The sequence below is a fragment of the Benincasa hispida genome, chromosome 9 (assembly GCF_009727055.1).
Source record: "Benincasa hispida cultivar B227 chromosome 9, ASM972705v1, whole genome shotgun sequence".
Taxonomy (NCBI): domain Eukaryota; kingdom Viridiplantae; phylum Streptophyta; class Magnoliopsida; order Cucurbitales; family Cucurbitaceae; genus Benincasa; species Benincasa hispida.
The window spans coordinates 78,534,650-78,606,738 of NC_052357.1; the positions used below are offsets into that span (position 1 = coordinate 78,534,650).

Sequence of the window (72,089 nt, forward strand, 5' to 3'; positions counted from 1 at the left end):
GTAATTATATGTACCCTAGGGCTTCCCACTAGTCTATTTATTTGGCCTATTCTCTTGTACTTTGTGTATCAGAATTAATAATAAAAATCAGTCTCCACCGTGGTTTTTCTCCCTGTACTAGAGTTTCCACGTAACTGTGTTGTTATTCTCTTCCCTACTCTTTTATTTTTAACACCATTCTACAAACATAACAATCAGAACTTAGTTCTACGTATTAGAAGTCCACTAGGAAAGGAAGATATTAAAAGAGCACTACCTAATTACAACCTTAATTGAACTAGATATGTTTGTGTCCTTGAGTTACCCCTAGTTCTTTCTTTTTCCAAAAAGAAACATTATTGAGAACAAATAAGGATGAAAGTACTACTTAGATTTATATTTTTTAAAAAAAAAAAAAAGGAAGAAGAAAAGAAAGAAAGAAAGGAAGAAAAGGGTCCAACCCAAACTCAAGAGACCACCAAAAAACAAATCAAGGAATATGATTATGCTCCTAATGAGCCTCTTTGCATAGAATCAAGTGGGGAGAATGAAACTGGGTCATTCAGAGATCACAAGCCAGCTTAATAGCAAATCAGAGCAGAAGAAGTACAAAAGTCAACTATAAAGATGCAAAAAACAACCGAACGTTTGGTGTGTATTGTAGGTAAAGTATGCTAAGTGGGGAGGAGGAAGCTGAGACATTCAGAGATTACAAGCTAGCTTAATGCAAACCAGAACAGAAGAAGTACAATCAACGATGAAGATGGAAAAAGCAACCGAGTGTCGGAATGTGTGGTGTGTATTTTAGGTAAAGTATGTTTATAGAGAGAACGAAAAAGACTAGACAACACCATGCTAAACTTAACATACACACACAAAAAGAAGAAGAAGAATTTAGCATAGAGAATGGATATTAATCCTACCCTTTCCAACCCCTTGCAGGGCGCTTATGGGCTGCCAAAGAGCTGAAAATGTGATACCAATGCTAAATAAATGAACAGTGCTTCCAGCCATCCACATCATGAAGCCCATCATGAACAAATTCTTCAAAGGCGCCTGGGCCACTTCCCAAGCTTTCTGCTCATAAATTTTAAAGTTAGATCACTACATTTCATTTCACAACAAAATTCTTGTCGACCCTATAAACAATAAATTCAAAAAAATAAACAAAAACCCAGCAGGATCACAGAAGAGCGCAAAGCTTCCACTATTAAGCAATCTCATTTACTCCTCCTCTAAAAAGGTAATCGATTATTTCTAAGCTCTAAAACTCGCTAATCCCGTCTAAGAACTACAAACCAGCGAGATGCTTGAAAAATTAAGTACGAACGATCTCAAAATAACATCCGAGTAGGGAAAGAAACCCTAATCGACCAAAATAATAGAATTTCGAGTAAAACCTGTGCTTTCCAATTGGATTCGGCATCCTTCTTTTGGCGGCTGAGAGTGGAATCGTCCTGATCTTGAGAAGCACGACTAAAACCGGGAGGATCAGGAATATCGCGAGTCGAACTGGACGAAGAATTATCGGAGAAATCGACGGCCCATCGCCGGCCGTCCACCATCAAACCTTTGCCCTTTTCCATTCAGAATACTGTTTTTCTGATTTTCCGACGGTGGAGTTGGAGTTAATAATTCGCTTAGTCGTTTACTGTGTTTAAGATTCAGATCCTTTTGAAGGCTCATAGTATGGTCCGGAGATTTCAACCAGATTAATATCTTTTTAATTTTCCAAAACCAAAACTAAAAAGGAAATTGTAATCAAACCTAATTTTTTTAATTTGTTTTTTTAATTATAGTATGAAAATTTACCGAGCTTTCTTACTTAAATAAATTGATAAACTAATTAGAAACTCAATATTTTTATTAAATATAAAGTCTACATCATAAAATAATAAAATTTGGCATCTATTTATCATGAATTTTTTTAAACTAAATTGTTACAAATTTTAAAGTATAAAGACTGAATTATTACATACTAAAGTTCATTGACTAAATTATTACCGGATTGAAAGTATAAAGACTAAATCATTATAAACCAAAGTTTGAAGATTAAATCGTTACTTTCATGAAAGTTCAGGGATCAAAAGTTTTTTAATTTTTAATTTTAATTTAATTTTTTTTTTACAAAGATTGAGACTAATTTCTATTTCCATGCTAATTTTCAAAATATTACAGGTGTTCTTAGATTTTAAATTTGATTTCAATTTAGTTTCTAAAATTTTAAATTTATAATTTTATCATTGTGGTTTGAGTTTTATTTAAAATACTCACTTCAATCTTTGTCCTCAATGTTTATTGATTTATTTAAAATAATTATAAAGTGAAAATTTAATACTTAACAATGATGAAAAACTATTGAAGCTTAATTAATCATAATTCTTGTAGTTCTTTTTAATTAATTAATATACATTAACATTTAATGAAAAAATCAATATTGATTATTGAGTATTTAATGAAAAAAAATTAATATCAAAAGTATAAATTTTGAAACCTATAGACCAAATTGAAACACAACTCAAATCTCAAAAGTAAAATAACAATATTTTGAAACCTAAGAAATAAATTAAAATCAAATTCAAATTTAATTACTAAATTGTAACAATATGAAACTAAGAACCAAATGGAAACCAGACTCCAAACTTAGCATTAAGCAACTTTTTCGTTTTTCTGGAAGCAATAGGTTAAGAATTATTTTGAAAATTGAAACAATAATTTAGTTCATAAACTTTAGTTTGTAATGATATGGTCTATGTATTTTTAAATTTGCAACAATTTAGATTACGTACTTCTAAAATTTAACAATTTAAGCCCTAAGCTTTAACGAGTATCAATTTTATATTTCTACTTTATATTTTGTAACGAGTTTAGTCTATATTGTAAAAAATACAATTAAGAGTTAATAATTTTTTTTATACGTGTAAATCGACAAAGTGATTGAGGATCAAGTTTGTTCATAAATCATAAAAACCTAATCATTAATTACTACAAATGTCTGTCCATTTGGATATTTTATCAATACATCAATAAAAATTGAAATGCCAACGTTGACATCTCAATATTGGCCTTATAAGATGTAAAGTCTAGGTTATGAGAAGGTTATAAAAAACTATATTAATTTCATAAGTGCCTATTTTTAAAACACCAATGATTATTATTTAATAATGAAAATGAGAAATTATTTTAAATAGTAAAACTGTTTAAAATATTTGTAAAATATAGCAAAATTTTAGAACTATCAATTATAGAAGCTGCTATTAGTGTCTATCAGCATAGACACGAATAGAAGTCTGTCTATCACCCTCTGTCATTGATAGTTCTAAAATATTACTATATTTCGTAAATATTTTGATTTATTTTTCTATATTTAAAAACAACCCTAAAAACATCCTATAAACTATACAATTAATTTTATTATCCTTCTCAGCCACAAAAAAGAAATTACACAATTTAATTTAATTGGCTAAACTCAACTGACATAATGTTCATACTATCAACCTCGTGATCTGATTCACTATCCCACACTTTAATTACAATACCTTTGAAAAAAAAATTAATTTAATTACTTTAATTTATTATTTATTTATTATCTAATCCAAATCTTTTAATGTTTTTTTTTTCTGGGAAAAAAATTTATACACTGCAATTAAATCTAATAATTTAAATTAATTTTCACCAACAACCAAATTTATAATTTTTTAATTCCCCAACCACACTTGACTCAACCAAATCTATAATCAAGCATAAAACATTCCACTCTCAAATATAATAATATTATTATACATATCCAAACAGATATTTATATCTAAATGTTTTTTTTAACTCTCAAATATTTAATATCTACACCTGGCATATACTATATGCAATCCATAATATCTCCAATCCAAACAGACAGTTAATATTTACATTTGTACAGTTAAAAAAGGCAGTTACATTTAACACATCTCATCCTTCAAAGTAGCCTCTAGCCTTTTTCATGTCTGTGTACCAAATCAATGTACACCATCTTCTTCTTCTTCTTCAGAGGATTCTGAAGTCAATCTAGCTGGTTGCCCTAAGTAGACAACTTGTCTGAAAAATTCACTATGAAAAATCCAGCAAATACCTGAATGGAAAGGATAAAACAGAGCTAAGATCAGTTCCCATCATAGAAAAACAGAAGTATAATTACATAATTTGTCCCGTACCACCCCGTATTGGAATACTCGAATACAAATTCCATACTCTACTTTCTTTGAATTTACATGAGGTGGCATGATTTATTAAGATATATTACATAATTTTGTCAAATCTTTTTTTTAAGAGGAATAAATCTCCGAATTATATAGAACATCCATGTCATCTAAAATATAGTATCAAAGTCCATGAAGCCAAAAAAAGTACTAGGTCAAAAACAAAAATTGAGATCCAATTTAAGAATGACAAACCCAAAGAGACACCATGTTGAAATCCCACATTGGATCCCTTTTTTGTTGTAAATTTCATGCATAAAAAAAAATTGGGATTTGATCCAAAAATGATTTTGAGATGGAACTCCAACCTAAGCCAACGGAATAAAATAATTGTACAGACTAAATAGATATCACGTTCAGAATTTAATTGAGTTAATGACAACCTTGCTTGAATAGGATAGGATTTGCTTTATAAGTTGTAAAACCGAATGAGGGTTTACCTGAATGCAACCGAGGATGTAGAGGGCGGAGTAGCGACGACCGTGTAATACAACGTCTGCCAGCATAGCAAGGGGAATTGTCAATGACATGCCCAAGGTAGCAACTAATGGAGAAGTCCAAATCACAGAGAGGGCCCTGCCAAGTATAATATGAACAAATTCTCTCCATGAATTTTGAATGAAATAGAACAAAGCCTCAATAAGTTGCCAAAAAGGTAACTATTATCAATGGCTGAATAATATGCAAAAGAAATTGCATGTTATCCAGTTTCTTTTTTAGATATTTCAAAAGGCAAAAATCTAACTTTTCATGGGAAAAAAACTATAAACGAAATTGTTATCTAACGGGCCAAACATATACATTATTCTCGACATACCAAAAGTAATCCGACAGAACGCTCCCGATGAAGCCATTCAAAAGCAAGATTTCGGAGATGGATTTCGAGGGAGGAAACTTGAGAGGAGGTTCAATGCCCACAGCAGTTAAAGGCCACACTGCAACGAGTGACTTTACTAGTATAAGAACAGTTCAATTATCAAAGACAGTATAAACTTTGCCAAATGAGGTGCTTAATTTTTTTCCAATCATTGTCAAATACTTCTGTTCTGTCTAAACCTAAAAAATTTGTTCAATCAAGAAGAACAAATTATCATTAACTAAATATTATTGATCCACTTACCAAGCCACCAGAGACCCAATATGGTAAAGAGACCAACATATCCAAAGAATTTTTGTACATCAATCTTGTCTCCTTCTGATCCAGCTGATTTCTTGAGCAGCACTATAAACCAATCACACAATTTAATTATTATGATGAAGTAAAACATTTGAATCACCAACAAAACAGTTGCTAGTTAGAATTCCATACCAGTAAATAATCCATAGATTGCAGCCGAAAGAAGACCAAAAACGTCCCCTGTGATGGTTTGCCCTCTCGACCTTACCGAAAAAAAAGGAAGAAAATATAGTAAGTTACAACCATGTTAAATTGGTCATCTTCTTATTTCAATTTGGACTTTGTCAACTCCAACTAATCAATATAGAAACAATGTGAAGTGTAAAACTCAAGCTCAAGCTCAATCTCAAGGGGCAGCTTTGATGGGTTCTTTTAATATGAAACATTTTATTGATGAATGAAGTGAAGGAGAAATCCCAACAAAATTTGCCAATTTGAGATTAAATAATATAAACTGAAAAGAGCAAGAGGTGCTTATTTAAAAAGAGTAGAAAGAACCAAATCCAAAAACTGATCACGAGAGGAGAAAGAACCCCTAAAAAGACGTCCATTATGCTCACTCCAAAGAGTCCAAAAGAAGGCTCGTATAAAGCCCACCAAAGCATCTTCTTAGAACCACCAAAAGTATGACCCGAAAGAAGGTCAAAGATATTGTTAGAACAAGGATTGAGCCACCCAAAAGCTTCAAAAATGATATTCCAGTAACGAGATGTAAAAGGGCAATGCATAAAAAGATGATAAGGAATTAAATTCGCTCAATTTTTTTTAGTTAAATCGATTTACCGATTAAATAGAAGAGAAATAAACCAATAAGAATAAGCCACATCAGAAAGCCTCATCGAGCTGGTGATGGAGCACATGGAAATCTCCTCGTGGGACCTAGATGGGGTCCAATATGTTGTGTGTGTGTGTGCGCGCGCACGTGTATAACTCGAAGGGCTCACGAGCTCTTGGCCAAGAGAAAGCAATATGCGATAACTTCATCTTGCATATGAAATGAAGAACATTAACTATGGTAATTAATAGAAAAACCTTACTCAGAAATGATTAGGAACTCATTCGTTGCCCAAGTTTTTCCCAAGGTTGTCATGATAACCCCAGCCATACTAATGAAAACAGCAACCACCTTGGAAATGGTAATGGATTCTTGTCCAAAAAGAGCTCCAAACAGAAGGGCAAAAAGGCCTGATGTGGAATTCAAGATGGTTGCAGTTGCAACGCTCGTATTTGCCAGGGCCGAGTTCGAGAAGTACTGCAAAAGTCTCAAACAAACGACGTTATTGCAGCAACACGAGATCCTAGAATTAACAATCAATGATCAACGAAGACCTCAGTAGACATTCATATACAATCACATTATTTGGTATAAATTTTAAGCCTCGTTTCATAATCATTTGGTTTTTAAAAATTAAACTAATAAACACTACTTTCACATGTAAGTTTCTTTGTTTGGTTATTCACTTTAATTTCCACCAATGTTTTTAAAAATCAAACCAAAGAGTTGAATTCTAGAGAAAAGGGGATAGATGGCCCAAAATAAAAGGCATAAATGAAAAATGGATATCATTTTCAAAACCAATGAAATTTGGCCTTCTGCTTATGTCATCATTGTGTAAAATTACCACTTTACCCGAATAGAATAATTTTCTTCGTTTTGCAACTTTTTTTTTCCTTTTTCTTCTTTTTTTATATTTTTTTTCTGCATTTCTTCTTCCTTTTTTCTTTTGTTCTTTTTTGTGCATTTTTTCTTTTTTCCCCTTTCTTTGTGTGTGTGTGTTTATTTATTTATTATTATTATTATTATTATTTTGCGTTTCTTTGAATCGAGCATAGCGCATACAACATAGGGCCTAGAGTATCGAGGATCGAGTAGCATGTAGCTAGTATATAGCATAGAGCATATAACATAGAGCATAAAGTGTAATGCAACAAGCATGAAGCATCGAGTATCAAGTACCAAGGATTGAGGATCGAGTAGCATGTAGCTAGTATATAGCATAGATCATATAACATAAAGCATCGAGCGTAGAGCATCAAGCATTGAGCATCAAGTATTGAGGATCAAGTATCAAGGATCGAGGATCGTGTATCGAGTATCGAGGATCGAGTATCGAGGATCGAGGATCGAGTATCAAGAAAACTTATAAATCATAGTGCGCAAATGAGTTTTAGGGTCGAATGAGTAAATTCACAGAATGTTGACATAAGCAAAAGACCACTTTTCATTCAATTTAAAAAGGTACTCATTTTTCATTTGGCCCCCCCAAAAAAGAGCCATTCGTACAAAAAACCCTTGAATTCTATCAATTTTCCAGTGATGTTTCCTATCAATTTTCTATAATAATTTTCATCTATCTTAAGTAAAAGAGTTGAATTCTAAGTTAAATTTCAAAACAATAAACATTTTTTTTAGTTTTCAAAACTTGGCTTGGTTTTGAAAACATTGGTAGGACGTAGGAAGAAGATGATAAAGCAACAAATAAAAAAAGAACAACTTTCAAAAACTTGTTTTTGGTCTTAGAATTTGGCCAAGAATAATCAATTGTTTTGTTGAAATTGATTGCCATGATCTATTTTGACTTGTAACATCTTCTACCAAGAATAATCAATTGTTTTGTTGAAATTGATTACCATGATCTGTTTTGACTTGTAACATCTTCTACTGACTGGGATATATGACTATGAGCTGGTTTATGAGCTGGAAATCCAGCTAATATCTGAAGTAAGTTTGGGATAAGATTTTTGAGAGATCACGTGCTTGTCATCTGCTTCTAGATTTTTTTCGTTTTCCAGCTAGAGGTACCCAACGTGAAGAAAATGAAATTTTGTTAGAAGAAGATCCTCTTCTCTCAGTTTAAAATATGATGCCCATTTCCCCTCGAGAATGTATGAAGAAGGTTGCAGAATTGAAAAGCAAGTCACTGTGTGTTGAAGAGCAATCATGTGAGTGGATTCCTTCGGTAAGAGAAGTCTTTTATTCTTAATTGATCTTCTTGGGTATTTAGGGATTTCGTTCAAGTTCCTCTTTATCATTGTTGAGAGGAGCGTTGGGAGTGAGGAGAAGTTTAAAGAGTTTTGTTTAACTTTTGAAATTTCTCTTCATCTTTCAATATTTGGATATGTGAAGTAGCTGATGAATAAAATAGTGACTACAGTGGATGTAGACTCCAATCTTGGAGTTGAACCACTTGGTGTTCTCCTTCTTCTTCACCATCTTTATATTCTTAATTTTTCTGTCAAAGTCATTTTGCATTTACTATCATATATCAACATGTTTCTTCAAGAAATGTGAGAATGGAATTTAGGAGAAAACGAGCATATACATTTCAAAAACAGAAAACTAAAAACAAAATTGTTATCAAACAGGATCTTAATTTTTCGAAAAAATTATCAATATCTGAGTCAAAGAAACATTTACTAGACAATAAAATTTGCAAAGTCAACATAAACTAAAATAGTTTAGAAAGTAAATGTACCTCTGTAGAGAACCATAAGGGTGTAAGATAAATGCTGCATTTAATAACTTCCCATGTACTAACTTTATGATGTGATTCAAAATTAGGAATCAAAGGGTGTCCCTCTTCCCTTTCACTCAAATCTTTATCCCTAATTATTAGAGAGTGTCCCATGCTGTCATCCGCATTGTAATGTACGTCGTTAAATCTCAAAGGGCCATCAAGTCCAATCGAGGAGCTCATAACAGAGCCATTATTATCAAGTAAATTATGAGGGTTTATTAAGCTGCAGACCAAGTCTTTGACAACTGCCATTGGTAAATATATCACCATGAGAGATACCCCTAAATAAGAGATTGCAAAAGGATGTTTATATTCACTGAAGATTCTCTGCACCAAACACAAATATTGGTTAAAAGTTGTAGTTTTCCCAATTTCTAAGAATATATATACATATAAGATTAATGTGCCAGTTTGGAATGACTTTTTCACGTGCAAGTTTACGGTGTCCTAAAGTGGTTCAAAAATTTCTAAAACGAGATAGATAAGTGCTTGTAGGGGATGCATTTTACACATTTTCTTCCAAAAGTGCTTATGTGTATGTTAAAATCACTCTAAAACACATTTTTAATCATTCAAAATCAAGTATGATGGTATGAAAATCGCATTTGAAAATATAAGATCAATAATAGTAATTCTTGGAGTTCTAAATTGGATATATTTGTTTAAGAGGGTTTGGGGTGGTTGTTGTTCTAGTATGGTAGTTGTCTCAAAAAATGTACTACAGTTAGTTTCTCAGATTCTGCAAATTATTTTTTTCCTTATCTACAATATTCTACAACTTTATTTTGCTGGGATGTTTTCCTTGTTTATGGTTTGCCAAATTTGGATGGGATCGTTTTTTTTTTCTGGTTGTGCCCATTTAAGAGTAAGATGTTGTCTTTGTAGGGTTGTCGCTTCTATTTTGAGTTTACTAAGATTATATATCCTGGCCGACCGATAAAGTGCGTGGTAGTTTATAGAGTTTGTGAAGCAAGAAGTCTAAACAAGTATTGTGTGGCATGTTGTATCATGGTTCTTGAAGTTTGAATCTATCTTGAGAAGAGATCCTTGTCCTTAGGGGGAGCCTAAGGCATCATTGATTGAGAATGGATTGTCATCCTTAGGGGGATCCCTAAGACAATGTTGGCTAAGAAGAGTTCTCAAACTTAGGGGAGCCTAAGTCTATCAAGTGGAGTGATCTTCATTTGAATGTGCGAAGATAAAGCCTTGGTGAAAGGGAGTCTCACACTTGGTGAGCCTAAATGATTCTTCATTAATATTCACATACTTAGGAGGAGTTTAAGTTCTATTGAGGAGGAGCCTAAGTTCTATCGAGGAGGAGACTCACATCTAGGGAGAACCTAGGTGATCAATAATAAGTTAGATTCTACATGTGTCATTGTAATTGTCATTACTTTACAGACAAATATAACATTGTAAACGTTTGACTTTTCATATTAATGAATTTATCTTTTTCTGGCACACCGCTCCGATATGAAGGTTGTATATCACCGAATTGGGTACAAACTCTTTGTGTTATTCGTGTCGTTTGTTGTTTGTACTTTATTTGTTGTTTCTGTGATTCTCAAAGCTTTTTGTGGAACATTCATATTTTGTGTGACGAATCACCTTGATTTTCAATAATGATATTAAATTATTAAAATCATATTTAGATGTGATTTTGAACTAGACAAAAATCATTTTAATGATTTCAAAATTACTCTGGAACGTTTTCTACTTCTCGTGAATCAAATTACAATTTGCGTCCACACATAATATGTACACACATAAAATATTTAAAATACCCTTAGGTGAATTGGTGATTTTGACGAGACAAATAAATGTACCAATAATATGAATTTGAATATAATTTTTTTTTTAAAAAAAAAACGTAGGTACAACATGAACTACAGATGTACAACCCAACTGCACACCAATAAAAATGTGGCAATGATTTTTTTTTTTAAAGGATTATTTTACTTACATCTTAAAATTTGACATATTTATTTTTTTCATTAAAAACATATCTAACGTCATAATAATGGGTCTTTTTTCTAAAAATCAAATATATATGCACTCTAATAATTAAAATACTAAAAAAATACTAGTGTTAGGAGTGCATAATTAAAATACTAAAAAAATACTAGTGTTAGGGTTTATATATATATATATTGGTTTGGATCGATTTTAATTGGTTTTTCAAATAAAAAATCGATTTGAACCAATATTTTTCTGTTTTCTTTAAATACAAACCAATATGTACAACTTTATACGGAAAAATCAAACCAAACCATTAGATGAGTTTGTATTGGTTTTTTGGTGTACCCTATGATATATATACTTTTTTCCTTCAACATTCCACAGACGTCATTTCATGGGCTCCACATCATTCATACGCTTCTTTTTATGGCAAAAAAATCGAATGGATCAGTCAATGCATGTTGAAGAGAGAGTCTAGAAAATCACTAATTTAATTCCCATTTGTTTCCAAAACAAAATAGCGATTAATAAAAATAAATAAATAAATAAAATACGGAGAAATTAAAGGATTATTTACCTGAGTAATCTCGGCGGAAGCAACCCATATAAGAACCGCCGTACAAATCAATCCCAAACCAAACTTGTACTTGCAGCCCATTTGGCGACGGCGGTCAAAATCGAATCGGAAACGGCGTGGATTTCGGCGGAGCAAGGCGGTTCGACATCGGGAAATAATAATAATAATAATGGCTGAGAATAGGAGCAGTTTTGTTTGCGGGCGGGAGAGAGTGTAATGAATGTAGTCTGGGATTTGTTCCATGAGGATGAAAGTTTGTTGAGTATTGAGTGGGTTTAGTGACGCAGCGGCTGCCAGCGTTCGCCAAATATGACCACGCGTGTGCGCCCCATAATATATGCAACCACGCTCTTCTTTTATTTTCTAAAACAAACTAGAAAAGAATATGACTATTAAATATATATATATATATATATATTTATACTTAGTGCATTGCCTCACGTGGCAAATTCTTTTTTATTTTTCTTAAATTTTTTATTTTATTTTATTATTATTTTCTTCGGTTGTGTAAGCAATGGGAGGGGAAGGGATATATAAAAATCGCATTTTAAGCTATATTTCGTTTGTTTTTTTCCTCTGTTTTTTAAATTTATGTTTTCTCTCCCTTATTTAATTATGTTTTTTATTTTTTTAGAAAAATTTTGAATTTTGAATTTAAATTCTAACAAGAAAAACTATTTTTAAAAAAAGTTGTAATTTAAGGAAACGGAAACACGGATATCAATATAATATAATGTAATATAATAAAAAATAAAACAACAAAAGACGAATTTCTCAACTTTTTCTAATCTTTTTGGATTGATCATCAATATGTGTGTTTTCCAAAGTCCACCAAATATCGTTATGTATAGGCAATTTGGCAAGTAGGAGGTGGATTACATGGATACTAGTAGTGTATAATCTTGAGATACATGGATAAAACATGGGGTAATGGATAAGTGACACATGACCAATGGACATTAATAATGGTCATCTACATTACACTTAATTTAACATATTTATAATATTCATCCTTAGATGTCAATTATATATAAAATATGCCTTGGTAAAACCTTACCAGAAAAAAAATCCACTAGAAAAAAATCCCAATAAAGGAAAAATAGTAGATATTTCATATAATCTGATACTCTTAAATATTTACTCCCCTCATGGAAACATCACTTGAGATCTCTGAGTCGCTACATTCCAATGGTGTGCACCATTTTTTCAAATGTTGTGGTTGGTAATGATTTTGTAAATAAGTCTGCCAGGTTATCCTTTAAACAAATTTTTTGTATAATAATGTCACCATTTTCTTCAAGATCATGAGTATAGAAAAACTTTGGTGAAGTATGTTTTGTTCTATCTCCTTTAATATATCCTCCTTTGATTTTAGATATACGTGTTGGGTTGTCTTTGTATAATATCGTTGCAAGAATTTTATTAGAAGACAAACCACATGTTCCACAAATGTGCTAAATCATTGATCTTAGCCATACACATTCTCGACTAGCTTCGTGAATTACAAAAATTTCAACATGATTTGAGGAAGTGATTGTTATAGTTTACTTCACGATCACCATGGTATAACAATTCCTCCGCGTGTGAATAGATAACCTGTTTGAGATCTAGTTTTGTGTAGATCAGATAAATATCCATAGTTTGCATAGCCAACTAGATCAAATTTTGATTTACTTGAATAAACAAACACATGTCGACCGTTCCTCAAAGATAACAAAGTATATGCTTAATTTTGTGCCAATGTTTTTTTTGTTGGAGAATAACTATATATTGCTAAAAAAAATAACTGAAAATGCAATATTTGGTTTTGTATTATTGGGAAGATACATAAGTACACAAATTGCACTAAGATATAGTACTTCAGGATCAAGAAGTTCTTCATTCTCATCTTGAGGTCGAAATATATCTTTCTTCACATTTAGTGAATGAACTTTCATTGGAATGTTCAATGGATGTGCTTTGTCCATATAATATATTTTCAAAATTTTTCGTATATAAGTTGATTGATGAATAAATATCTTACATGTTAAATGCTCAATTTGTAAACAAGGCAAAATTTTGTTTTTTCGAGATCTTTCATCTTAAATTATTTCTTAAGATATTATATTGTTTTTGAAAGCTCTTCGGGAGTTCCAGTTATATTTAAATAGTCAACATATACAGTTATCTATGAAGCACAGATACTTCAAAAGGTTCAGAGAATCGGTATCGGATACGTATCTGGTACTGATACGTCCAGATACGTAACATATACGTGAAATAAAGTATTTGATTTTTTTATTAATTTCAAAATATTCATTTTGGGCTAAATTTTAAGCCCAATAGCCCATTAACCCAATAACCCACTTAATTTTATATCTTTATTAATATAGTTGTTGAATTATAATACTATAATAAATTAAAAACAAAAATTAAAACTAAAAGAAAACCCTAAAATTTTAGTTCTTCACTTATTCTTCTTCAGCCGACGACACTTCTTCTCATTTCTTTTCCTCATTCTTTGAATCTATACTTTTTCAGACTTCTCTTCTCACTTCGTTCTTCAACAATCAACTGGTTCTTCGTTCGTTCTTCAATTTACCGTCGACCAGATTTCGACCGTCGACGCTTCGTTCGTTCTTCAGTTCGACGTCGACGCTTGAAATTTCAGCCTCAGGTAGCCAATAGCCCAACAGTTTTACTATGAACTTTCAATTTTCCTCCAACTTCTTTGTTTTTTTCAATCTCTGAAATTTTGATTTCCATTCGTTTTTAACTTAAGTTTTTATTTCAATCTATGAAATTTTGATTGCCATTTCTTTTTAATCTTAAATTTTCATTTTCAATCTTTGAAATTTCCATTTCCTTTGATTTTATGTTTTCAATTTTAATTTTTAACAGTAGTAAGTTAAAATTTTTATTTCCATTTTCACTTCTTCTCGGTTTGAAAGTATCATATTCTTAAAGAAATTAGATATACTTTCTATTTAACTTTGCTTAAAATCTAATCACCGAGGATAAAAATGATGTGCGTAAAACTTAAAACTATAAAAATTAAATTTCGATGATATAATTTACCGTATAGCTTTTGGCCTAATACATTTCCTCATTTGATTGAGAAACACTATTTACATTATGATCCTTCACTGCCAAATTCATGAAATCCATTTTTGGCTGCAGATTTATGTGACCAAAATTATAGAGCCAAAGTCAATCATCAAATCATTCCATAAACTCATCCAACTCCATTGCTGAAAATGATACAAAATCTCTTTGAAAATATGTGACCAAAATTCAAAAATATTTATATTGCCAATGCAACCTTTGTAATATTTCAAAGAGAAGCGTATACACGGGGTAGAGCTCATTTGTTGAAGATAAGTGGTCAATGAATTGGACCTTGTTTAAAAGTCACGTCTTCCATTTTGAGTAGAATGAAAAATTGGAAGAAGAAGTAAAGGCTCGGTTAGAAAGAAAAGGTCCAAAGAATGTTCCCTTACTTCCTATGGTCATAACAATGGTCATAACAATTGGTGGTGTTAATGTCAGTAATTCTCCTATTACAAGCAAATTGCACTTTGAGAAGAAAAGTATAGTAGTAGTGATACAATGCAATTGAAAAATTATTCAAGCATCACGAGACTAGTTACATTCACTAATTGCCATAATGTTTTATTCGGCTAATTTTCCCTTTCATTTAGCGACAAATTCACACTTTAGAGGAGCATTTGTTTATGTTGCAAATAATTTATTGTCAGGATATTTGCCTCTTGGATATAATATGTCGAGGACAAATATTGAGTGGTTATTAATTTCAATTAGAGATAGATGACGTACTAGGGATGAGTATTGTGAGTGATGGATGGAGTGACTCATAAAGGAGGCCTTTGATTAATTTTATGGCAATTTTAAAATGATAACCTATGTTTCTAAAGTCAGTGGATTGTTCTGGCGAGACAAAAGACAAGTATTTCATTGCAAATTTGATTAAAGAAGTAATGAATGAAGTTGGGCATGAGAAAGTGATTGAAGTGATAACTGCTTTGAAGAATATATGTGCTGCTAAGAATGTTGAAAACAACCAACTTGTGTATAAGGAGTGCAGTTGGATCTCTAATATTGCTAGTGAAGCCATGTTTGTGAAAATTTTTATTATGAATCATTCGATGTAGCTTGCCATATTTAATGAATTTGTATATCTGAAATTGCTTTCTATTGCTCAAATACGCATTGCATCTATTATCATCATGCTTAAGAGGTTTAAACTTATTAAATATGGTTTACAAGCCATGGTCATCAGTGATAAATGGGAAAATTATAGAGAAGATGATGTGGTAAAGGCAAGACGTGTGAAGGATTTGGTGCTTAATGACTTATGGTGGGACAAAAGTGATTAATTTTTGCCTTCACTGCACCTATCTATGACATGATTAGAGCTTGTGATACAGATGCATCTGTCTACATTTGGTGTATGATATGTGGGATGAAATGATTGTAAAGTGAAGGCAACTATTTATAAGCATAAAAGATTGAAACCAACTAAATCTAGTGACTTTTCCTCTTTTTATGACGTGGTGTATAAAATTCTTATTGATCGCTAGAATAAAAACAATACTCCACTTCATTTTTTAGCACACTCCTTGAATCTGAGCTATTTAATTACACTATCTTGTTTATCTTTATATATATATATATATATATATATATATATATATATATATATGTTTATATTCTAACCTTATAGATTATATTTTATAAGAGTTTTAACGTTCTTTAAAACTTCTATTTATAGTGAAGAATGGCTATTAGAGTCTCCTAATCGAGTGGCACTATCTCAAGAGAGGATGAAGTGTTTTAAGAAATATTTTAATGACCCTGGGGATCGTGTAAAAGTGAACATAGAGTTTGCAAACTTTTCTACCAAATCTAGAGATTTCAATGACCATAATTCCATAGCTCAAAGATGTATCATTGATCCTATAAGTTGGTGGGCCATTCATGGTGTCTATGCTCCACTGTTTCAACCAATTGCATTGAAATTACTCAAGCAACCTTCTTCCTCTTCCTGTTGTGAGAGAAATTGGAACACACTAACTCTCTCAAAAGGAACAAGTTGATACCTCAACGTGCAGAAGATTTGGTATATATTCACAACAATCTACGCCTTTTGTCAAGGGGTACTCTAGAATATTCAAGAGGAGAGACTAAAGCATCGGACATTGCTATAGATAGTTTTGATTCTTTTGAAGATGTTGGTATGCTAGAAGTAGCAAATTTATCTTTAGATGAACCTGAGTTGGAGGCTGATGTTTTGGGATATCATGGTGGTGGTGAAAGTGATAATGATGTTGATGATGATGATGTTATGGAGATTTAAGATTTGAGTGTTTCAAGTTTCTCTATTTTCTAGTCTTTATGTTAATTTTTATGTTACTAATTTGGTTTGTACTAAAAACTTTGATGGAGAACTATGTATTTCGTTGATTAATTTTTATGTTATTAATTTGGTATTTTATGTTTTGGTAGATTACATTTAGTATCTTTCTTAATGTTAAATTTATACATATGAAAAAAAAAAATTAAAAATGACGTATTCTTATACGTATTTGTTTCTAATTTTTTAGAAATTGACGAATCGCCGTATCCAATCGTATCTGTATCGGTGTCTATGCTTCATAGACAGTTATAATGACAAACCCTGACTGGTGCTTTCTTTATAAAAATACACTGACATATTGGATTATTTTGATATCCTTCTGTCAACAAATATCCACTCAGGCGGTTGTATCACATTTGTCCTGATTGTTTCAATCCATATAATGACCTCTGCAACTTTTTTAATACAATTTCTAGGAATTTGATTTATATGTTTCAAGTATTTAAATCCTTTTGAGATTCTCATATAAATATCATTATCAAGAGATCCATATAAACATGTGGTGACTATTCATAAGATGCATAACAGAATTTTCATACACATTCAAACCAATTAAATATCTTAATATAATTGCATCCACCACTGGAGAATATGTTTCATCATAATCAAATACCAAGTATTTATGAAAAAAAAAAACCTTGTGCAACTAGTCTTTTTTTATATCTTGTAACCTAATTATTTTCATTTCTTTTCCTCACAAATACTCATTTATATCCCACAGGTTTGACACCTTCTAGTGTTCAGACTACTGGTAAAAAAATTTGATGTTTTGAAAGTGAGTTTAATTCTGCCTCGATTGCTTCTTCCACTGAAGCCAATCTTTTCTATGTCAACATTTTTCAACAAACTTTGGTTCAGAATACTCATTTTTAGATATAATATCAAGAGCAACATTATACAAAAAATGTTATCAATAACTACATGAGTCTGGTTTCATCTTTTTTCTGTCATGATATAGTTTATTGAAATCTCATTATTATTTTTAGGTATTTTCACTAGCCATGTCAAGGATTTTTTCATGGATATTTACATCCTCAACTAAGTTTTTTTTACTATTAATTATCTTTTGTTTTCGAGGATTTTTACCTTTGGAACCCAGTAGTCTACCACACTTCTAGTGTCTTCCAGACTCATTAGTGACAACTTACTGTGTTGAGATATCAATTTTCGATGGAACATTTGCAGTTGGTATATATGATTTAGTTACTTTCTTTGAATCTATAAATGCATCCGGTAACTGATTTGCTATATTTTACAAATGAATTATCTTTTAAACTTTAAGTTCACATTGTTTTGAACGGGGATCTAAATGAGACAATAACGATGCATTCCATGTAATTTCTTTTTCCAACTTCTTAATCCTCCTCCTAATGTTGGAAAATTTGTCTCATTAAAATGACAATTAGCAAATTGTGCAATAAATACATCACTTTTCAGGGGTTCAAGATATTTAATAATTGATGGGGAATCATATCTAACATATATTCCTAACCTCCTTTGAGAACCTATCTTAGTACGTTGTGGTCGAACAATTGGAACATATACTACACATCTAAAAATTCTCATATGAGAAATATATGGCACATGGCCATAAATTAATTGTAATGGCGAGTACTTATGATAAGCTACTAGCCTAATATGTACAAGTAACGCTACATGCAAAATAACTTGTCCCCATATAGATGTAGGAAGCTTAGCTCTCATAAGCAATGGTCTATCAATTAACTGCAAATGTTTTATGAATGATTTTGCTAAACCATATTGTGTATGAACATGAGCTAGAAGATATTCAACACTTATCTTAAGTGACATACAATCATTATCAAAAGCTTGGGATGTAAATTCATCAGCATTATAAAAAAGAATGGTCTTAATTGTATAATCATAAAATTGTGCTCTCAACTTAATTATTTGAGCAAGTAATCTTGCAAATGCAAGATCTCGACTTGATAAAAAGCACGTGTCTGAAAATCTACTGGATGCATCTATTACTACCATAAAATATCTAAATGGTTCACTTGATGGGTTAATTGGTCCACATATATCACCATGAATTCGTTCTAAAAATGCAGGGGATTCAATTCCCACTTTTGGCTGGTGATGGTCTAATTATTATTTGCCTCGAGAGCAAGCTATTGGGATTAATGCCCTAAATCTCGTGGATCCTATAGTACAAACAATTTACTTATTTAATAAAAAGCGATACATTTTATTCGACATTTAGTAGCATTAACCCACAAAATCGATAAACTAACATCCAAAGTTATCTTCTATAACTTAAACATGTATGTAAAGACATACAGCTGGATCATGTTTAAGTGATAATCTAAGTGGTCTGTAGTAGATGGATAACGCTGGATATTTTATCCTAGTGACACAACGAATACGACCCGCTTTGTAGATGTTAAGTTGTTGTAAAGTGCTACAAATGATTTAATCTTGATCATTCATGTAGAGACATGTGAGCGAGGGTGTTCTATACAAAAGGGTTTGTAAGACTGAACCATGAAATGAATAGTCACTTTATAGAATGCTATTAATAGTAGGTACTTACATTTCCCAGGATGACCATAGGTGACATGACTTGAATCTTGAATGAGTTGTGAACTCCTGCCTATGAGAGCGATCCTTTGATTTGTATGGGTGAGAGTAGCCAGATCGTCGACTAAATAAGCCTACCATTTTGGGGATTCATCTGATTGGGGAGCTGGGAACACAGCTACATAAGAAGAAATTCACTCATTCCCTAATGTCAGGGTCAAGTAGATAAATTGCTTTCTTAAGGACTAATTTCGGGACTTGAAATGTGGCGCCACACCCTCTCTTACCCCGATAGGGGTTTGGTCATAGTTGGACTATGACTTATTGTTCATTAGAAGGATCAATGTACTTATGGAGTTAGAAGTAACTATAGGGGCAAAACGGTAATTTTGGCCCAACTATACTTACGAACATTTGTGAAAGGTCATCGCTCTGTTGACTGGTTATATCCAATAGACACAAAAATATATCTGTAGTGTGAAGAGTTCAGCTGTCGGACTTTAATGGAATAACTGGCAGTTAATGGATGTTGAGCAATTTAATTAAAGGAGTTTAATTAATTATTCAAGTGGTCATTAGAGTTCAATCTACAAGTCCATAAGTTTCCTCTGTAGCTCAACTGAGATTATTAGGAATAATTTTGGATTAATTTGAATGATTCAAAGTAATGGAAGAAAATATAATTAAATCAAATTAATTATATGTGATATAATTAATATAATGTATTTGATATATTATAAAATAAAGTTTATTAAAGATGAATAAAAATATTTGAATATGATTCAAATACTAATTATATGGATGGGATTCATATAATTATGTTTAGTATAAATGTGATTTAATAAATACCATGCATTAATGAGAGAATTAAAAACTATAGGTTATATTGTATTTGATACAATATAAAAACTATAGATTATGTGTTATATATGATATAACATATGGTATATGTATAATAAGTTAGTATTATATAATTTTAATTTATTTGTAAATTTTTATTTATATATATATATATATAATTTAAATTAATTTAATTTTAAATTTAAAAATTAAGGGGAGGGAAATAACTTTCCTTTCTTTAATTCTCTCAAAACGTGTGGTTGGTTTTATCATTCTTCTTCTTTCCAAAGTGAAATAAAAAGGCTTCTGTAAGTTTCACAGATTTTCATCCCTATGAAACTTTTCCTCTCAATTTCTTCTCTCCCTCTTTCAAATGAAGGGACCACACCTCTTGCCAATTCTCTAACCAAAAGAGAATACAGAAGGTTGTGCTCGGTGATGTCCTCATTGGGTGTTCGTGATCAAGTTATTCGTGAAGATCTTGTTCTTCAAGGGTAAGTATTTTTTAACCCTTCTCAATTTCCCTCCTTAGCATGCTATAAATTGTCTATATAGGCATAATTTTGTTGTTCTTTAAATTTTATTCTTTGAAATTTGGGAATTGGATACGATACAGCTTCCGTAGTGGACCTCACGGTTCCTTCACAAGAATCACATGATAATTCATTAGATCGAAGAATCTTTTGGCTCTTCAATGGGTGTTCATTTGAATTCTCAATAATTCTCCTCATAATTATAGATCCTAGATGGCCCAATCGATCATGTCAAATTGTAAATATGTCTGAATTCATGAACTTTAGGTTCATTGTTGTATATATTTCAATTACTCGTATATGAGTATAATATAATCTAAAAGATAAAGCCAACTCTTCCAGTATATGTTTATCATATGAGACAGTAGATATGATATAAAGATACTCTATATTATTCTCTTTATCAGTCTTAATATGATAACCATTGCAACATATATATTAAAAATTAAGTTGGTGTCTCTTTGATTGACTAGAGGATAATATATTGTCAATTGTAAATTTTGTTCCTCTAGGCAAAATAATATTTGTTTTTCCAACTCCTTTAATTAGGTTTGCAGAATCTGATATTGTATTGACTTTTACTTCCAACATTATTCTCTTATTTTTTTTCCAGGGATGTTTGATAGAGATCAACTAAGTGTTTTGACGTACGACAGACACGTGACCAATGCCTAGTAACTCCGCATCGGAAGCATTTATTTTCAACACTTTTGAACTCTTATCTTGTGGAGTTTTTCCCTTTTGACAACATTTTGTGTGGTTCTTTTGAAATTTGAATAATTAGAACGACCACCACGAAAATAATAGTTATTTCTTCCTCTGCCATGGTCACGATCTCGACCACAACCACGACCTTGATCACGATTATTATTAAAATTTAAAGCATTCACTTCAGGGAATGGTGTTGTTCTAGTTGGTCGATATTCATAATTTTTCATCAATAACTCATTATTTTATTTGGCCACAAAAGACATAAAATTAGTTCAAAATATTGGTGAAAACCTTTCTCTCGGCATTGCTGCTACAAGAGCATATTTGAGACATGAAATATAGAAAATGTCTTCTCTAACATATCAGCATCAATAAATTTCTCTTTACATAACACGAACTGATTTTAAATAATGTGGAGTTGTAATCACTTACTTGAAAGAAACCTGTGACGGTCCTTGTGCGAAAACGTGCGGATCGGTCCCAATATTATTTTCCATAGAATAAAAAAATTTTACTAAAAAAAAAAATTTATGCATTATTAGATTTAAATTACACCATGCTAAAAAAAACATCATAATTAGGGAAGAAGAACACTTATCTTTGAAGTCAATCTTCTTCGCGAATTCACTCGATTAGGATCACAAATTCTTTGTTCTGGATCTCCTTAGGAAATAAGAATTCTTATTCAGGAAGAAGACAGAGGACTTCCCCATCTGACTGAATTTGAGAGAATTGAGGGGTATTTGGGGTAACTCCCTCCCTTTAATTAAATTAAAATTAAAATTAATATTTTTTTTTGCAAGTTATTGTAATTAAAGTGTGGGGGGTGAGGGAATCAAACCTCAAACCTCGAGGTCGATAGTACAAGCACTATGTTAGTTGAGCTACGCTCATGTTGACATTAAATAAATAATTATATATATATATAATATAGCTAACTTATTATATATATATATATATTATATGTTATATCAAATATAACATATAACCTATAGTTTTTATATCGTATCAAATACAATATAGGCTATAGTTTTAATTCTCTCAATTACTTATGATTTTTAATATAAATCACATTTATACTAAATTCAATTATATGAAACTCATCCATATAATTAATATTTGAATCATATTCAAATATTTAATTCCTCTAAAATAAACTTTATATTATAATGTATCAAATACATTATATTAGTTATATCACAATAATTAATTTAATTAATTATATCACATCTAATTAATTCCCTTAATTAATTTGAACAATTCAAATTAATCCAAAATTAATTTTCAATAATCCCTATTGTGCTACCAAGGGGACCTTATAGACCTATAGATTGAAGGTCCAAGGGCACTTGGATAATTACTTAAACTCTTTAATTAAATTACCCAACATCCATTAACTGACGGTCACTCCACTAAAGATTGACAACTGCACTTTTCGCATTACAGATATATTTCTGTGTCCATTGGATATAACCAGTCAATAGTGGGATAACCCTTCATAAATTGCTCGTAAGTACACCTAGGCGTTTTTGCCCCTATAGTTACATCTAACTCCTTAAGTATCATTGATCCCTCTAACGAACAATAAGTCATAGTCCAACTATGACCAAGTCCCTCTCGGGCCAAGAGAGGGTGTGGCCATAATGTTCAAGCCCTGAAATCAGCCCTTAAAAGCGCAATTTATATACTTACCCCGACATTAGAGAATGAGTAAATTCTATTTTGTGTAGTTGTGTTCCCAACTCCCCAATCAGACGAATTCCCAAAATGGTAGGCATATTAAATTAGCAATCTAGTCACTCTCACTCATACAAATCAAAGGATCGCCTTCATAGGCAGGAGTTCACAATCCACTCAGGATTTAGGTCATGTTATCTATGGTCATCCTAGTGAAATGTAAGTCTCTATTATTAACGGTGTTATATAACGAGACTAGTCATTTTGTAGTCCAGTCTTATACAAACTCTTTATATAGGATACCCCCACTCACATGTCTCCACATGAGTGATCAGGATCAGATTATTTGTAGTTCTTTACAATAATTTAACATCTACAATGTGGGTCGTATCGATAGTGTCATCAGGATAAGGTACCCAGCTTTATCCATCTACTACTAACTGTTTAGGTTATCATTTAAACATGATCCACTTGTATATCTCTACATACATGTTTAAATTACATAAAATAATTTAGGATCTTAGTTTATTGGATGGAGTGTATGCTCATAAAATAACAATTATTTCATTAATAACAGTTTGTTTATACAATGTTTACAAACTATGGGAATGCAATACAGATTTAGGACACCAATCTTAAAAATCTCCCACTTGTCCTAAAGCTATAGAGCCAAATGTACAATACATATAAAGTACAAAATACAATAAACTAGGGCATACACTATACCCCAATATCATTTTCCACTTGCCCTAGACAATATACTACATATCCCGTAGACCTAGACTTTCCAGATGATCCTCAAACACTTTAGCCGTGAGAGCCTTTGTAAACAGATCAGCAACATTATACCCCAAAGCAATCTTCATGACAATCACGTCACCTTGATGTACAATTTTTCGAATCAAGTGATATTTCTGCTTTATGTGTTTTCCTCTTCTATGACTCCTAGGTTCCTTAGAATTTGCCAAAGCACCACTGTTATCACAATAAAGTGTGATCGGTAAAGATATATTTGGAACAACTTCCAAATCAGTAAGGAATTTCTTAAGCCAAACAACCTATTTAGCAACTTCACAAGCAGCTACGTATTTGGCTTTCATTTTGGAGTCTACGATATATCCTTGCTTGATGCTTCGTGATAATGGGTAGAAATACACATTATTACAGCTCAAATAAGTAAAACAATGAGAGAATGCGACGGTAAAATAAGCAATATCATGTTCAAAAGCACTAAACTGAAAGAAACTGCGATCGCATGTGCCCATCGTATAAAACAGCTAAATTTACTTATTTTGTGCAAGAAAAATGTGATGGTTCAAGTAAAATGGCGATCCAAAGGAATTAGGCGTCAGCATGCTTAAAGATTGCGATCGTGAGAAGTTTCTTAAAGAGGTGGCCACATAAAGACTGCGCATCAAGGTGACAACATAATAAATCATGATGGGATGGAAAGTTGATGGTGGTTGAATCCGAATTTAGTTGACAAGCCGTTAAAGCTACACTATAGAAGGTACACTCAACTTTCGGTGACCACTAATCGGCACATCAGAGCAGGAGAATTAATACCGCCCATCATTGCAATCATTAGAAAGGAAGGCTGCTTCACCTTGAGCTCTATAAATACCGAAGGCCACCAGTGTAAAAAGAGTTAACAACGATATATACTTTTGCTTTCGTTCATGCACATACTCGTAGATATACTTAGAAGACGGAGATGAACAAGGAGACGAGGAAGTCAAGAGATCATTCCCGGATAGATCGGGAGACTGTCGGAAAGCATTACAAAGGGAGAGAGAGCCAACACTTGCGAGAGCAAGAATACACATTGAGAACAGAGTTGGAGTGAAAAAGAACAGTGTAAAAGGCCACGGGAAGCAAGACATTGCTTATCGGGCTTCTTATGTCTCAATTCCATTTGTTATTTTGTATTAAGTACTTTATTGGTAGAAAATGGAAATCTCATTCCAATCTATGTTCTATCTCTCCATATTTCGCATGAGTAGCTAAATTTTTTAATGGATTGAGAAGTATTTAGCTAGCATGACTTAAGATTTACATTTCATGCGATCATCTTGTCTTATGTATGCGTCATTCACCCTTTAGAGATACTTGAGAGAGTAGTCTAAAGATAGAATTTAGACTTGAGAGAGTCAGATTAGAACCGCATAAGCAAGAAATAGAAACTTAGATATAAGTTCTATTGCTATTAACACATCGCTTGCACCCTAGAAATAGAATATGATAGTATGCGGCCACCTTGTTTATGTGTGCATCATTCATCATCGCATAGACAAGAATAGAGGCTTAGACATAAGTCCTATCGACTTTTTCGTATACATCGCATGCGTCCTAGAAATAGGAATTATGGCATTCCGTATTGAGAGATGACATGCCATTATTTGTGTGTAGCGTGATCGCATAACTTATGCATAATCTTAGGAAGTGTTAGCTAAACCCCTTCGTCGCATACTCATTGTAACTCTCGATTTCATCAACTCTGTGTTCAACTCCGTCGCATAGGAAAAATTCTTAATCAAAACACCATCCACTCATTTGTTTTCATCACTGCAAGAGAATCAAAGTGACTATCGCATATTTACTTAGGAGTCCCTGTGTTCGACCATGGACTTACGAGGAAATCTAATAAGGCTTATACTTGAGTTTTGTTAGGAAAACTTGCATGATCACCGTATAACACACATCAACGCAAAATCACATCACAATTTGCACCCATCAAGTTTTTGGCGTCGTTGTCGGGGACTACGACAGTATATATAGCACTAATAGTAAACCTCCTTGACTTTCTTTGCGGCTTTCGACCTCTATGTACTGCCATTCCTGTGGTAAAGGAAGAAGCAGGCGTCACATGAGCGAAGGACACGCTCTTGAGCCCAGCTACAACCCAGAGATCGAAAGAACATTCCAAAGAAGACAGAGAAACAACCGCCGACAACAACAAGAAAGAACTCCCAGAATGGCGGAACAACCAGAAGAAAGAGCCGCAAATGCGAACAACATCATGGTAATAAACGCCATAATCTTGGCGAATGACCGCAATAAACCCATCCGGGACTATGCGTCACCTAACCTGTATGATTTCTCCCCAGGAATCATGAGGCCAACTTTAGACGAATCAAGGTTTGAAATGAAGCTGGTTATGTTACAAATGATCGAGACAGCCGAACAGTTTAGTGGAAGGCGTGGCGAAGATCCACCTGTCTCTTATACACATCTAGATGTGTATAAGAGACAGGATCGAGACAGCCGAACAGTTTAGTGGAAGGCGTGGCGAAGATCCACACGCCCATCTCCAGACTTTTATTGAAATTTGTAACACTTTTGTGTTCCCAAATATCTCTGCTGAAGAAGTTCGACTCACGTTATTCCCATTTTCGTTATGTGATCAAGCAAGGAAATGGGCATATTCCCTCGAACCAGGGGAGATAATTTCGTGGGAACAGGTTGTCGAGAAGTTCATGAAGAAATACTTCCCTCCTACAGAGAATGCAAGAAGAAGGAAGTTAATCACAAACTTGAACAGAAAGAAGACGAATCGCTCAGCGATGCGTGGGCTAGGTTTAAGAGATTAGTGCGAGATTTTTCGCACAACGGATTACCAGACTGCCTCCAGATGGAGATATTTTACCATGGATTAAATCGAACATTGCAGACAGCTGCCAATGCGGCAACAACAGGCAGTTTGCTGGATAAGACGTTTGATGAGGCTTAGAACATTCTTGATCGCATATCAAAGAATCATGAAGATTGGCAGGAAAGAGATCAACGAATAAAACCAAGAGAAGGTAACGCAAACAATGGTGCCATTTCATCTTTGCAAAATCAAATGAATGCGATGATTAATTTGTTACAGGGCATCACAATCAACAACCCTGGAATGCAAAGAGGGTAAGTCAACACAATTGAACAGACGAGCACCAATTGTGCAACATGTGCAGAATCGCATCCAAGTGAAGAATGTCCACGGAACCTGTAGTCAATTTACTTTGTAAAGAACAACCCTTTCTCAAATACATACAACCCCGGGTGGAGAAACCATCCTAATTTCGCTTGGAAAAATAACCAACAACAAAGTTACCAACCTATAGCGCAAAAAAAAGAACCGTCAGGATTTTTCCAACGAACTAATGGTCAACAGCAACAACAAGCTAGTAGCTCGCAAGCACCGCCATCATCCTCTCTGGAGAACCTATTAAAGCAGTACATTAAAAAGAATGAGACGGTCCTCCAAAACCAGGCGACTTCCATCCGCAATCTAGAAATCCAAATAGGATAGATTGCTGGAGAGCTGAAAAATAGACTACAAGGGACGCTGCCGAGCTCAACTGAGCTCCCACGCAACCCGGGGAAACACAGGGAAAGAGCACTGCCAAGCAGTCACCCTGCGAAATGGAAAGACGATATCGGAAGAAAGGAAAGAGCCTAGCAGGACCAATCCGAATGCGATGGAATCCAACCCGTTGATGCAAAATGAATCAGAGGAGCCTGAGACGATGGAACTAGAAGTTGCATCCACCTCTAAGCCTATAGAACATGGAGTAGTGAAGGTACAACTACCACCATTCCCGCAAAGACTAAAGAAGAAGCAAAATGATGAAGTTAAGTATCATCGCTTCATGGAAATGTTAAAACAACTACACATCAACATCCCATTTACAAAAGCAATAGAACAGATGCCAAAATATGCCAAGCTTTTTAAGGACATGGTGTTAAAGAAAAGAAGCACAGGAAAGTTCGCTACAGTGGCATTAACGCAAAATCAAACACTATAATCCCATTGAAGATGTGCGACCCTGGAAGCTTGACGATACCCTGCTCAATTGGAGTGATCTATATCGATCAATCACTATGCGATCTTGGGGCCAGTATAATTTTAATACCCCTTTCAATCTTCAAACAGTTGAATGTGGGGCAGATGACACCCATTACAGTGACTATCTAGCTTGCGAACAGGTCCCTAGTACACCCTGAGGGAAATTTGAAGGATGTCCTGGTCACAATCGATAAATTCATTCTACCGCCAGACTTCATCATTCTAGATTATGAGACGGACAAAGATATGCCTATCATACTAGGACAACCATTTTTATCTACTGGTCTTGCTCAAATTGATGTGTACAAATGATAGATCACGATGAGTATAAATAGGAAGAAGCTCAGGTTTAACATCATAAAAGCAATTAAGTATCCAAAAGATGAAGACCTATCAGAATCTGACAATGAACAAAGTTGCGATGAAGAATCGGAGTCCGAAGAAGAAGATGAAAGAGAGGATGCGACAGCATCCATAGAAACCTGCCATGTAATCACGGAGACAGTCAACAATAAAGAAAAATTAAATTTGAATGAAGAGAGAAAAACACAAAAACCTTTCTTAGAACAACCACATACCTTGGAGCTGAAAACTCTGCCAAGTCATTTGAAGTATGTTTTCCTTGGGCAGAATGAAACCTTTCCGTTGATAATATCCTCTGCACTACAAGAAGAACAAGAAAATGCACTGCTCAACATCCTAAAAAAGTACATAAAAGCAATCAGGTAGCAGATATAAGAGGAATTAGCCCAATATACTGCATGCACAAAATTCGTCTCGAAGAAAACCAAAAAGGGTCTATCAAACCTCAGCGCAGACTGTACCCAATCACCGATAGCACGTGGGTTAGCCATGTGCAATGCATTCTCAAGATGAGAGGAATGACGGTAGTCCCGAACGTAAACAACGAGTTAATACCAACGAGGACCATTACTAGCTGGCGGATTGGCATGGACTATCGGAAGCTTAATGTGGCGACGAAGAAGGATAATTTTCCTTTACCTTTTATTAATCAAATGCTAGACCGACTAGCAGAAAATGACTAATTCTATTTTCTTGATGGGTATGCGGGCTACAACCAAATAATGATTGCATTCGAAGACCAAGAAAAGACCACATTCACCTGCCCATACAAAACGTTTGCTTTTTGCGGCATGTCGTTCGGATTATGCAATGCGCCGAGCACGTTTCAGAGGTGCATGATGGAAAATTTCTTCGAGAATCTCGAGGATTCAGTAGAAATTTTTATGAACGAGTTCTTATTTTATGGGCAAACATATGAAGTCTATCTAAAAACTTGGAGAAGATACTAAGATGATGCGAAGAGACAAATCTGGTGAATTGGGAGAAATGTCATTTTATGGTTAACGAAGGAATTGTGCTCGGGTACAAGGTTTCTAAGGAAGGGCTAGAGGTGGATAAAGCAAAAATTGAGGCCATTGAAAAACTTCCACCTCCAACAAATGTGAAGGTTGTAAGGAGTTTCTTGAGACAGGCAGGATTCTACCGTGGATTTGCAACGGACTTCTTGAAGATAGCTTGACCGTTGAGTGTGTTGCTAGAGGCTGACAGACTTTTGACTTTGATGCACAATGCCTCAACGCATTCAAAATACTGAAGAACACATTAATTACCGCGCCTATTTTGATCGCACCAGACTGGAAAAGCCCTTTGAGCTAATGTGTGACGCCAGTGGTTATGCGATGGAGGTAGTGTTAAAACAGAAGTAAAAGACAATGTTACACCCCATCGCATATGTGAGCAGAACATTGAACTCCGCCCAGGCAAACTACACTACCATAGAGAAGGAGCTTCTTGCGGTAATTTTTGCACTTGAGAAATTTAGATCTTACTTACTAGGATCCAAAGTGATAGTTCACACCGACCACTCAACAATAAAATATTTAATGACCAAAAAAGATGCAAAGTCGAGACTAATCTGATGGGTTCTCCTCTTCCAAGAATTCAACATGGAGATAATTGACCGCAAGGGAACGAAGAATCAAGTCGCGGACCATCTATCGAAATTAAAGAATCCAGAAGTAGACCGCATTCAGTCAGAGTGAATGCATCCTTTCCAGACAAGTAGCTGTTCAAACTTGAAGAATTACAATGGTACGCAGATGTTGTCAATTTTCTGGTCTGGGTGCAATTTCCGGAAAATTACACAGCCTATCAAAAGAGGCGGCTTATGCATGAATGTAAATCCTACTACTGGGACAAGAAAATATTTACAAGAGAAGGTCATACCAGATTTTGCGACTCTGTGTGCCAGAGACCACTTTTCAACGCATACTTTCTCAATGCCATGACTCACCCTATAGCAGACATTTCGGAGGTCAACGCACAACAACAAAAGTTTTACAGAGCATTCTTAACAGAGTGCTGCTCAAGTACAATGTCCATCATAAGATCGCCACCGCATATCACCCAGACAAACGGCCAAGCCGAGGTGTCTAATAGGGAAATCAAGCTGATTCTAAAAAAGGTCGTGAATCCCTCATGAAAGGACTGGGCCATGAAGCTTAACGATGACTTGTGGGCATATAGAACTGCTTATAAAACACCTATAGGCATGTCCCCATATGCGCTGGTGTTTGGGAAAGCATGTCATTTACCGCTAGAATTAGAGCATAAGGCGTTGTGGGCAGTGAAGAAGCTTAAATTTGATTTGAAGACTGCAGGGGAGGAAAGAAAACTTCAGTTGCTCGAGCTAAACGAATGGAGAATTCAAGCATATGAAAATGCCAAGATCTACAAAGAACATGCAAAGCGTTGGCATGACGAATGACTGTGCGAAAAGAATCTCCAGGTTGGTCAGAAGGTCTTATTATTCAACTCTAGGTTATGACTCTTTCCGAAAAATTTAAAATCACGCTGGTCTAAACCATTTATAATTAAAGAAGTATTCCCGCACGGTGTGGTCGAATTAACTATGAAGAAGGGACCAACGCATTTAAGGTCAACGAGAGTCAAGATGTATCACAGTGGTGACTTTCATTGCGAGAAAACCTCCGTTGATCTGAGGAATCCAGACTGAAGAAGAAACGAGCAATCCCTGTGTTGATATGCAACACAAACTCATCAGGGGCGCATTTTTTTTAGTATCCTTTTGATATCTTTCTTTCATGAACTTACCTTACTTTTTGTATAACCACTACTCTTTAGAATTTTCAACTCTATCTTTCATACTTTTTACCCTCTCGATATTTACCAATGATCATAGCGAACGATTGCAATGGATCTACGCGATAACCTAAAAACACGCGATCGGTTTGATCAGCCATCGCAATCAAAAGATCAACCCACCGCAAGCAAAGATGCGATCAAAGATGATGCGGGCAACAGAGCAAATTTGAGGGTTGTGTCCTTCCTTGACTTACTTTATTTCAATTTTGAATTTCTCGCATCTCATTTTAATATTACTAAAATTTTATTATCGCATACTCTTTAGTTTGACGCAATCATTGAATTTTGATTACTTTATTTATTCACCATATTCTTCCCCGTACCAATTATGACTTCAATGATGAAATTCATTCCTTTATTTCTTACCGTATGTACTAGAGTCAAATTAATTTCTTGACAGTCAATTCATGAAACATTTCTAAAATTTAGCAGGGTACCAGTTTTCCTTCAAAATGATTTTTATGAAATTTCTTAAGTTCATCGCATAAGTTATTTCATCTATCAGTAATGAGGACATTGCTGCGTATAAATTTGGGGGTGCTAGTATTGTTATTTTCAACCTTGCTACTTTTAGAAATTTCAAAATAATAATAATAATAATAATAATAATAATAATAAAATTTAACGTTGAGATCGGATCCTACTCGTAGTTGGATGTCCGCATGACACCAGCAGGGGTAAGCCAAAATGAAGGTGGGAATCGTGATCAACGTATAAACCAAGTGATCGTAACTCCACTGCCAAATAAAGAAATGGACATGAATTTTGATTGAGAAAAAGCAAATTGCCAAATAAAGAAATGGACATGAATTTAAACTGAGAAATAGCGCTTTTGTCCACCCCTCTAAGCCTTAAACCCCAAGACCGGGACGGGAGCGTGAGGGTAACTAATAGCATCCTAAGATAATACTCATGTTCAATATTCCTCTTCCCCTCCCCCCCCCCCCCCATATTTATTACAAATTTTAATAAGTTTACAGTATTCCCCCTATCCGTCTATACACATAAGTAGATTTTCTCTCTATTCTTTGTTACATGGTTTGAGCTATGCCCTCAGAATTTACCAATATCTTGAGATGGTTGTGGTGGGTGGTGGACTCCTCTTCGAACACTCCGCTTTGCTACCTGGAGGGGGGGGGGATATAAGAAAACACTTGGAAAACATGCGCTACTAAGCCCAGTGAGTGGTATATTTTTCTTATAAACGAAACCTTGGCTTATCAAAAATAAACTTTTGAGGGAAACAACATGCAATCAACAACACATTAATACCATTTCAAATTCATTTCCTCAGCCAAGCCGCTGAATCATTTCCTGTTGATAGTCAACTACTGTCAACCTAACAACACAACAACAATTCTATGGAAACTTTCCCTTTACCCCATTTTCCCGCCAATGTGCACATCAACTATTTCTTTTCCACTAGTTATGCTTAGGTAACTTGGCCATTTCCGACCATATTTCCCCGCCAAGTACCCTTTTCAAGCATACTAACCATATCCCGGGTATAATTCTAGTTTTCATCACAATATAACATGCAATATCACGACAATCACAACAGAAATCATGCATCCCTACTCATGCACATTTGACATTACCCTCTACGTACAAGGTTCATATGTACATATACATACATAAATCAAAACAACACATAGTAACCACTCATCATCAGCAAATCCTCCTAATGCAATTTACTCGTAAATATCTTCCTGCCATTTTCATTGTTTCCAAGAAAATTCCCAATTAATATTATTTCATAAATATATTTAAAAACCCCTTAAAAAAATACTACTAGCTTACCCTACTCAAACAGAATATGAATCCGTGCAACACCTCCTTCGAATTCCTTGCCTCCACCACCAACGGCAGCTTTCCCACTAAATGCTCACTATCTACTTAGGATTTTTACTACTGAAATTGTTTGGAATGAGTTTAACCTTCATGCCGAGGCCTCCTATTTATAGCCGTTCTTAGCCTCTTTTCTCACGATAACTAACCATACAAATGGCTCTTCCTTAGGCTACCCACGCTAACTCTGGCTAGCCGAGCTTTGAGTTGTCTAATTCTGGGTTTACCAACCAAAATTATCTTAATTTGCATGTAATCTCAACCGTACACCATCTACTTAAGTTGATAAAAATCTTCCTGCATGCAATCTTCTTTTCCACTTCATCTGCTTAATTTCTGATTTATTTATCCAAATTACTAATGAACACATCCAATTCTCTTCAAATGTGTCCATCTGTCCCAATCTTGTTGGTTTTGCTCTCGTGGCTCTCGCTCTCTCCCACTTTCTCACTCAAACTCTCGCTCTCTCCATTCTCGCTCTCTCCTATTCTCTCGCTCTTCTCCAATCTCACTCTCGCTAATCTCGCTCTCAGCGATCTCACTCTCAACGATCTCACTAATCTCGCTCTTAGCTACTGCGAGCGTCGTTTACCTCTGTGCAATTACTACACGATCGCCCACCTAATAGTGTCGCACTGCTCATCTATTAGACAATTGTCTACCCAGTTCCTTGCCCACAACATTTCGCTTTCTCTGCTCTTGCTCACGCATACCCAACGCATGAGCAAATCTTGGCAATGCCTTTTGCCAACACTTCGGCCAATCATGCGTTCATCCCTATGAACGCAGGTTGCCTTTCTTCTAATCTTATGCGTTAATGTCTCATAACGCATGGTTCATTTTTTACTTTACACTTAGGCAAATTTACTACAATTTCACCAATTAAAGCTCAACTTAAATTACTCAAGGAAAATCTACTAAACACTTAGAAATTTCCTTCCCTTTAATATAGGATTTAACTTTCACTAAGTTAATTCCTTTTAACACCTACTTAAGTAGGAAAAATGGAAATTCGGGTTTCACAGCCTTGCTCGTAGTTGGATGCCCGCATGACACCCGTAGAGGCAAGCCAAAACAAAGGCTGGACACTTGGATCAGTGAAAAGATCACAAAAAGAATATCTAAATCGAGCAAGGATAAAAATCACTTGGAAACACCCCGTTGGAGAAAGTTTGAAATAAATCATGCGATGTCCTGAAAATAAGTAAAGTTTTTTTTAAAGTTAAACTTGCGGTCCCTAAAGATTAGAAATATTTTAGGAAGAGATTAGGACAGAAATTAAGAAGGCATTGATTCATGAAATTTGAATAAGGCACCTTGAGAAGTCTAGGTAGGGTACAAGCGGTTGACTTTTTAAAGAAAATATTTAGTTTATGTTTGAAGACAAGCATTGTTTTAAATTTGGGGGTGTAATAACGGGTAGAAATACGCATTATTACAGCTCAAATAAGTAAAACAATGAGAGAATGCGATGGTAAAATAAGCAATATTATGTCTAAGAGCACTAAACTGAAAGGAATTGCGATCGCATGTGCCCATCGAATAAAAGCAGCTAATTTACTTATTTCGTGCAGGAAAAATGCGATGGTGGAAATAAAATTACGATTCAAAGGAACTAGGCGTCAGTGCGCTTAAAGATTGCGATTGCAAAGTCATGCGATCGTAAGAAGTTTCTTAAAGAGGTCGTCGCATGAAGACTGCGCATCAAGGAGAAAACATAATAAATCATGATGGGACGGAAAGCTGATGACGGTCGAATCCGAATTTAGTTGACAAGCCGTTAAAGCTACACTGTAGCAAGTATACTCAATTTTCAGTGACCACTAATCGGTGCATCAGAGCAAGAGAATTAATACCGTCCATCATTGCAATCATTAGAAAGGAAGGTTGCTTCACCTTGATCTCTATAAATACCGAAGGCCACCAGTGTAAAAAGGGTTACCAACGATATATACTTCTGCTTCCGTTCACGCACATACTCGTAGATATACTTAGAAGACGGAGAGGAACAAGGAGACAAGGAAGCCAAAAGATCATTCCTGGAAAGATCGAGAGACTGTCGGAAAGCGTTACAAAGAGAGAGATGGACAACACTTGCGATAGCAAGAATACACATCGAGAACATATTTGGAATGAAAAAGAATAGTATAAAAGGCCACGGGAAGCAAGACATTGCTTATCGGGCTTCTTATCTCTCAATTCCATTTGTTATTTTGTATTCAGTACTTTATTGGTAGAAAATGGAAATCTCATTTCAATCTATGTTCTATCTCTCCATATTCCGCATGAGTAGCTAAATTTCTAAATGGGTTGAGAAGTATTTAGCTAGTATGACTTAAGATTTACATTTCATGCGATCGTCTTGTCTTATGTATGCATCATTCACCCTTTAGAGATACTTGAGAGAGTAGTCTAAAGATAGAATCTAGACTTGAGAGAGTCAGATTAGAATCTAGGTTTGGGAGAATTAGATTAGAATCGCATAAGCAAGAAATAAAAACTTAGACATAAGTTCTATTGCTATTAATACATCGCATGCACCCTAGAAATAGGATATGATAGTGTGCGGTCACCTTGTTTATGTGTGCATCATTCATCATCACATAGACAAGAATAGAGGCTTAGACATAAGTCCTATCGACTTTTTCATATAAATCACATGCGTCCAAGAAATAGGAATTATGGCGTTCCGCATTGAGAGATGACGTGTCGTTATTTGTGTGTAATGTGATCACATAACTTGTGCATAATCTTAGGAAGTGTTAGCTAAACCCCTTCTCAACCTCTTCGTCGCATACTCATTGTAACTCTCGATTTCATCAACTTTGTGTTCAACTCTGTCACATAGGAATTCAATAAAAAATGAAATGGGAGTTCACACTCGGGGTGAGGATATATCCATAGTAATGAGAACCCCTGTCTTGCTATTTTCCTTAGGCAATGTCTCCCACTGAAACTAGTACCTTATCCTTGACCGTAGCGTCAGAGATACTATACTGACGGTATAGTGCCGCCACCAGAGAAGGCTGCTTCATGCTAGGCGTCCGGACCGACGGTATAGTGTTTTATATATACTGGCAGCGTCAGAGATACTATACTGACGGTATAGTGCCGCCACCAGAGAAGGCTGATCAAAGCACCATCCACTCATTTGTTTTCATCACCGCAAGAGAATCAAAGTGACTATCGCATATTTACTTAGGAGTCCCTGTGTTCGACCCTGGGCTTAACAGGAAACCTAATAAGGCTTATACTTTGGTCTTGTTAGGAAAACTTGCATGATCACCGCATAACACACATCAACGCAAAATCAAATCACAATTTGTACCCATCACTTCCTCAAACTATAGCTCTTCCATTTAGAGCAAACATTGACATTGATATGGATTTTCGAGAATCCTGATTAGTCTGAAATTCAGAATATGTGTGTCCTGTAAAGATCAAATCCTTATCTCCATACATAAGCATATAGTCCCCTGTTCTCTGTAGGTACTTGAGGACTGTTTTGACCGTTTTCCAGTGATCTAATCCTGGATTGGATTGATATTGACTGAAAATCCCTACTGCATAGCAAATGTTAGGTCTGGTACATAACATTGCATACATAAAGCTACCAATAGTCGATGTATAGGGAATTCGTCTCATTGNGCATAGCAAATGTTAGGTCTGGTACATAACATTGCATACATAAAGCTACCAATAGTCGATGTATAGGGAATTCGTCTCATTGCCTTAACATCTTGAGGAGTCATAGGACACTGTTCTTTAGACAATATAATTTCATGTCTCAAAGGTAACAAACCATTCATGGAATTGTGCATTGTATCTGACAAGCATCTTGTCAATATATGATGCTCGAGACAAGGCCAACCTTTTGTTCTTACGATCCCTGATGATCTGGATCTCTAGAACAAACTGCATCTCTCTCAAATCTTTCATTTGGAATTGGCCAGCCAGCCATTTCTTTACATCAATAAAAAACCTACATCATTCTCAATGAGTAGGATATCATCCACATACAACACAAGGAAAGCTATTGGGTTGTTGATGATTTTCTTGTAAATACAAGACTCATTAACATTCTGATCAAAGCCATAAGATTTGATACATCAAATCTTATATTCCAAGATCGAGACGCTTGTTTCAATCCATAAATGGACCGATTAAGTTTGCAAACTTTTTGCTCTTGATCTTATTCAATGAATCTGGTTGATTCATGTAAATGGTCTCTTCAAGATTACCATTCAAAAGGCATTCTTGATATCCATTTGCCATATTTCATAGTCATAATATGTGGCTATGGACAAGAGAATTCTAATAGACTTTAACATGACAACATGTGAAAAAATTTCTTTATAGTCTACTCCATCAACATGGGTATAACCCTTTGCCACAAGTCTAGCTTTAAAGGTATGTTCCTTTCCATTTACACCTCTTTTTATCTTGTAGATCCATTTATAACCTATAGGTTTTAACCCATCAGGTTGATCTACAAGCTTCTAGACATAATTTAAGTACATAGACTCCATTTCCTGATTCATAGCTTTAATCCATTCATCTTTATCAACATCTTCCATTGTTTGTTTATAAGACAATGGATCCTCAATACCATCATCAACTATAATGTCTTGGGCTTCTATTAAACTTAAGTAGCATATATGTGGGTTCATAACCCTCCCACTACGTCGAGGTAATATCAAATCTTGAGATGAATTTGTATAACTAGACAAACCCACATCACTTGTTGATGAATCAGCCCCTTCAACAACCCTTGTTAAAGTCTCGGTAGATTCATTAGAAAATTCATTTAAAACAATTTTGCTTCGTGGCTTATGATCCCTGATGTGGTCTTCTTCCAAGAAGGTAGTGTTTGTCGACACAAACACTTTATTCTCACTTGGATCAAAGAAGTACCCACCTCTCGTTTCCTTGGGGTAGCCTACAAATAGGCATACTTTTGAACGAGGTTCCAAATGTTTGGGGTTTTCCCAAATTCTTAAGTGGCATAAACTACCTTTACGGCCTCTCCATAGCTCAAAAGGTGTTCTAGAAATACTCTTTCAAGGAACTTTGTTCAAAATATAGACAACAGTTTCCACTGCATATCCCCAAAATGTTGGGCTCTATGTCCTAAAACTTATGGTTTGTAAACAATTAAACTTATTCTGAAAATTCAATAAAGTTGTTCCTAAATATATGAATTACTTGTTTCGTTTTAGAAATAAATCCAATAAACTAAAAGATCCATGACTATTACATAAATACTTGAACATTATGTAGAGACATAAAAGTAGATCAGATTCGAGTAAATGGTCAAAATGGTTTATAATATATGAATAAGGTTGGCTGCCTTTTTCTAGTAACACTATTGGATGCGGCCACTCTGTAGTTGTTACAAAGGGTTGTAAAGTGCTACAGACAAAGTGACCCTAAGTAGCCTTTGAGTAGTATGATAAGTTAATTTGAAATGTTCAAATTAGAATTAAGGGAATTAATAATTATATATGATATAATTACGCGTTTAATTTTGGAATTAAACGAAACTGGAGAATCAATTAATCTTTAAATATGATTTAAATATTAAATTCATGAATAGGGATTCATGATGGTGGAAATAATGTTAAATTAATTTAATATTTAATTTTGAATTAATTATAATTAACTAAATTATTTATTATTAATTTTATTAGAAAATTAATTATTGAATTAATTTTTTAAAATTAATAAAGATTCCATTTTTGAAAATAAAAATTGATTTTAGAAATAAATTAGAAATTCAAAATTGAAAAATAAATGGAAAATGAAAAATCCCAAAAGTGTGATTTTTCCACTTTCCATTCAAGAAGCTCACACATTCCACCATATTTTTCCAGTCATTAATTCAAGTAGAAGGTGCAATCCATGCAGCAATTATTCTTGCATGATGATCTTGCTATATATGCCGAAGAATCTCGGTGGAATTGTGCATGCATTTTGGGTGAATTAAGCTAAAAATCTTCAAAGGTTGGAGATAGGTTTTAAGCTGCAAACCAGAAACCTCTCCTCTCTTTTTCCCCTTAATCCAAGCTTATTTTGAGTCTCACAACTCAATCTAAGGCACCTAGAGGATAGTCGGGAAGGCCTTGAGGTGGTTCACAAGCTGAATTGGAGAATATTTACAACTAGAATGGAGATTCAAGTGTTTCTTCAAAAGTATCTCATGAAACCCTCTTATAAGTTTATGAGCAAGCTTAATTCAAAGTCAAAATTAATGAATTAGAATGCTTAATGATCCGTTTTACTTCCGCTGCATGTTTTCTTACTCTAACGCAAAATGAGTCAGAAAGATGAGCATAACTCATCATAGACCGAACCATGTCCAACAAGATTCTATTTCTCCTTTCCGATACACCATTTTATTGCCGTGTACCAAAGGTTGAGAATTGAGACGTGATTCCATGTTCTATCATATAGTTTTGGAATCTTAAGTTCATATACCCTCCACCACGATCATATTGTAGTGTTTTTATCTTTTTACCTAACAAGTTTTCAACTTCAGTTTTATACTCCTTGAACTTTTCAAGTACTTCAGCCTTATGTTGTATTAGGTATAGATACAAATATCTAGTATAATCACCTATAAAAGAGATGAAGTATTCATACCCACTTCTTGCTTTTACATTCATCGGACCACAAAGGTCTGAATGTATAAGTTCTAAGGTTTCTTTGGCTCTATAACCTTTTCCAGTAAAAGGTCGTTTTGTCATTTTGCCTTCAAAGCATGACTCACAAATAGGCAAAGAGTTTTCTTCTAAACCATTTAGAAGTCCACTTTTCACAAATCTCTCAATCCTATTGAGATTAATATGACCTAACCTTAGATCAAAAGATGGGCATTTTCTATAGGATAAACTCTCAGTCTTTTAACAGTTGTTGCCATTTTGAACATTTCAGTATTTAGCACGACTTTTATAACTAACGACCTTAGTACATATAAGTTACTTTCTATTGAACCAAAGCCTAGTTCCATTGCATCTTAAAAATAAACACTTTTTTTCCCGTGGATCGTTTCAAGTCTATGCCTGTCTATGGGTGTAGGCGTTGATGAGGAGCCCATGCCAGAAGTCCACGACCTCATCAACATAACAATCTTGAGGATGCTCTCTCAAAGATCTCCACATTGCCCCGAAGTGTTAGCAAAGAGGCCTGCGATCGATTTGAATGCGCCACTGGAACCTAGACCAAAAAGAAGACGAAGAGAGGATAAGGGAAAAGAGAAAGTCCAGGAATCACCAACGCAAAATCCTAAACCTATGGACCCTCTTCCCTTAGTCATCCGGCCTCCAAGGCCTCCGAGCCCGCCAGCACAACCCTCTTCCCCCTTACACAAGCATTTTACAAACCTTCTTCTTGTCTCCAACTCTTCTGTTATTTACCCAGCAGCCCCATCTTCACCAACAACTTCATCACCACAACCCACCATCCCACCGCCGCAAATTGATGACCCACACGATTTGAGTGAAGGCACATCTGCCCAACCCCAAAACGGTGCTGGCGAGACATCGTAGGCACAACCATCCTGCACCTCCATGGCTGCTGAATTAGCTGAAATGAGAACCCTCTTCTCTTAACAGCAAGAGCTTATCTCTCAACAGTATCAATTCTTCAATCAATGATTTGAGGTAATAATGAAGCACATTGATGAGATTCAACGCAGTGCTGCGACTTCAAGGGAGGCACTCATTAATATGCAGCGCAATATGCATAGGATCTTCTTGCAGCAGAGACAGATAGCGGAGTGCAATCAATAGTATTTCAACTTTCTTACTGCCTATCTGCATGGTCCAATGGTGCCTCCGCATCTAAGGCAGTACTTACTATTTGATGATGCTCCTGTTGCACTACCTCAACATCCCCCGCTGAATCTTCCTGCTCCTCAACCTTAATGTTTACACCCTCTTCCAATATGAATATTATTTTTTTTATGCAGCCATTATTTATTTGTATTCAATTCATTTATTATTTGTAAAGTAAACAAATTCTTTGACTCTTGTACAGGCAATAGAAAATTTTTGTAATGCGTTCATTTGTAATTTATTTGTATACTTTGTTAATAGTCAATACAATCAGAGTATATATTCACTCCACTTTTTGCCTGTGCCTCTTTCTTTATCTTCCTTTGCTAATTTTTGTGACGTTCTAAATCTCTTATTTTTACGATCTTCATTGCGTTTTTAAGAATTATTATATGTTTATACTTAGAAACATTTCCCATACTTAGTAAATTCTGGCTAACACTTAGTTAATTCTTAGTTTAGCAGTACTTTACCTTTTATCTTTCAAAGTTCTGCTCAAATCTTCTTTTTGAAATTTTCTTCTAAGTGTTTGTCTAGTCTCTCCAAACAATGCAATGAGGACCTTGCTCAACTTTAAATTTGGGGGTGAGGAAGGTCTAAGCAGATGAGATCATGATTATGTTGTATTTAAGAAAATGTGTCCATTTTCATTTATCTTTTTTAATTTTTTTTTTGCAAAACTCCAATGTCAGCGCAAGGGAAAACCTCAAAATTGTCCCAACCAGATAAGAGTTTAGTAGTGAAAGAAGCTTGCTCTTAGTTAGATGTTTGTATGACACCCGTAGAAGTAAGCCAAAACGAAGGTGGGTTTCCAAGAACAACGCAGTATGAAGAAAAAAAAAGAAGAAGAAAGAAACAAAAATAAAAGTAAAAGAATGTCAATGCGTAATTATGAGGCACCCAATTTGTATGATTTTTCGCTTGGAATCTCGAGGCCGACTATGGAGGAGAACGTGCGTTTTAAGATTAAGTCGGTCATGTTGCAGATGATTCAAAATGCCGGGCAGTTCAGGGTTCTACAAGATGAAGACCCACATGCCCATCTGACCAGCTTTATCGAGATGTGCGGCAATTTTTCCTTACCTGGCGTGACCCCATAAAATATAAGATTGTATCTATTCCCTTACACCTTGAGGGACGAGGCTAAGAGGTGGGCTTACTCACTGGAGCCAAATGAGATCACTTCCTGGGAGCAATTGGTGGAGCGGTTCATGAAGAAGTTCTTCCTACCTGCAGTCAACGCAAGGCGACGAAATGATGTGTTAAACTTTGAACAGAAGGAGAATGAGACCCTGAGCACCGCCTGGGTGTGATTCAGGATACTGGTGAAAAACTGCCCACACATCGAGATTCCCGATTACATCTTGATGGAAACATTTTACAATGGCCTGAACAGAGCAACGTAGGCTGTTGTTAATGCCTCCGCGACAGAAGGTTTTATGGATAAGACATACATGGAGGCCAAAGTTATCCTCGACTGCATCTCGCGGAATATGGATGACTGGATCGACGATGGTTATGGAGGACGCGGCGCTGATAGAAGGAAAACTGAAAAAGCCATTATCCTTATGGAGACCATGACCACGTTGGCCGCACAAATGGCCACGGTGACCTCGATCCTCCAATCAAGCTATTGCCCTACAATCAGCGCAACTCGGGCACCAGCTCAAGTGGCCGGAATCAGTTGCGTCAATTGTGGAGGGGCTCATGAAGCTGACGTATGTCCATTGAACCTTCAGCAAGTGTGTGCTATACAGAACAACCCCTTTAGCAATACCTATAATCCGGGCTGGAGGAGCCATCCTAACTTCGATTGGGGAGGCAATGCCAACCTGGGGGGCCAGTGAACCATCAAGGGGCAGTAGAGGAAATCCCCCTTTTCACCACAATTAAGGGTAATCAAAACCGTATAACCAGTAACCATCATCGTCTAACACCTCGGGAGGCTCGTTAGAGACGTTGCTGAAGTAGTATATGGATAAAAATGATGTAGTGATGCAAGGTACAAGCGTCTTCTATAAGGAATCTGGAGATCCATGTGGGCCAGCTGTCCTCTGAGCTATGAAGTCGAACACCGAGAACATTTCCCAGCAATTCAGAAGCCCCGAGAAGATCTACAGAGAAAGAGCATATCCTTAAGACATTGAGCAGGCAAGGCCTGACCGCCTGCGGAGATGTGGATTGCGATCCACCTAGGACAACGCAATTTTTGGTCCATATCTCAATACTATGTTTAATGCTTTATTAAATTTTTGTCTCTTTAAATTCTGAATTTGTCTTCAATTCTTCATTTAATTCAATTTGACATTATGAATTTATTTCCTCATTCACTTCTCTGCATTTAATTCTGTCTTGTCTTTAATTCTTTGACTTTTTTTTATAATCAATGTGTTGTGCTTTAAATGGTAAATGATTGAGTAATAAGGAAAATCTATTCCCGCCAAGCCACAACACTTGTGTGGATGAAAAAGATATAATAAAAATAATAACAAAAACATCTAACAACAAATATGCAAGGCGGCAATGGACGCATATCAAACCAATCAGGAATGCTTTATGTTCACCTAACTCAACTGTATTGAGTTAAGGGGTGTGTTGCGCTCGCATATGTCCCTTTGCCCGTCCTTAGCCAAATGCACTATGTTAAGGTATCCTCTAGAAATGCGTTGGTTAAGGGGTGTGTTGCGGGGATATATGCGCTGTTGCCCGTCCTCTGCAAAGATACAATTGCGTTGGTGAGCACAATGTGTTATTTCTTTCATGCGTCCATTCAAATAAAATATTAAAGAAAAATTCATTTGGCAATTTGGGAAGAAGTCCAATCGATTCGATCCCCAAGCAATTATGACTTGGCAGACGAAAGGCTCCACTTTTTCTGAAATTCCATGAATGAGGGAGGTGGAACGACACTCCCGTTGAACTGCTCGAGGCCAGTCGCCTGCAAAAATCGCGTTGGGCCCCACCACGGCCCAACCTATAAATACGACCTCCTCCTTCATTGGAAACCATTTACCTCAATTTGGCAAACCAGAAAACCTAAGCATCTTACATCCTAAACCTTTCTTTCTCCTCAGCAGCTCGAGCTTTTACTAGACCTTTTCCAAAGCTCGTACCCATGGCTGACTAAACTCAAACCAATTCCGCTTCACCTTCCACCCCTGATCAAGTAGCCATGCGAGAGGCAACATGTCATGGCTCCAGACGCAGCTTTGCCGCCCAAGCTTACACCATCTCTCTGACTCGCAAAAAGATCTCGGAAAATCTTTGGGACCGTTAGGCCTCCTGTGTTAAAGACAGGAGGAAGTACCAAGATCATGCCTACGCTAACACCTGTCGTCTCCACTGAAAGCGAAAGGAAGAGACGCGATGATACGGAGTTGTTTAGCAACATCCTAAGTACCTTGGAACAAGGAGGTGGACTGCCCGAGGAAGAGGTTGTAAACAAACCACTGCCTACGGAGGAGGGGGCGGCGGTAGTGGCAGATGAAGCAGTGAAGGATGGAGTAATGGTGGTGGAAGAAGTGGTGGTTGAAGAAGAAGAAACGGAGAATGATGTTCTGGTCCCTGGACTCAAGAGGCAACTGTCATCGCAGAAATTTATGACGAACCTCCAAGAAGAAAAGAAGAGGAAATTGCGATCAAAGAAAGAGAAGAAGAAGAGATTGCAATCGGGGAGGCCAAGGAAGCGGAGGCTGCATTAGTGGCCCCTGACATTGCGATCGAGGAGGTTGCAGGGGATCGCAGCTTGAAGAGGCTGAGAAGGAAGATAAGAAGAAGAAGAAGGGAAAGAAAGCCGGAGAGGCGGAGTCTTCACATCATCGCAAGGCAAGAAATAACAAAGAGCAAAAGGATGATGATGAAGATGAAGATGAAGAGGCCAAGAAGGAAAGGAAGAAGAAGAAGAAAGAGGAGAGAAGATTGCACCGACGTGAGAAGAGGTGCCTGAGAGAAGAAGAAAAAGCAAGACACAGGGATGCAAGCCCTGAGAAGGATGGAGAATCAACCTCCGTAAGGGAGGATAGGGGGGAAACAGCGCAGTTGATGGAACTGGCGCAACCCAAAGCAACGCAATTGGTTACAACGAATGAAGGAGAAGAAGTAGAGAGAACACCCCTAATGCGGCGTCGCAGGGAGAATGCGCCGCAAGGGTCCAACATTGACCCTTAAAAGTTAATTTTGAAGTTAGAAGAGGAAGAGAGAAAAAGAAAAGAAGAAGAGGAGAAGAAAGAAAAGATGGAGAGGGGCAAGCTCATCATCGCAGAGGGAAACAGAAGAAGAAGATTGGAGTTTGAGGAGATTCAAAGCAACAATAAGCTTGCCCGACTTGAAGGGATCCAGAAGCGCGAAGAGGAACAACGCTTATTGCTGTCCTCTGAGAAATTTGAAGAGGAGTTTGCGAGAGAAGATAGAGAAGAAGAAGAAGAAGAGAGGAGGAAGAAGGAAGAAGAAGACAGATTGTTGTTGAAGGAGAAGATGAGGAAGCGCGAAGCCAACAAACGACACTTATATAAGAAAAGGGGCATAGAACTCGCTGAGCATGAGAAATAAGAACATCGAAATGAGCGGGAAAAGAAAGAACGACAAGCAACCCATCTATGCTAGCAAAAGGAAAGGCTATAGCAGAAAGCAGCAAACCCGCGGCGGCCAAGAAGCGATCATCAAAGAAAAAGGAAAACGATGATATGTTGATTGAGATGGGCTTCTTTCCTGCGCCGAATCCACTACCTGACCTCATCACGAGTGTGGGACACATTCTGCCAGTGCCAATCCATAATAGTGCCTTGGGTAGTGCAAAGCTTTTACCGCGGGCGGCTATATAAAGATAGGGATGCGGTGACCTTTAAGGGAGATACAGTATCCTTCAACGCAAGGGACATCAACAAAATGTATCGGATGAAGGACAACCATGATGCGCCAGGGAACAAGATGATTGATGATCCCACAGAAGAGCAGATGAAAAATGAGGATACTAACGGAACCGGGCATGAAGTCGTCGGTCTCATCTAAAGGCATCCATACTTTAGAGTCCACGCCCTTGCTACTGAAAGGAAGTCTCTGGGTTTACTTGGTTAAGAAGCGGTTGATCTCAACAACACACGACAGAACTGTATCAAGACTGTCTCTTATACACATCTAGATGTGTATAAGAGACAGGCATAGCCTGCGACATTCCTATCGACGTAGAGCAATTGATCCCGAGGCAGATTAGAGCATTAGTGGGGCATGTTCGGGGGCAGTACTTCTTCCTATGGATCGTTTCAAGTCTATGCCTGTCTATGGGTGTAAAGATGGATGAGCAGCCCGTGCCAGAAGTCCACGACCTCATCAACATAAAAATCTTAAGGATGCTCCTCAAAGATTCTCCACACTGCCTCGAGCTGCCAGCAAAGAAGCCTGCGATCGATATGAATGCGCCAGTGGAACCCAGACCAAAAAGAAGACGAAGAGAGGATAAAGGAAAAGAGGGTGTAAACATTATGCCCTTAGTCATCCGGCTTCCAAGCTTCTCTGAGCCCGCCAGCACAACCCTCTTCCCCCTTACACGAGCATTTTACAAACCTTCTTCTTGTCCCCAACTCTCATGTTATATACCCAGCAGCCCTACCTTCACCAACAACTTCATCACTACAACCCACCATCCCACCGCTGTAAGTTGATGACCCACACGATTTGGGTGAAGCCACATCTGCCCAACCCTAAAACGGTGCTGGCGAGACATCACAGGCACAACCATTCTCCACCTCCATGGCTGCTGAGTTAGCTGAAATGAGAACCCTCTTCTCTCAACAGCAAGAGCTTATCTCTCAACAACATCACTTCTTCAATCAACGATTTAAGGTAATAATGGAGCGCATTGATGAGATTCAATGCAGTGCTGCGACTTCAAGGGAGGCACTCATTAATATGCAACGCAATATGCATAGGATCTTCCTACAGCAGAGACAGATAGCGGAGCGTAATCAAGAGTATTTCAACTTTCTTACCGCCTATCTGCATGGTCTAATGGTACCTCTGCATCTATGCAGCCCTTACTATTTGATGATGCTCCTGTTGCATCGCCTCAACATCCTCCGCCGAATCCCCTTGCTCTTCAACCTTAATGTTTACACCGTCTTCCAATATGAATATTATTTTTTTTATGCGACCATTCTTTATTTGTATTCAATTCATTTATTCTTTGTAAAGTAATCAAATTCTTTGACTCTTGTACAGGCAATAGAAATTTTTTGTAATGCGTTCATTTGTAATTTATTTGTATACTTTGTTAATAGTCAATACAATCAGAGTATATATTCACTCCACTTTTTGCTTGTGCCTCTTTCTTTATCTTCCTTTGCTAATTTTTGTGACGTTCTAAATCTCTTATTTTTACGATCTTCATTGCGTTGCTAAGATGTATTATATGTTTATACTTAGAAACATTTCCCATACTTAGTAAATTCTGACTAACACTTAGTTAATTCTTAGTTTAGCAGTACTTTACCTTTTATCTTTCAAAGTTCTGCTCAAACTTTCTTTTTGAAATTTTCTTCTAAGTGTTTGTCTAGTCTTTCCAAACAACGCAATGAGGACCTTGCTCATCTTTAAATTTGGGGGTGGGGAAAGTCTGAGCAGATGAGATCATGATTATGTTGTATTTGTGTCCATTTTCATTTATTTATTTATTTATTTTTGTGAAACGCCAATGTCAGCGCAAGGGAAAACCTCAAAATTGTCCCAACCAGATAAGAGTTTTGTTGTGAAAGGAGCCTGCTCATAGTTGGATGTTCGTATGACACTCGTAGGAGTAAGCCAAAATGAAGGTGGTTTTCCAAGAACAACGCAGTATGAAGAAAAAAAAAAGAAGAAGAAGAAAGAAACAAAAAACAAAAATAAAAGAATGCAAGAGACAACTCCTCTAATCCTCATGAGTTGAAGTTGAAATTGGCACACAACCGTAGTTGGACGTCTGCATGACACCCGTGGGGATAAGCCAAAACGAAGAGTGTAACCATGACCAATAGTTTCTAAATAAAGAAATGACGCAAAGTTTTTGCTCGCCGCATGTAGATACATCAAGTTGTTTTGACAAAAAAGAGATAAACATTCTATTTTGAAAACTAGAAAAGCATCTTTGAGAAAAATTGTCATATAGAAGAATAAAGTAGGGCTTGCTAAGAATTAGCAAGGATTGAAGGAAATTGCGATGTAAACTCAGGCCTTTTCATTTGCCTTTTCAGGTATTCTTGTCATATCAGGTATTCTTGCCAAAATGTAAACTCAAGCCTTTTCATTAGCCTTCGTCCACATCTCATATGCATCACGAACATTTCATGTTGCATCAAGGGTTGGGACTTGAGGACAATCCTTAATGATGATGAAGTTGAGGTCATTAACCACGAAAAATATTTTAATTGAATATTTCTATTTCAAATAATTAAAAACGGTCAAATTACTAGAGGTAAAAAATGGAAAAAAAAATAATTTGACATGTTTTCTGAAAGAAAAAAAAAACAAATTGATATACATTAGATTTTAGCATAACTCTAATACATTCAATCAATTTTAGCAAAAACTACATGAACTCCATATAACATCTAATTTTTGCAATGATATTTCAGTGATTTAGGACAAAAGTCATTGAAGTGTAGTCAGTTGTCCCTTCACTAAACTGAGACACTCTCAACCAATTATTAACCTAGAATAACTATTATTCCTATAGCAATCAATCATCATTAATTTAGTAAAAAAAAACTGTTAACTAGCTTAACAATTTCTCGTAAGTGTGACACTTCATTTTAGACCACAGAGTTCTGCCCCGATGAGCCAATCGAAGGGAAAAACCGATTGGGACAAAAACTAAAGCGATTCTATCCATTTATGGAGTTCACCTTGATATTGACCTAGTAAACAAACCATTTGAAGGGGGACGCTCCCAGAACGCCTAAAGGTCGTGCAAGAAGATCTCACGGTGCAAACCAATGACAGAGACCGTAGGACATGTTGACATACATCCCTCTCCCATTTACTATAAATACTCTCTCTATTCACCTTGATATCGACCTATTCAAACACCATCTGGAGGGGGACACTCTCAAGGCACCTCAAAGCCAAGCATGAGTCTCACAGTGTGAATATTAAAGGAGAAATGTGAGTGAAAAATTTTATATATCACATACATCTTTTTCCTCCCACTGAATATTTAAATAACCTAGGGTTTATTTAACTTAGGAAAAACACGACTAATTAATTTTACTAAGGGAATGTTTAAGTTTGCCCAAAAGTAATACTTACTTTAGATAGTTTAACAATTTTGATTGATGTTCATTAAACACTTTAACAAACCTTAACAAGCAATTGCATGCTCATAGTAAATTTATCTAATTCACCTTTCCAGATCAGTTCTCAGGTAGGGTTGTTCTGTTTTTCTCAACTTAAATACCCCATCCTTGACAGAAGTAGCCTTAGACAACAAGTCCCTAATAGATATGTTTGCTACAAATTTAATCTTTTATTAAAACCAATTTAATTTTATTAAACTAACTAAAAGATTAAACTAATTTCTAAATTGGGCCCCGACCCCCGTCGAGCCCGGGAGCCATTTGGGGCACTAAATGAGCTTCATTTGAAAAAATGTCGGGCGCTCGGCTTTTTCTCATCGTTCTGTACACCTGGGTCCATTTTCAAATTTTCGTCAAGCGAAAAGTTCGCGCAAAAAAATTGGGCCCTGAGGCACCTTCGCCAGGCTCGAAAGCCATTTAGGGCACCAAATGAGCTCGTTCGCAAAACCGTCTGGCGCATGATTTTTTCTCATCGTTCTGAACCTCTGGGTTCGTTTTAAAATTTCCACCCAACCAAAAGTTCGCGCATAAAAATTGGGCCTTGGGGTGCCCCCGTCGGGCCCGGGAGCCGTCTGGGGCACCAAATGAGCTCTATTCCCAAAACTGTCTAGCGCATAACTTTTTCTCATCATTCTAAACTCTTGGCTCCGTTTTCAAATCTTTACCCAGGGGAAAGTTTGCACACAAAAATTGGGCCCCGGGCACCCCTGCCGGGCCCAGGAGTTTTTGGGGCATATAATGAGCTCCATTCCAAAAATTGTTTGGCGCACGACTTTTTCTCATCGTTCTGAATACCTGTGTTCATTTTCAAATTTTCACCCAGCGGAAAGTAGGGGTATTCAAAAAATCCGATGACCCGAAAAAACTGATCAACCCAACCTAATCCGTGCGGTTTGGATTGGGTTATCAACTCATTTGGGTTGGATTGGGTTCAAATAAATAAAAATTTTATGGGTTTGATTGGTTCATGACTTCAACTAATATAACTAAAATCAACCTAAACCAACCCGAACTTATTATTAACTTTAAAATATATATTTTTTATTACTGATAACACAACTATTTATCATATATTGCTTTTAGTTTTATTTAATTTCAATATTTTTTTTAATAATTTATTCTTCAACAACTCTTAAAAGTAGTTTCTTTACACTTTAGAAAGAAAATTTTGAGTTGTTAATCTTAATTAAATCTACGAAAATAATTAAATTAGATTTTTACATATTTACATTTTACTTCTTTTTAGAAAAATATTTAAATAAATGACCCAATTAACTCAAACCAACCCAATCCAAATATTTCATGGTTGGGTTGGGTTGGGTTTATTTTTTAATAATGGTAATTTGGATTGAAGAAATTTACAACCTGAACAATTGGGTTGGGTCTAAAAAGTCCTTCAACCCAATCCAACACAACTCATGAACACCTCTAGCGGAAAGTTCGCCGCACAAAAATTGGGCATTGGGCACCCTCGTCAGGCCCGATAGACATTTGGGACACCAAATGAGCTCCTTCCAAAAACCATTTAATGCACGACTTTTTCTCATAGTACTGAACCTTTGGGTCTGTTTTCAAATTTTCACCCATCGGAAAGTTCACGCATAAAACTTGGGCTTTGGGGCACCCCCTCCGGGCTCGAGAGCCGTTTGGGGCACTAAATGAGCTTCGTTCCTGAAAACCGTCTGGCGCACGACTTTTTCTCATCATTCTGAACACTTGGGTCTGTTTTCAAATTTTCGCCCGACGAAAAGTTCGCGCACAAAAATTGGGCCCCTGACACCCTCGTCGGGCTCGGGAGCCGTTCGGGGCACCAAATGAGCTCCGTTCCCAACACTATTTGGTGCACAAATTTTTCTCATCATTCTGAACTCTTGGGTCCGTTTTCAAATTTTAACCCAACGAAAAGTTTGCGTACAAAAATTAAGCCCCGTGCACTCCTGCAGGGTCCAGGAGCCGTTTGAGGCATATAATGAGCTCTATTCCAAAAATGTCTGGCGCATGGCTGTTTCTCGTTGTTCTGAACCCCTGGGTTCGTTTTCAAATTTTCGCCCAGCGGAAAGTAAGGGTGTTCGAAAAACCCGATGTCCCAAAAAAATCGATCAACCTAACCCAATTCGTGCAGTTTGGGTTGGGTTCAAATAAATGAAAATTTTATGGGTTGTGTTGGTTCATGACTTCAATTAATATAACCTATACCAACCTAAATCAACCCGAACTTATTATTAACTTTAAAATATATATATTTTTTTATTTATAACACAATTATTTATACATACATTGCTTTTAATTTTATTTAATTCCAATATTTTTTAATAATTTACTTTTCAACAACTCTTAAAATTAGTTTCTTTGTACTTTAGAAAGAAACTTTTCACTATATAAATTGAAATTAAGTTATTAATCTTAATTAAATATATGAAAATAATTAAATTGGATTTTTACATATTTACGTTTTGCTTCTTTTTATAAACAAATTTTAAATGAATGACCTAATTAACTCAAATCAACCCAACCCAAATATTTCATGGTTGGGTTGGGTTGGGTTCATTTTTTAATAAAGGTTATTTGGGTTGAAGAAATTTACAACCCGAACAATTGGATCAGGTCTAAAAGGTCTTTCAACCTAATCCAACACAACCCATAAACACCCTTAGAAGAAAGTTCGCGCACAAAAATTGGGCTTTGGGCACCCCCACTAGGCCCGATAGATCTTCGGGACACTAAATGAGCTTCCTTCCCAAAACCATCTAGCGCATGACTTTTTCTCATCGTTCTAAAACCCTGGATCTGTTTTCAAATTTTTGCCCATCAGAAAATTTAGGCACAAAAAATTGGGCCCTAGGACACCTGATCTGGGCCCGAGAGCCGTTTGGGGCACCAAAAGAGCTCCGTTCCCTAAACCATCTAGTGCACGCCTTTTTCTCATCGTTTTGAACACCTAGGTTCATTTTCAAATTTTCGCCTGATGAAAAGTTCGCGCACAAAAATTAGGCCCTGAAGCACCCCTGCCGGGCTCGAGAGCCATTTGGGGCACAAATGAGCTTCATTCCTAAAACCGTCTGGTGCACGACTTTTTCTCATCATTGTGAACTCTTGGGTTATTTTTCAAATTATTCGTTCTCGTGGAAAGTTCTCACACAAAAATTGGGCACACGGCACCCACGCGGGCCTGGGAACCGTTTGGGGAACCAAATAACCTCCATTCCCAAAACCGTCTGGTGCACGAATTTTTCCAATCGTTTTGAACCCTAGATCCGTTTTCAAATTTTTGCCCGGTGGAAAGTTCGCACAACAAAGTTGAGCCATGGAGAACCCCCACAGGGCCTGGGAGCCGTTTGAGGTACCAAATGAGCTCTATTTCTAAAACCGTATTTCGCACGACTTTTTCTCATCGTTTTGAACCCCAGGGTCCATTTTTTAATTTTCGCCCAGCGTTAATTTCACGCACAAAAATTGAGGCCCAGGGAACCCTATTGGGTCCGAGAGTCTTTTGCAGCACGAAATGAACTCTATTCCCGAAACCGTTTGACACACAACTTTTTCTCATCTTTCTGAACCCTTGGGTTCGTTTGGCCCGATGTCGTTTGGAGCAACAAGTGAGCTTTTTCTCATCGTTCTGAAACCTTGGTCCATTTTCAAAGTTTCACCCGACAGAAAGTTCATGCACAAAGATTGGTCCCTAGAGCACCACTGTCGAGCTCGATAGCAGTTTGGGGCACAAATGAGCTCTGTTCCCAAAACCGTCTCGCACATGACTTTTTCTCATCGTTTAGAACCCTTGGGGTCGTTTTCAAATTTTCGCCCGACGGAAAGTTCGAGCACAAAATTTGGGCATCGGGGCAACCCTTTTGGCTCGAGAGTCGTTTAAGACACCAAATGAGCTTCGTTCCCAAAATCGTCTAGTGCACGAATTTTTCTCATCGTTCATAACTCCTGGGTTCGTTTTAAAATTTTCGCCCGACAGAAAGTTTGCGCAAAAAAATTGGGCCCCGGGGTACCCCAATCGAGCACAATAGCCATTTGGGCACCAAATCAACTCCGTTCCCAAAATCGTTTGGCGCACGACTTTTTCTCGTCGTTCTGAACCCTTGGGTTCGTTTTCAACATTTCGCCCGATGGAAAGTTCGCGCACAAAAATTGGGCCCCGGGCACCCCCACCAGGCCCTAGAGCCGTTTAGGCACCAAATAAGTCTCGTTTCCAAAACTGTCTAGCGCACTGGTTTTCTCATCGTTATGAAGCCCTGGGTCCGTTTTCAAATTTTCGACCGGCGGAAAGTTCGCACACAAAAATTGGGTTCCAGGCTCCCCAATCGGGTCTGATAGGCGTTTAGGGCACCAAATGATCTCCGTTCCCAAAACCGTCTAGTGCACGACTTTTTCGCATCGTTCTGAACCCTCTGTGTTCAGATTTTCGCTCGACGAAAAGTTCGCGCACAAAAAAGTGGGTCCCGAGGCACCCACTTCATGCCCGCGAGCCGTTTGGAGCACCAAATGAGCTTCATTCGCAAAACCATCTGACGCGAGGCTTTTTCTCATCGTTCTGAACCCCTAGATTTGTTTTCAAATTTTCGTTAGGCGGAAAGTTCGCAAAAAATTTTACCCTAACCGCAGGTGGACCGATAGCTGTTTGGGCACCAAATGAGCTCTGTCCAAAACCGTCTGGCGCACGACTTTTTTCTCATCGTTCTAAACCATTGGGTTCGTTTTCAAACTTCTGTCCAGTGGAAGTTTGCGCACAAAAACATTGGCCCCTACGCACCCCCGCGGGCCGATAGCCGTTTGGGGTACAAAATGAGATTCGTTCCCAAAACCGTCTGGCGCACGACTTTTTCTCATTGTTGAACCCTTGGTTCTGTTTTCAAATTTCGCCGGGCGAAAAGTTCGCACACAAAAATTAGGCCCAGGGTAGTATGTCGCGCCCGAGAGCCGTTTGGGGCACCAAATGAGCTTCGCTCCCAAAACTGTATAGCACACGAATTTTTCTCATCGTTCTGAAAATCTGGGTTCATTTCCAAATTTTCATCCGGCGGAAAGTTTGTGCTAAAAAATTGGGCCTCAAGCAACCCCGCCATGGCTGATAGCCGTTTGGGAAAAAAATGAGCTCCTCTCCCAAAACCACCTGACACAAGACTTTTTCTCATCAATCTTAACCCTTGGGCCCGTTTTCAATTTTTTGTCCGACGGAAAGTTCGCACACAAAAATTGGGTCCCGGGGCACCCATGTCGGCATGGGATCCGTTTGGGCACTAATAGAGCTCAGCTTTCGAAGTTGTCTGGTGCATGACTTTTTCTCATCCGTTTTCAAATTTTCACAAGCAGAAAGTTTGCACACAAAAAATTTGGTCGTGGAGTAACTCTGTCAGGCCTGGGAACCACTTGTGGCACCAAATGAGGTCCATTAAAAAACCCGTCTAGCGGTTGGCTTTTTCTCATCGTTTTGAACCCTTGACACCATTTTTTAATTTTTGCCCGACGGAAAGTTTACGCACAAAAAATGGCCTAGGGCACTCACGCTAGACCCAAGAGTTGTTTGGGTCACCAAATGAGCTCCATTCCCAAAACCATCTGGTGTACGACTTTTCTCATCGTTCTAAACCACTGGCTTTGTTTTCAAATTTTCGCCCGATGGAAATTTTGTGCACAAAACTTGGGCCCCAAGGCATCCCACAGGGCCCGATAGTCGTTTGGGCACCAAATAAGCTCCGTTCCCAAAACCGTTTGACGTACGACTTTTTCTCATCATTTGAACCATTGGGTTAGTTTTCAAATTTCCGCCTGGCGGTAAGTTCGCGCACAAAAATTGGGCTGTAAGGTACTCCCTAGGCCTAGAAGTCGTTTTGAGCACCCGATGAGCTCCGTTCTCAAAATCGTCTGGCGCAATCTTTTTCTAATCGTTCTGAACCCCTCGGTTCGTTTTTAAATTTTCGCTTGGGGGAAAGTTCGCGCCCAAAAATTTGGCCCAGGCACCAACGCCGAGCCCAGGAGTCCTTTGGCCATTAAATGAGTTCCGTTCCAAAAATCGTCTGGTGCACGACCTTTTCTCCTTGTTCTAAACCACAGGGTTTGTTTTCAAATTTTCGCCCGGCGGAAAGTTCCTGCACAAAAATTGGGCCCCAAGGCACTCCGTCGGGCCCGCGGAGTCGTTTGGAGCACCAAATGAGCTTCATTTCCAATATCGTCTGGCACAAGACTTTTTCTCATCGTTCTAAACCCCTGGATCCATTTTCAAATTTTCATTCGACGGAAAGTTCGCGCACAAAAATTGGACCCGGGGCACCCCGCGAGGTCCCTGAACCGTTTTAGGCACCAAATGAGCTCTGTTCCCAAAATCGTCTGACACTCAGCTTTTTCTCATTGTTCTGAACCTCCAAGTCTGTTTTCCAATTTTTGTTCGGGAAAGTTTTGCGCACAAAAATTGGACCCGAGGGCACCCCCGTGGGGCCCGAAAGCTATTTTGGAACCAAATGAGCTTCATTCCCAAAACCGTATGGCGCACAGCTTTTTCACATCGTTCTGAACCCCTGGGTTCGTTTTCAAATTTTTGCCCAGCGGAAAGTTCGTGCACAAAAATTGGGCTCAAGGTACCCCCGCGGGCTCGATAGCCGTTTCGGATACCAAATGAGCTCTCTTCCCAAAACCGTCTGGCAGGCGACTTTTCTTCACCGTTCTGAACTCTTGGCTCCGTTTTCAAATTTTTGCCCAGCGGAAAGGTCGCACACAAAATTAGGCCCTTAGGTACCCCCATTTGAACCGGAGCCATTTGGGCACCAAATGAGCTCCGTTCCAAAAATCTTTTGGCGCACGATTTTTTCTCATTGTCCTGAACCACTATGTTCTTTTCAATTTTTCACTCGGCGGAAAGTTCGTGCACAAAAATGGGTCCCGAGGCACCTCCGCAAGGCCTGGGAGCCGTTTAGAGCACCAAATGAGCCTCATTATAAAACTCGTATAGCGCATGGCTTTTTCTCATCATTCTGAACCCCTAGGTCTATTTTCAAATTTTCGCCGGCAGAATGTGTGTACAAAAATTAGGCCCCGGGACACCCACGCCAGGTCTGGGAACCGTTTGAGACACCAAATGAGCTTTGTACTCAAAACCGTCTGGTGCAAGACTTTTTCTCATCGTTCTAAACCCCTGGGTCCATTTTTAAATTTTCTCCCGGCGGAAAGTTGACGCACAAAACTTGGGCCCCGGGGCACCCTGAAGGAACTCATTTTACAGAGAACCTTTGAGTGGAAGCGGATCGTCCAAATCCCATTTTGATTGAAACAAACATTTACAGTCAACAAGAACAGATTATGCATAAAACATAAGTTACAACATGCTTTCTAAAAAAGAAACAAGGTTTTTGAAATTATACCTTTGAAGAACTCTTCTTCACGTTAATCCCTCGAACCTTCATGAACGCCTCAATCAAGCATGAACACTTCAAACAGCAACAAACAACAACGCAATTCTTGAACCAAAATAGGACATTAACACTTAGTTACCTTGGTATTCTCGGTGTGAGAACCCAGGAGTGGAAGGCTCTGGCTATTTTGGTTAGAGGGAGTTTGTGGTTTGGAAGAGGAAGACGATTGAAGAAGGAAAGTACTATCACATAGATTTTCGTTCAATCGTGTAGGCAATCAAGTCTTTCATATAGACTTTCTAAGTTAATCATATAGTCTCTTAAGGAAATCGTGTAGAAGAATTTTCAAGTCATGCGTTGATTAGATCAGGAAAAATAAAATCTTATTTTGATTATCCCAATGGCCATAAAAACTTATTAACCTCCCACTAAGGTGGTTAGAGAGAAAATGGGAATTAATTATCAAATAATTAATAATTATAAATGTATATGATAACCAACTTATCATATTATATTTATAACATAAAGTTTTAACATTGCATTATATACAATATATAAGCTATAGTTATTTTTCTCTATTTTATGGCATTTAATATAAATCATATTTATATTAAATTTAAAACCTATGAATCTCATTCATAGAAAATATATTTGAATCACATTCAAATATTTGTTCCTCCAATTAAACTATAATGTATCATATACATTAAATCAATTATATCATATATAATTGAATTACTTTAATTATACCATATATAATTAAATTTCCTTTTATTAATTTGAACATTTCAAATTAACCCAAAAACTAATTCTCAACTAAATCCTTTGAGCTACCAAGAGGACCTTATGGACTTGTAACTTAAAGCTCAAACAGTACATGAATAAATAATTAAATTCTTTAATTACTTTCTCCACTACCCGTTAACTATCAGGTACTCCATTAAAGACTGACAGATGCATTCTTCACACTACAGATATATTTCTGTGTCCATTGGAAATAACCAATCGACAATACGATGACTCTTCACAAATTGCTCATAAATATAGTTTGGCCAAATTACTGTTTTGCCCTTGTAGTTACATCAAACTCCTTAAGTACCACTGATCCCTCTAGTGAACAATAGATCATAGTGTCACTATGACTAAACCCCTCTCGAGCAACGAGAGGGTGTGGCATCACATTGTTCAAGACATGGAATCAGACTTTAAGGGAGCAATTTATCTACTTACCTCTGCTTCCGGGAAGGAGTGAATTCCATCTTTTGTAGTTAAGTTCCCAGTTCACATATCAGACGAATCCTCATAATGGTAGGCTTGTTGAGTTAGCGATATGGCCACTCTCACCCATAAAAATCAAAGGATCGCCCTCATAGGCAAAAGTTCACAACTAACTTAGGATTAAGGTCATGTTACCTATGGTCATCCTAGTGAAATGAAAGTCTCTATTATGAACCACGTTATATAACGAGACTAAACATTTCGTGATTTGGTCTTATACAAACTCTTTTGTATAGAATTTCCTCGCTTGCATGTCTAATATATGAATGATCAGGATCAAATCATTTGTAGCATTTTACAACATTTGTAACACCTACAAAGCGGGTCATATTCATAATGCCACCAAGATAAGGTACCCAGCCTTATCCATATACTACAGACCATTTAGGTTATCACTTAAACATGATCCACCTGTATGTCTCCACATACATATTTAAGTTAATACGATAACCTTGGATAGCCATTTAGGGGAGCTCCGTTCCCAAAACCGTCTGACGCAGACTTTTTCTCATTGTTTTGAACCTCTAGGTCTGTTTTCAAATTTTCACCTAGTGGAAAGTTCGCACACAAAACTTGAGCCCCAGGGCACCACCGCGGGGCCCGAGAGCCGTTTGGGGCACCAAATGAGCTCCATTCCCAAAATAGTATGGCACATGCCTTTTTCTCATCGATCTCAACCCCTGGGTCCATTTTCAAATTTTCGTTCAACGGAAAGTTTGCATACAAAAATTGGGCCTCGAAGCACCCCCGCCGGGCCGGGAGTCGTTTGGGATACCAAATAAGCTCCGTTCCCAAAATCACTTGGCACACGAATTTTTCTCATCGTTTTGAACCCCCCGTTTTCAAATTTTCACCCAGCGGAAAGTTCGCACACAAAAATTAGGTTTTGGGATACTGTCGGGCTCGGGAGTCATTTGGGGCACAAAATGAGCTTCGTTCCCAAAATCGTCTAGCGCAAGACTTTTTCTCATCGTTCTGAACCCCTGGGTCCGTTTTCAAATTTTCGCTCAGCAGAAAGTTCACGCACAAAAATTGGGCCACGAAGCACCTCCATGAGGCCTGGGAGCCGGTTGGGGCACTAAATAAGTTGCGTTCCCAAAACCGTATGGCGCACGACCTTTTGTCATTGTTTGAACCTCTGGGTCCATTTTGAATCTTTCACTCGGCGAAAAGTTCGTGCACGAAAATTGGACCCTACGACACCCCCGCCGGACCCGGGAGCTGTCTCTTATACACATCTAGATGTGTATAAGAGACAGGTGCATTATTTTTTCTCATTGTTCTAAACCCCTGGGTCCGTTTTCAAATTTCGCCCGACGGAAAGTTCGCGCACAAAAATTAAGTCTTAGGGGCACCAACATGAGGTTCGAGAGATGTTTGGGGCAACAAATGAGCTTCGTTCCTAAAACTGTCTGGCAGAAGTTTTTTCTCATCGTTCTAAACCCCTGGGTACGTTTTCAAATTTTCACCAGCCGAAAACTTCACACATAAAAATTGGGCTCGGGAGTCATTTGGGCACCAAATGAGCTCCGTTTTCAAAACTGTCTAGTGCATAGCTTTTTTCATTGATATTAAATCCCATATGAAAGAGAAAGAAACCTATAGGTTATATTATATATGATACAATATTATAATTTTTGGTTATATGTTATATTTGATATAACATGTAGTTTAATATATATATTATGATAAGTTAGTTATCATATTTATATATTAAATATTTTTATATAAAAATTAATTTTATTAATTTATGTGTTAAAATTAATTAATTTGAATTAGGGAAACTCCCCTCTTTTTTCTCTCCACCCACGTAAGTGGGTGGTTGGTATTTTTAACTTTGTAAGGAGACAGTCTCCTTCTTAACTGTGTAAGACAGAAACGTTCTGAGAGAGTTGTTGTGGTTAGAGATCAACCAAAATTCCTCATCTTCCTCTCTATTTTAAATTTTCCCTCATCCCAAAATAGCCAGAGCCCATTACTCCTAACTTCTCTACCTGAGAATACCGAGGAAGCCATCGTGGTAGTGTTCGTATCGTGATCGAGGGATTCTTGAAGAAAGTCTTCAAAGGTAAGGGTTTCTGAAACTCTAAGTTTCTTTTTAATTAAGCATGTTGTAATTTATGTAAATGCATAATATGTTCTTTCTTTTCTGTAATAATTACATTCTATGAGAAATGGGAATTGGGACGATCCCGCTTCTGCTCAAGGTTCCTATGAATTTTAGATCCTTCAGGCTTATCGGCTTCGTGGCTCATGACTCGGTGACTCGGTGACTCCGACGGCTCGGGGGGAGGGGGGAAGAGTTCTTCGTTTATTTACCTTCGTGCGGGGTTGTTTGAGTTGGGAATACATAGGTTTAGGGTCCTATTTATAGAGGTTCCGCCAAGTCTCGTGACAGATTAAGAAATCCAAATCAAATAAAGATTTGATTTAAATTATTAGATTTTCATTAGATTTTTCAATTTGATTATATCCTAATTTCAAATTAAATTTAAAAAATAAATTAAGGTTCTATTTGGCTTTATTTTATTAGATTATGTCCTCAAATTTATCTTCAAGCAAGATTTAGACATATTCCATGTTTTATTCAACAATCAAATTTTAATTGGGGAGAAAATTTCAAACTAAGAAATTGGGCATATTCCAAAACTTACCCAAATTCAAATCTCAAAATTTAGACTCTTATCCTCGAGATAACTTAAATTGTGGGCAGGACCTTAAATTCACCCTAAACTAAAGTTTGGCAAATTTATCTCAAATTCAACTCTCAAAATTTAGGTTTTTATCCTCCAAGTCAAATTATATTATGGATAACACCTCCAACTTATCTCAAATTTAGATTGGCAGCCTAATCTAAAATTTATCCCAAAGCAAAATTGAAGGAAAAATTCAAAATTCCATCCCTAAATTTGATATATCAGATGAAGCCAAATCTAGAATACGTCACTTGATTTCAACTTAAAATTTGGCCATATTTCGAGTTTCATCCTAAATCCAAATTAGTTTCTTATTCTTAAATCATATTAAAATAAGAATAAAACCTTAAATTCATCTCAAATTAAAATTTGGTCATATTCTAAATTTTATCTAAAATTCAAAAGACACATATTTTAATAATTCTCAAATTGATTCAAATTTGGGCAATCTTCCAAATTTTATTTCAAATCTCATCCAAATTTAAGTTTTTATCCCTGCCTCTAAATCAAATTGTGGGTAAGATGTAAAATTTCTTTCAAATTAAAATTTGGTCATATTCCAAAATTCATCCTAAATGCTAGTTAAACTTATCTACCAAATTCGTAATTTGGTTGGCACATCAAATGAAGTTTAAATCAAGAGCAAATAACTCATATTTTTTTTTATTCTAATTTCATCTTTTCTAAGATTCATCCACCCACATATGTGCATAAATCTCGGAAAGAGACATTTTTTTAAGGAGAAATTTTGGATCAATCACAAGTTTCCACGTCATTCACTAAATTAATGATGAATTTCCAAATAATTGAATTTGGGGCCAATTACAAGTCGACGTGTGCCCCCAAATTGAAGTTAAAGACATAAATTGGCGAATTTTGATAATGCTGCGTGTTTACATCACAAGCGTTGAATTGAGGGAAATTAGTTTGGCCTAATTTAATATTATTATGTGGGTTAAAGTCCAGTTGAACCTAAAAATGGGCTTAATTTGGTCCAAATGCCAAAGTAGGTCCAAGCCCAACTAATTAGGCCCATGGGCCAATCAAGCCCAAGCCCACGAAGCCCACTAGATAACTCTATAAATAGAGGAGCTCTCTTCATTTAAGGGGCAACTAATTCTACATTCGAGAGCCTAGAGAGAATTCTCCCAATAATCAGAAGACTCCTAAACTCTTGAGGCTGCACATTCCTTGAAGACATTATGTCTCATCGACTTCAAGAACATCAGGCACTCAGTTTCTTATTCAACTTAGAGAGAATCAGAGGATCAAATACTAAAGATCGAACCACGTCGCATCAAATCAACATCAACACAAGTTCAACTCCACGAAACAAGTTTCTTCGGAAGCCTCATGCAAACACTGATCATGATCATCAAGTCCAAAGGTCGATCATCCAATAAGATCAACAAGCCCAAAGGTCGATAGATCAACAAGCCCAAAGATCGATCACAAAAAGATCAACAAGCCTAAAGACTGATCACAAAAAGATCAATAAGCCCAAACACTGATAAAGGTCGATTATCCAAAAAGATCATCAAGCCCAAAGAAAAGTATTATCCAAGAAAATCATCAAGCCCAAAGGTCAATTATTTAAAAAGATCATCAAGCCTAAATGTCGATTATCCAAGATGGCCGATCATCCAAGAAGATCATCAAACTCAAACGTCGATCATCTAAAGATCATTAAGTCCAAAGACCGATCATCAAGAAGATCAACAAGCCAAAAGGAAATCAATAAGCCCAAAAGCCGATCATCTAAAAAGATCAACTAACTTAAAGATTATAGTTTATTTTGAAATTTTCAAACGATTATGTATTAGAAATTGTATTTGTTATACTAAAATTAATTAAAAAAATATAAAGTTCAAATTTTACGAGACAAGTTTCTCTAGAAACATCATGCGAACAATAATTATGCATTAAATGCAATCTATCGATTTTGATTGGAAAAGAAATATACTTCAAACAACAAAAACTCCTAAAATTAAGAGAAAAAAAATTGCAAATTTTCAGAAAAAAAGATAAAAATGTTAATTTTGTCCAAAAATATAGGTAAAAGCTCTTAATATAATAATTCAAATTTGTAAGGACATTTATGAAATATAAGATATAGAGTGGATTTTATGCGTAAAAATATAAGGCTGCCAAGTTTTTTTTTTTTTTTTTTTTCATTTAATTTGATAATCTTGATTGGCAAAGTCAAATTTGGGCCGAGAACAACGATGTATGGATTCGGCCCATTATCGAAACATGATTGTCTTCGGCCTAATTTAAGGTAAATAAAGAAGAAGAAATTGAAATTTATATATACACACCTGCCACCTCACATTTCTTTTAGGTTGTTACTCGAAAGAATTCAAACTTCTAATAATAGATAGTTGATCTATGGTTTGATTGACAAATAAATTTATATTCTATTAGTATAAAAATAAAATATAAAGTTATTTGATGAATGCATTATTCATTAGACTGTTTCTAAATATAGGAATTGAGCTAATTTATTTATAAATATAACCAAATGTTATTATTTATTCATAATATATAGTGACACTTTATTATATTTGAAAATATTTTAAATAATTTTGTCATTTAAAATAATTATCCTAATTTATATGTTAATTATTTTTTTTAGTTCAACAATATGCGATGTGAAATTTGAATTTCTGAACTCTTGATCAATGATATATGTTGTGCCAATTAAAGTATTAAACTATGCTCATGTTGGTTATAGCTTAGTAAGTTAATTATGAGAAAAACATTAATGTTTGACAACTTAAAAAATGCAAAATTAGATTAAACTATCAAACTAATTACACTTATTGTATTTTATGATTGAAATTTCTATTTTAGGTCATTGTCACACCATTTCAATTTTCAATTTTCATTCAACGATTTCTACCTCAATTTTAAAATTTTGGCGAAAAGAAAAGAATAATGTTGCTACTTTTAGAAAATAGGAATATTTATTTTGAACGAATGACAAAATTCATGGATTTTTTTTCTTTTGTAACTTTTTCTTATTAATTATCGTGATTCAATATCTTGTTCTACATTTTATGTTATAGTTACCATTAATACGTAGGATGGAGATTTAAAGCTATACTATTTTAAATAAATTATTTAATGTAATAGTCAATTTAGCAATATTTTGTTCCAACATCACATATGAGTGATGTTGTGTTATCCATTAAGAGTAAAATAAAATAATTATTATTTATGTAGTCATAGCAATAATTTATGTTATCCATTATTTTTCAATGGAAATTAAACTTATCAAACCTAAACGAAATCAAAAGTTTAATTGAAAAAAGTTCATAAACATAGTTGAAAAATTCACTTAAATACAAAAAAGTGAAGGAAAAAGTTGTTGAATTTTTTGAACAAAAGTGACAAAAAATCACTACCCCATAATACTGAATTCCACAATATAAGAAAAGGTTCAAAAAGCATATTATTGCATAGAGAGAATGTCTTTTTGGTAGCAATCATTTCAAAGAATAAGAACAAATCCTCCAAACACCCCATGAAAATGAGAATTTCACAATCACAATGATCATGCCATTTCCCCCTTTTGCTTTTTGTGGTGGCAAATGTTGACAACTCCTTTGACCCTAATTTGCCTCCAAATATCTAATAAGGGAGCATTTGAAGCAATGAGTTAGTTATTATGGTTCTAGATTATTATAGTTAGTTAATGATAATTTGTGTTTGGGGTGTAGATTATTTTAGTTTGAGTTATAATAGTTTGCGTTTGAGGTGTAAACTATTTTAGTTTGAGAAGGAAATAGTAAACACTGTAGCAAATAATAAAAAAAAATGATAAATGTAAAATAATAAAAACTATAGTAAATAGTAAATACTGTAGCAAATGTAGGTTTTGAAATAATGTTGACGATAGCTAATTGGAGATTTTAAAATACTTTTTACTTTAGAAAGAGGTGATTGTTATATTTTTATGATAACTCTGGTCCCAAACGTCCTTTTATATACCATTGCTTTTATATGTCAAGCTTTATTTGGGGAACATCCCATGATATTAGAGGATATGTCTTTTTGAAAAACAAAATTGTAGGAAGAGAATTTCAAAGTCATGTCTTGTTATATGCTTTTTCGTTGGGTCTAATCTCAATTGTCTCATTTATATTCGACCACTATTTATTTTCATTATATATAATGTTGAATAAAATTGATCAAATTCTCATTACAGTACATTAATCGTCAAAAATTTTCACGACAATATAATAAATATATACGCAATTTATTTTAGATTATTTTGAGAACACATATTATTACCTTTTTTTGGTTTATAAGTTTGTTTTACTCCATGGCTTATAAAATATGTCATTTTGAAACGTTTTTATACCTGGATAATTAACGGGAAAAAAAATCTAGTCTTATTTACCCATCTAAAATTAGATATAACTATAATTGTTGTATTTGTATTTAGATTTTGTTTATTTCAATCATGATATTGGATGAACTTGAAATTTTTGAGATTTTACTCAATCAAGTTGTCCATGAATAATATTCTGTATTGAAAAACGGTTTCTAAATGACATAAAAGGTCAATTATTAGTGTGTCATGAATCATGATGATTGCATATTCATTTTAGGACTAGTTGCATAAATGAAATTCAAACCTAAAATAATAGAATATGTAGTACAAGAATAAAATAATTGTATATATAAAACAAGAAATGGTAAAAGACCAAAAAATCCATACTAGCCACCATTTTGTGTGCTATTTCCTGGTTTTCTCAAATTGAAAGCTATCGCTGGTACCTGCTAGCAGTGATAAATTTCAATTTGAGAAGTGTGCTATCAGTGGCTATCACCGATAGCTTTTCAATTTGAAAAGTGTGCTATTAGTTGCTATTATTGACCGCTACTATTAGTGATAACTTTCCATTTGAGAAGTGTGTTATCAGTGCTATCGCTGATAGTTTCAATCAGTGATACTACTATCAGCGATAGCTTTCAGTTTAAGAAATGTGCCACCAGTTGCTATGACTAATAGCTACTATCAGTTGCTATAAGTTATGCTGTTATCAGTGAATATCACTAATGGCTACTATCAGTGATAGCAACCGATAACTGCTATGAGCAATAGCTTTCAATTCGAGAAATGTGCTATTAGTTGCTATCATTGATAGCTGTTATTAGTGATGCTACTATCCGTTATAACTTTCAAATTGAGAAATGGGCTATCAGTTGTCATCACTGATATTATCAATTATAGCCAAAAAATGGCTATTGTTGATATGTTTCTATCAATGGCAATATTTTTATGTTTTTTTGTAGTTTGAATTTAATATTATGTTATACTTGTTTGTAAATAATCGGGGTCTTTTGATTAATTTGTTGATACATGTAGTGTGTTTATATGTCGTTATGGATGCATATAGATATAGAATGATATCCTTCTACATTGATATAAAAGATCATTGATAGATGTAGTATTTGAGATGAAATGTTATCATTGATAGCTTGATATTGTAGTATCATTGATAACTTCTATTATTGATAGTATCACTTGACAAACTTCCTCCACCAACATTTCATGAACTTCCAAACAACCTTTAGGAGCGATTCCCCTTCATTTGGATGCATTTGCTTCAAAATCCAAAACAACCTGTTCAACCATAATCTGGCATCCAAATTTGAATGGAAGCAAGTCATGCCTTCACTGTCGTTGGCGGCCTACGGCTTGCAAGTCTCTTTCTTTCACCGTCCATTCTGTCATCGATCACTCCAGTCAGGTCACCACCAAATTCCTTAGCATGCTTCAAATGGCCTTCTCTTCTTGCCTCTCTCTTCTCTCCACTAAATTTAAGAAATCTTCAAAGAATGAATGAAATCTTCATAAAATGAATGAATGAAAGGGAAAAAAAATAGAATTAAAAACAAAACATTAAAGTAGATGAACCCTAAAGAAATCATCCTCAACAAATAAAATCAAATTTCCTTGCTATGGTGTTAATGTTAAAGACATCACAACAAATTAAATGATTCAAAAGCAAGAAATCAATACTGAGATGTAGAAATCGACGATGATGAAATCAAGATTGAAGATCAATGCGGAAGAAATCGAGAGGGAACGGAATGCACAATCAAACTAGAAAAATCGAGAGTAAGAAAAAAATACGCTTGAAGATTTGATTTGTAGATAAGGGTGTAAGCGGAATTATACTAATATAAAAAAAGATATTAGAACAATTTTTCTATAATTACATTACTTTTTAAATATTATCATATACTTAATGAAAATACCTAAAAGTCTTATTCATTGCAATTATGCTTCATTTTATTTGAAACTAAATTGTAGTTAAAAGACATTCTTGCCTCTAAATTTAGGTGAAAGTAATAATTTAGACCATGATCTTTGGTTTGGAACAATTCAATTCCTATATTTTCAATTTTGTAACAACCTAGTCCTCAAACTTTAGTATGTAACAATCTAGTCTTGAATTTTTAAATTTATAATAATTTAATTCCTAATAAAAAAGAAAATATTAAAATTAGATTAAAAAAATTTATTAAGAAATAAGATGTGTGTTCCTTCTTCTTCTTCTTTTTTTTTTTTCTGTTAATTTTTTAATTTTATTTCGATTTTTATTTCAAATGGACCATTTTTTCCTCAAATTAAAATTTTGTTTCTTTTCTTTTAGATAACAATAATATTTTTTTTCTTAAAAATAAATATATATGCATCGTAATTATTAAAATACTAAAAATAAATTAACAAATAGTCAACATTCATCCAAGAAAATAAAATACTAATGATACATTTTTCATCCTCAGCAATATATACTAGGGGTGTTCAAAAAATTCGATGACCCGAAAAAACCGATCAATCCAACCCAATCCATGCGGTTTGGGTTGGGTTATCAACTCATTTTGGTTGAGTTGGGTTCAAATAAATGAAGATTTTATGGGTTGGATTGGTTTATGGGTTATATAACTTAAACCAACCCGAATTTATTATTAATTTTAAAATATATTTTTTTCTTACTTATAACACATTTATTTTTACATATATTAATTTTAATTTAATTTAATTCTAATATTTTTTTAATAATTTATTCTTCAACAACTCTTAGAAGTAGTTTTTTTACACTTTACAAATAAAATTTTTACTATATAAATTGAAATTGAGTTGTTAATCTTAATTCAATATATGAAAATAATTAAATTAGACTTTTACATATTGCTTCTTTTTAGAAATTTTTTTTAAATAAATAACCCGATTAATCCGAACCAACCCAACCCAAATATTTCATTGTTGGGCTGGATTGGGTTCATTTTTTAATAAAGGTTATTTGGGTTGAAAAAATTTGAGCAATTGAGTTGGGTCTAAAAAAATCTTTCAACTCAATCCAATCCAACTTGTAAACATCTCTAATATATATCTTTGCTTCAATTTATTGTAAATATAAATTAATTTGCCCGATTTTATACTAGAAAACCAAACTAAATCAATGGATTTGCTGATGGATGGTTCATCGATTTTTTTGTTGCATTCTTAATAAAAACATCTTTACATCTACAGCTTTTTTCAGCCCAGATCAAAGAAGTATTTCTTTTTTCTAAATTTAAAATGATAATATTTATATATAGGAGATTTATAAAAATAGAAAAAAAAATATTCACCCGCATAACAAAATTTAATTATAGTCGTATCAATGCCTACCGTAGGTTTTTATCAATTTTCTTTATTTTTCTTATTTTTATAATTAGCTTGATATTTTTTTTGTCCGTAAAAGTTTTTCTATATATATTGTGAATTTTGCTGAAATAAAGAAAAATAAGAAGAGGGAGCGGCCGGCGGGCAATGGGCGAACAAGGCAACGAGGGGGCGTGAACGCAATACGCGTGATTAAAGTTATATTGTTGGCAGACAAATTGATTATTTCAAATATTTCTCTTTCCCTATATTTATAACATACACATTATATAATTTTGTTGCAGTTATTGAATTTCGTTAAAGATTCAAAGTATAGCGAAGTTTATTCTTTAACCTCTCGTTTGGTTCAAGATTTTATAGATATTTGAAAAATAAAGTATATTTAAAAATATTTGTATATTTAATTAGGTATGAAAATGAGAATAAAATATCTAAGAATGTATTATATTTTAGGTAATATAAAATTAATAAAAACTAATTTCAATAATTAATTTTTGTTTATAAATTTATTTTTATAACATTAAGTTATTGAATTGATTTTAAGCCATTAAAGTTTAACTAAATTTACTCACTCATCGTTCCAGTTTAATATATTTATTATGAATTAATTTTTCATATTACATATTTATATTATCAATTTTATTAAAAATATTGATAATTAATTTAAATATCTATTTTTTCTTTCTTTCTTTCTTTCTATAGTTTTGTTAATGGTTTAATGTCAATTATAAGTCATATATATATACAAAAGAAGTTGATATAAACTAATTGGTTTTAAATCATCAAACAATGTTTTTAATTTTAAAAAATAACTATAATTATAGATCAAAACGAGGTTGTTTAATTAAAAAAAATAACTTATTTTATTATTAGTTACTTAATTAATAGTTTTTAAAGACTAATTAATAATTCTGAAAAATAATTTATGATGTCAACTATAATTATGGTTATTCATATTTTTTTAAAAGATTATGGTTTTTCATATTGATTCATACTAACCGAATAAATTATTATAGTAGCGTTTGCCAATTATAAATTTAATTTAAACATATTTATAAAAATTAAATAAATTAAACAATATCAAGAATTAAGTAAAACAAATAAAATGAAAAGATACAAAGTAAGAGAGAAAACTATTGGAAATGGAGAAAACCTATATATTTGGGTGGTTATGAAAAACTTCAATGGGAATATAAAAGGTCTTGGAATAAGATATTTTCATTTTTAATATTGAAAACTTATAACAAAGTGATAAAATGTCATTTTCTATTCCCACCTCTTATTCCCATGAACTAAACATGGGATAAAGAAAAAAAAAGTTTATTCAACAACAGTTGCATACATACAAATCTTCAAATCTTTTCCCCCTTTTTCTACATTTAATTTCCAAATTTAAAGATCAACTCAGTAAAGTGTTTAAAATGTTAAAAGGAAACACAGCACAATGGGTACACAAATCTTGAGATTTTTTTAATCAATAATGTCTCTTAAAAATTAAAAAAAAAAAAAGAAAAAAAAAAGAATTTGTTATTTTAATATTCTCATGCTTTCAAAATACAAAGAGGAACATATTTTGACCTTCCTCCCATTTTGAAAAAGGAAATTATAAGAAATGTCAATTTAAAATATCCAATATTGAGATAGGTCTAAATTGTCAATAATATTGTAAAAATGCATAGCAAATTTTAGGAGGGGAGAATGGAGATTTCTTTTTTCAGTTATACCTCTGTTTATCTAGTTAGTTACAGATATACCATAACAACATATCTACAATTTTTCAATTAGAAGTAAGAGATTTTCAAGAAGATATGAATAATATATATTCTCTTAACTCAAAACCAATGGAATATTACAAATATTTATAAATATATTATTATTTATATTATCTATATTTAGAGTTGAGATTTCTCATTTTAAATTTTATATTTATAATATGTTCATCTCCTTACTATACCAACAGATTCTTTCATTGACGACAATAAAAACATAAACAAAGGCAGGACATTATGGTGAAGGAATGAGAGGGAGAGAAGTATAGTAACTGTTGGTAAAGTTTCCTTCACTACTTATCTTCGATCCTACCCCAATTGTGCCTTCTACCTAGACCAAAGCAAAAAGAACTTTGTAGATTTTCAGGCATGACGTTGTGCACTGTTCATCATCTCTTATGTGCAAATTATTAGCAAACTCGAGTAGAAGTTCTACATTCCAATTGCAATCGAGGTATTGGAAGCAAATTAAAGGGTTTGATGAGTTTTTCTTTTAGGGTTTGAGATTGGAGAATAACGTGAGTTTTGGATTTCTAATAGATAAACATTCTCTACGAAGCCATTGAGGTTGGTTAATTTTAATTTTTGCATGAAACCAGAACTAAAAATCTTATATGTATATACCATTGTAACCCTATATAAGTCATATAAGTTGTTTGTATATACCATTGTAATCTTACTTTTATTGAATATTATTGTAAGTTTATTGATATACTCCATGCTATTTATAATGTAACTCGTTGTATTTATGCATATAAACTTCATGGCATCTATAACACAAGTTTTTCTAGATATATATTTGTCCCTTGGTCAGTTCTAAGTTGTTTGTGAGATTGGGGATAATCAGGGGGATTGCCAATTTTCTACTATTTATTTACCTATTGGTAATAGGTTTTTTTTTTTTTTTGTTAGTTGTACTTGGATCTAGATGAATTTATGTAAATACTTGTTTCTGCTCTTATACATTGTTGGAAATGTCATAGAACTCGCAGTTTGTAAATTTTGTATTAAAACATTCTATTTATCAATAAAATATTAATATTGAGTATTTTATTCAATAAAGTCATTGATATTGCATTCTATTATGAAAATCCATGGCTATACTATGAATACTTTAGCTTTATGTGGTGACATAGATAGGATCAAGTTATAGTATATATCCTAAATAGTCTATAAGTATATGGATGAAGTTGGGTATTTCATCCTGGTAACACTATTGGATGTGGCCCATTTCGTATAGTGATACAAATAATGTGATCCACAAATCATTCATGTAGAGATATGTGAGTGGAGGCATCCTATGCAATGAGTTTGCATAAGACCGGACCTCGAAATAGTCACTTTTCTTTATAACGACCGTTTACTATTAAAACTGACCATTTCAAATTAAATGACCTAGGTTAACACAGTCTAAATCCTGAGCTAACTATGAACTCTTGTTTATTTCGGAACCATCCTTTGATATGCATAGATGAGAGTAGTCCAACAACACTGCTCAATAAGCCTTCCATTTTGGAGATAAGACTAGGTAGATAGTTTGGGACAAAGCTTAGCAAGATGGAGTTAACTCCTACCCGACTTAAGGTTAGCAGATATGTTATTCTCTTAAGTGTTGATGCCTAGTCTTGAACAACAGGGCCCTGGCCTCTTTTGGTAGAGAGGGATATGATTTATAAATTGTATTACAAATAAGTTGTTCAATAGAGGGTCAGTGGGAGCTTAAAGTGCAAGATGTATTTGTTGGGGTAAAATGGTAATTTTGACTCGGTTGTAAATACAAACGACCTATGAATGATCAACTTACTGATAATGGTTGAAATGGACAAAAATATATCTAAAATGAGGAGTGCAACTATTGAGCTATAGTGTTGTGCCTTGATAGTTAACGAATAGTAATTAATTTGATTTAAAGAGTTTAACTGATTAATTACAAATTGTTGGAGCTCATGATCCGTAGGTCCATTAGTCTCTCTACTGGCTCATAAATTAGAATAGAAAATTGAGTATTAATCGCATGAATTTGGAAATTAGGGTGATGAAATTGAAATATTTAAATTCAATTATTAGGGTTTTCAATTTATTGTATTTGATACAATTAATTAAAACCGCTTAATTTAGTTGAA

General features: G+C 35.2%; 2 protein-coding genes and 1 long non-coding RNA gene across 3 annotated transcripts in view; 1 reads left to right on the plus strand and 2 right to left on the minus strand.

Moving 5' to 3' along the window:
- LOC120086514 (ER membrane protein complex subunit 4) overlaps positions 1-1,668 on the minus strand; it is an 8,997-nt gene extending 7,329 nt beyond the window's left edge. Inside the window, exons 1-2 of the mRNA XM_039043201.1 lie at positions 1,380-1,668; positions 903-1,056 (exon numbers count right to left, since the gene is read on the minus strand). Of these exons, the coding sequence (XP_038899129.1) occupies positions 903-1,056; positions 1,380-1,565 (340 nt within the window). The 5' untranslated portion in view covers positions 1,566-1,668. The remainder of the gene's footprint in view (positions 1-902; positions 1,057-1,379) is intronic.
- Positions 1,669-3,742: 2,074 nt separating this feature from the next.
- Positions 3,743-11,773, minus strand: LOC120086820 (uncharacterized vacuolar membrane protein YML018C-like). Its single transcript, XM_039043624.1, has 8 exons — positions 11,443-11,773; positions 8,865-9,233; positions 6,426-6,640; positions 5,521-5,591; positions 5,332-5,433; positions 5,029-5,146; positions 4,652-4,787; positions 3,743-4,084 (listed from the first exon to the last, which is right to left on the minus strand). The coding sequence occupies exons 1-8, from the start codon at positions 11,683-11,685 to the stop codon at positions 4,034-4,036; spliced, it is 1,305 nt and encodes a 434-aa protein (XP_038899552.1). The 5' UTR covers positions 11,686-11,773; the 3' UTR covers positions 3,743-4,033.
- Positions 11,774-13,865: 2,092 nt separating this feature from the next.
- LOC120086586 lies at positions 13,866-15,055 on the plus strand. Its single transcript, XR_005484265.1, has 2 exons — positions 13,866-14,098; positions 14,602-15,055. It is a non-coding gene; the product is annotated as an uncharacterized LOC120086586 (long non-coding RNA).
- Positions 15,056-72,089: the final 57,034 nt, after the last annotated feature.

Excerpts from the sequence above, each read along its gene's own strand:
- LOC120086820 (XM_039043624.1), bottom strand. The coding sequence starts at position 11,685 with ATGGAACAAATCCCAGACTACATTCATTACACTCTCTCCCGCCCGCAA. Across the intron at positions 5,147-5,331 it reads ATTGGGTCTCTGGTGGCTTG|TGTGGCCTTTAACTGCTGTG; the intron begins GTAAGTGGATCA and ends CACTCGTTGCAG. Across the intron at positions 4,085-4,651 it reads ACATCCTCGGTTGCATTCAG|GTATTTGCTGGATTTTTCAT; the intron begins GTAAACCCTCAT and ends CTTTCCATTCAG.